Source organism: Anas acuta, chromosome 2, assembly GCF_963932015.1.
Source record: "Anas acuta chromosome 2, bAnaAcu1.1, whole genome shotgun sequence".
Taxonomy (NCBI): Eukaryota; Metazoa; Chordata; class Aves; order Anseriformes; family Anatidae; genus Anas; species Anas acuta.
Genome location: NC_088980.1, coordinates 112,045,031 through 112,117,119, shown reverse-complemented (window position 1 = coordinate 112,117,119; position 72,089 = coordinate 112,045,031).

Below are 72,089 nucleotides of genomic sequence, written 5' to 3'. Positions count from 1 at the left end.
TCCTCCTGGGAGCTGACACCTCCCAGCCCTCACCTTTCGCACGCTGCTCCCCGTTACTTTGCCTCCTACCCTCCCCGCCGCCCCTCTCCCTCCTTCTTTCCCAGTTCAGCAGCGGAGATTTCTGTTTGTGCCAGTGGGGCGGCCTGGCGAGACCGCAATTGCTCTACCCCACAGATTGACGAGCCCTCAGATGCCGATTTACTGTACATGGCAGCCACGCTGGAGCCGAGGCACATCTGGAGTGGAGTAAGCTTACTCAGAAACAGGGGCCAGCTCCAGCCGGAGCCAGCGGAGCTGAGCGTGGCGCTGAAAGGCAGCCCTCCTGCCTCCCCTTCCCTCCTCCCCGGGTACATTTCCTAATGTAAACAGAGGCCAGGGGGGAAGGACACAGTAACTCTTTGCTGCATGTTTGTCATGTCGCGTTCTTTATCTGCTTGAGGTCAAGCCGGAGCTCTGGAAAAACAGAAGCTTTGCTTTTATTCTAAATAGCTGAAAGCCAGCGCTGCTGAAGGGGAAAAAAAAAAAAGAAAAAGAAAAAGAAAAAAAGAAAGAGTTTGCTTTTGTGTTTATTTGTTCCACTTTATGGTAATTTGGGGGATAATTTCATTATCTGCAGCCAAATTGAAAACAAGCTGTTGTCTATGCTAATGATACCAGTGTATTATTTTATGTACAGTAGGCGTGGAGCTCTTTAAACCACAAGTGGACTGAATTTCTGCTTACAGCTGTACTGCTTTAACTTTTTTTTATAGTTGCAAAATGAGACTTTCCTTTTATTATCTGGAAACAAAAAAGATTATGGATGGCTCTTTTGTTTTACAAAATGGCGAATACCTTTCACGGCCTGGTGCCAGCTTGCTGTCCAGAATGTGCATTTTAGCTACATTAGTGCAAAGAACAAGCACAATCATTTTGGGGCAGATATGCTGCTTTGATAATCTGGTTCACTGGACTGCTGAATTCCGGTCTCTGTAAAGAAATGGGAGAGATTTCTGAGGCATTTACTGACTGTCAGCAATCTGGATGAGTACTCTATAATTGAGGTTTAATAAAATTTTTATTTGTGCTCTTTAATAGCAGAATGATATAGGTGGTAGGTTAGTTGTTCAGATGACATTAAAATGATGAGCATGCAAATTAAAAAGGGCTTCCCCGCACACTATTCCTCACTACTCAGTAGATGTTGCAGTGCACAAAGCAGAGAAAGCAAACATCAGAAGACATTGCCACTGATAACATATTGATGTGTGACATGTTGATTTATTTGTCAAGAAATACTTTTTCTATGGATGTTGTGTCTTTGTCTTCCTTAAGATCACAAACCTTGCTCTGTATTTTAGCCTTCTGGTGGATTAAACAGTGACCTCCCAGACGAGTAGGTGGCTCCCATGGCTCCCGATGGAGTCCGGCCTAGCTATCACGTAGCAGAACTTGGCCTGAGCTGTGGGTGAGGTAACTGCAGCGTGGCTGGGCAGCAGCTCGTATACCACAGTCGGGCAAAGTTTCAGCATCCCCCTCCCCAGGGGGCTCCTACGATTGCTGTTTTATTATCTGTGCTGGTATGCCATAGTACTCATATGAGATAGCAACAGAGGTTGCATACTCTATTGTAGTATCATTTTTAATGGATATTGTTTTAGTTGATTTAAATAATTTCCTGATAATTATGTTTTCTCTTGCTTTCCTGATGATTCAGATCCCACTAGAAGAGGGTCCAAATTTGTCATTACCTCCTTTTGTCTGCTTAAACCACTCAAGGTGAAATTCAGTAAGGAGGGGACTGACAACATGGCAAAGAGGTTAGCCAGCTTGGAAAGTCAGAACTGCACACCTCCATCTGTGCCTGAAACCTGGTCCAGGAACAGATCCAGGGGAAGTAAACCTTTTGTTGTAGGACTTATGTGATCTATGTGTTTACTTGGGACAAAATGATTTATTTGAAGACAAACAAACAAACAAACATATTTCTACAGAGAAAAGCTGATGGAACCAGTCTGAAAAGTAAAGCTTCTTGGCAATCTTCAGAGAGACCTTGGCAATTGATTGAAACCTAAACTTTTTGCAGGGACAGTTGGATTTTGGCTAAGATTTTCTGGAATCCTGCAGGGCTCCACAGGACTTCTGCATGGCTGGCAGATCATTGCTCAACTCCCCTACTGCCAGGATAGAGGATTGATGACATGTCATTGCAGGACGGCCCACCAAGTAGTCTACCTTTGAACTAGAGACCTCAGGGCTTCCAGGTTTCGAAACTGGGACAACACTTGTTTTGAAACGTTGTTGATATGTTTTGATATGCATTGGAAATATTTTGATTTCAATGAATTACCAAATCCCGACCCCAAAAAATGTTCCATAGGAGTTTTTTGAACAGCTTTACTCCAGCCTTATTTTAATGACCCTGAGGGGAAAAAAGAATGGTTTCTCCATAAATAGAGTAGAAATAAAACATAACCCAGTCAATGAGTCTGAAACAGGGCTTCTCTGACCCTACTTACTGGGCATCCCTGCCAATAATTGCACTAGTGTCCTTTGACCTCCAGTAGACCAGTCTGGACTCAGTTACACAGTTCTCATCTTAATTTTAAATGTGATATCCCGATAAATTTGTTTTTGCTTTTCACTTAGTGTATGTTTGAATTTATTCAATTCCTTGATTTGCACTAATGCCAAAAGTGTCCATGAAGTTTCAAAATGAAATCTTCTTGGTAGACGACTATGCATCCTGGTGGTTATGCTATTGTGATTATATTAATAGCATGTTCTCCAACTTAAGCAATGTGCAGGTGCAAAACTCTCATTCAGCAGTACATAACTCTTTCATCTGCCATTTCTTGCCAGTAGATTTCCTGCCCATATGAATGTTTCTTGTGAAATTTCTGGAGAATAGCTGCTGGGGTTTTGCCAGTTGTAAGAAAACAAATACACAAACAACCCCCTTCTAAAACTCAACAACTTCTCCTCTCCCTAATCCTGTCTTTGGAAACTTCTGCTATTCATAGTGGATTTTCTACATTGAACAAAACAGACTAGTCATGAAAAAATAAACATTGTGGATTAATGTAGCAAAGGTAAAAGTAAAAAATTACTAGAGTTGCATAGTGCTAGAGCGTGCTTGTGTATTGGTATGTCTCTTTGGCTCATGTGGGTGCCTTACTTTAAATATATGCCCATGCCTACCCTTACTCAATCAGTCACTCTGTAATGGTTCTTTTGAATCCTATCCAGTTATTTTAGATTTAAAATAAAATTGGCCATGGCAAATAAATTTATTTTATTTTATTTTGTTTTTAAACAGGTCTCAACCCAGTGGGATTTTTAAGCCTACACAATTTTGGACCTATGTGCATGTTCAAGTAACAGCAAAACCCGTGGAACTTGTGTTCACAAACTGTTTATTCTAGTGGGTTTTGTACTTGGTGACCACCATCCAGAAACAAAGAGAGAAGAGCACTCTGAAAATTGGAGATTTAAGGGCTTGAAAAGTGTACCAGTAGGTGTTAATCTGCAAAAATACGTGTGGGAGAAAAGGACAGTGAAATTAAGCCACCTATTAATACTGTACTTTAAAGGGCAATAGATATCTTTATCGTTAAAATAAACTGAGAAATCTGCCTAAAAGTAAAGAAGGAATTTCCAGTTTCAAGTGTGTTATTTCCTCTCAATGTGATTATTTACAGTATATCTGTTCTATGCTCTTTGCAAAGTGTGTTATTGACATTTGAATGGTATTTCGGTCTAAGATTCTGACATATGCAAAACAGCCAAAGACCAACATTCACGATATTTTTGACCCTAGGACAAACTGTCATATTTTAAAAAATTATCCTATTGTACTTTGCCTGCTTTCAGTGTTTTGTTAAAACAGTAGAAGATTCATTGAACTGCAGCCTGCAATTTGTGATGGGCATTTCTCAGAAGAACAAGAACACTTTTCCATTATATATTTCTCCAACAAAAACATATACTTGGTATATAAATGTTCAGATTATAATTCCATCCCAAATATGCATGTATCCTAAAAATAAACCACAATAAATGTTAGACTAAGCAAAAATGAAGAACAGCAAAAGAATGAAGCAGAAGAAAAAAGGGAAAAAAAGTAGAAAGAAAACCATGAGAATAAAAAACTCAGGCATTAAAATAATAGATGTGAAAAAAGAGCTTAAGGATGAATTTAAGAGAGAAAAGGAAATTACCCACAAAATTATTACAAAACCAGAACTTACTGTGGCTAGGCAGGTGAAATTCTGATCACAGTCATTGCAGTGAAGTCAGGTGTCCTGGAACACAACAATCAAAAACAAAGACTTTTTAATGCTCATGATTAAAGAAAGATTCCAGTGTATTTCAGTGATCATCAAATGATGATTTAATAATCGCATTAAGCCAGGTTTTTCCTCTATAAAGTTTAAATCAAATTATACAAATAAGATTTTTAATTTTCTAACTAATTGAATCCTTTCTCTCAGATTGTTCTGAAGGAAGAAATGAGACTTGGAAACTCTGTTTGGTGAGGGGGAATCTAATTAGCTCAGGGTCAGGTTTGTGTTTTAAACTTTTACAAAATGAAGATGCATGTTGGCTGGGGTTTCAAGCTGGACCAATGTCTAATTCTATTGTCCACCAACTAAGGAAATGTAACGGACCTTTTATGCAGAACATGACTGACGTGTGTCAGTCTAAATTATTCCTGTAAGTGAATAGAACAAGCTTGAAGCTCTTCAATAGAATCAGCGCAACCACAGAGCTCTGATGTATCTTTAGGTAACCATATTCAGCTCTCATTAATTCCAACGGATTGTGCAAGTGCAACAATGTGCAGAGCTGTACTTGCTATTTTTTCATTAATGTTTTAAAGAAAAGTCCAGGCGTAGAATGAATATGTTCCTCATTAGTAATAGTACTACTATACTACTTTTCCAACAAAACTTGCAAAATATTACATTACTTTTTGGTCCACTGAACTACTGAACTGCCACTTCCTTGCAGAAAAGAGCTGTAACTGAATCACTAATAAAAGGGGCAGGAAATTAGATAAAAGGGGAACACTAGTTTTACATGCCTAAATGAAAAGGTGTTAGTTTTAAATATATAGCCTTTCAATATATATTCTAAAGCTTCAAAAGTCTCTGACTTTCATTACCGAAATGCTGCACTAAACTAACTCGTAGCACTGGCCCACTCGTATATGTTGCAAGAGAATTAGTGCATGTAATGAAAAAATAAAGTGAAAATTCATTATATCCTTATAGGCACCATGGTATCTTTGAAAAATAAAAATCTTAGGACTTGCATGATTGCAACATTCTTACTGGATAGACAAAGATATATTTTCTGATAATTACTTGATAAGACATTATTTGGAGGCAGCCAGCATTGTAGCCAGATAAATTTTCTTGCTCATGCTGCCTGGAAGACTGTGGTAGGAACAGCTTTTGAAAACAGTATAACAAACATTGTGGAGAAAAAAACCTTCACTTGAACCTTCACTTCTGGTAGGGAGGAGGAGTTGCAAAAGCATAGGAATATGTAAAGTATTTTGGTGGGAATCTTTCCACCTACCTTTAGCCACCTGTCTTAAGAGTGTACCTATTTTCAGTTTCCTTTACAATCAGTGGAGGATGAGAGCTCCAGAAGGTGTCATACTTTGGCTCTTTGAATTGTCAGCTGCTCAAGTGTCTCTCTTTCTGTCTGTTGACTGCAAAAGGGCATTTTGGGATCCTAAAGCCCATGGGTATCTGCCTCCATTCAATACTGATATCTGAGTGGGATGAAACTAGGACTTCTGGTAAATGTCATAAATGTTGGACATACAGTTACAGAGCTGTGTAAGAAATGGAATCCAGTCTAGGAAATCCCAAGCTAAACTTCTCTAGGTTAACACCAAGTCAAACTCCACTGCTAGGCGGGTAGGAGAAAGAGAAAAGAGAATGTATCCTGGGTGAAGAAATAAAACATTTTCTCTGATGCTTACTCAATAGTATTGTGCTTCAGGCTCAGGATGTTGCTTCATTGTCAAATGGCTGATCTTTCCTTGTCATGCTTTCCTATTGTTCTCCATTCCTTAAATAATCCTGGCTTTCAGCTGCATTTTTCATCCATTTAATTCATTTTCAACCCCCCTAAAAAAGAGAGATTAGTTTAGCAGATCAGGAATGAATTAGAAAAAAATGTTACATAATGGACCTATTTAAATTACACAGTTGCTACTTGCCTTTGCAGAGTAATAAAGATGCAGTTAATAGCTTCCACTTTATTTAGCTGCTAAATTCTGATTATATTTCTGCTGCTTTGTTTCGGAGATGAACTCCACTGCAATAACTACATTGTTCTTTGCTCATTAATCACTTTTATTTGGTCTCCTTTGAATTGTTGTGAAGTTTCAGAACATGGGCAGTCCTCTGGCAGACAGATGAATGTGTTGATCTATTAGACCTTTTAGACTCTAGGATTTAGACAAAGTATTACATTTACAATGGCTTACTGACATTAGTGGCTCATCCTGGGGCTTCACTGTGCAGCCCTTGATATCAAAGCAGCTCTTAGGTAGAACTCCATTGATGTCAATTTGCTTTGTGCAAAAAGATACAGCAGTAGCATAGAGCTAGTTACTACACAGTTAGTAATTGTCTGCTGTTTCCAGACCAGTATACTTGCAGTTAAAACAAAACAGCAGCAGCATTTAAGATGCTCTCTATTTTGGTCAACAAATGTATTTGCTGGGTTTGCTCTCCTTTCTTTAGGTTGGTAATAAATAGAAGAATAAACCAGCCTGAGGTGATTTGAGTGAGCTCCTACATAGAAAACATATGAGAAAAGCGTTTGTTATTAATTAGTCTTGTATTCATTAGCAATTAAAATTGCTCACAATGAAATTGCTCATAACATTTATGCACCTTTCAAAACATACAAATTGAGGTTGGTGCCAGACCTGCTGCACCTACAAAGTAGATCTCAGACCACCTGGGATAGACTGTGGTGTCCCACTGAACCTGCACGCTGCCCCTTTGCCCGGGGTGTTCAGACTCCGGCTGGCAGAAGTCCAGAAATCCAATAGTTTAATGCCCCAAGTTGTAGTCTGCTCTTCAGAGCAATTGCCATTGGACACCACCAAGTAAAGCTAATTTACTCACTAGTGTGATTATCTCATCCTCTGTGTGTTTATTTGAATTTCTCAGGTGCTTCCCGAAAAAAACTTTTCTTAGAGGTCTGTATATGTCAAACCGTTCAGAGGCCTCACAGTGGTCCTCTTACAGAGCCATACTTTGCTTTCTGTGAATGCTCATGAGATTACACCCAACTATTTGAATATTTATAAGTGGACTCTGTAACTGCACAAACATGAGTTTCAATTTAGTTTGAGAATTTATGGAAGCATTTATGAACAATATTTGCATGTTCTCCCATGTTCAGTTGCAGCTCTGCCTATATCATTGGTTTTGAGTAGCAGTTCAAACTAGCATAATAAACCACAGTCACTGAATTTGGGTTGTCACTGTGGACAGTTTACTTGGTTTGCTCAGCATTTAGAAATGGTATTTCTCACCTCCTCCATACAAGTCTTTTCACTACCCTGCCAACTTCTTGACGGGAAAAATAACTTCATTCTGGTTTGAGGTGTTTCAAAAGTTATGTGAGGAGAAGCATAGGGGAGTTTTTTATTATTGTTATTATTTTATTTTTTAGGAATATTAGCTCAGGTACGCACATCACTTCTAAATAAGCTACATCTCAGGAAGCATTTATGTAATGTCTCCACAGCAGGAACGTTCAGAAACATTCACAGTTGAAAATGCCATTTCACCAGCAGGTCTCAACAGCTATATCTGTGTGAAGACAGAGCTTAATCATTTGCAAAGTCCGAACAGCCACTTCCATGCCTGGGGTGGAATTTATTTTAACATCTAGAAGTTATATTAGTGTTCTGAGATTTTTCTATGGTCAATAGTGTGCAAGTGAGAGATCCTTCTGCTGAGGTGCCTGCAGAGGTGTCTGCCTCTGCTGATTATAGAAGCACCTCCGATCTAAGCATCTCCCACTAGATGCTAAACTTAAAGACTTAGAAAGTTAGGTAAGATGAATCCTTCTGCTTAAATTTGCATAGAAAGCTTCTGAAATGTGGGTTCCCAGGACTTGACCTTTCAAGCTTAACTTGATATCCAAGCCGGTGACTGAAGTCAGACTCCCTGGTATTTCCCAGTGTGCTGCCTGGGTGTGAAAAGGTGCAAGGACTCACAACCAGAACAAGAACACCTACTTATCATGCTGTATTCATGTGGACATCAACACAGCAAATTAGCATTATGCAAACAAACTCTTTTCCTTAAAAGAATCACTTATGCTATTAATTCTCTAAGGTCTGTCTATCTTTAGATTTCCACCTATTGAAAACTGTTCTTCATTAGCTTAAAATACAAATATTATTTGCCTTGTTTCTATAGAGAGGTCCACAAGTGACTCTTGTTTTCACTGTCAAAGAACTTTCTAAAAAAAAACAAACAAGACTGCAGATAAGCATCTCTAGCTCATCATCAGATGAATACCTTCACTACAGAAACTTGGAGTTCAGTGCATAGTAAAGTCTTGAGTTGACTTGCCCTGGATTTGATATGTCATAAGTTGGTAATTCAGTTTAGGGGAAACACAGATATTGTAAAACATGGATGAATCAAGCAATGAAAAGAATTACTTTTTGAAAAACCTGGTTTTCTGCAGAAAACAGAAGCAGCAACAGGAAGGGTGTGGCCAAGTGTTTTTGAGCTATACAAACCATACCACTGTGCCAAAAGCAGTAATGTTAGTGGCACATAAAGAATGATTGCTCTTTAGTCTCAAGAATGTTGCACAAAAAAATGGGAATCTTTGTGCATGACTAGAATTTTGGAAGTCACATGAACCTAAAAATAACCATATTTGATCAGACCAAAATCCTGCTTCAGTGAGCATCTTGTCTTTGACACTTCCTGTTCTTTTTCCTTGTTATTCTACTTGCATTTCAATCATGACCAGAATTTGCAGTAAAATCAAGACTTTGTTGCCTAAGCATATGGTAAAAGACATTCTCCCATTCTCCGCCCCAAAGAATTTACAATCTGAAACTGGGAGAATCTCCAAACTGTTGGAGCTTACCCTGTTGCCATAAAATGATCTATCTTAAAAGTTCAGTCTGGCAAAATATCCGAAGCATCTACTTAAGAGGTGCTGAGTGACCTCATTTAAACCAATCCTTAGGATTAGGCACAATGTTTGTTTAAAGTATTTTGAGATCCTGAGATATAAGACACTTTAGAAGTGCAAAGATTTTTTTAATTTTTATTTTTTTTTAACTAGCTTAATGTGTTTTTGTGTTTATTTGTAGATGTAGAACTTACGCAGTATAAAATTTGACAGCTAAGGCTAGTCATGAAATTTCTCCAGGAAAATAAAAAGCTGTTAACAATTTGCTGACATTCATGAAAACCTCTAAATGATTCCAAATCTGCTTCCAGGTATTCATATGCAAGAATTTGAAGTCTTTTGCATTGCAAATATTAGCAAATGCTTTTTAAATGCTCACTTTTCACACACCATTCATATAAGAGCTTTCAGAGTAGCAGCAAATTGTAGTCCGATTAAAAATTTCAGCTCACATTCAAGCTGGCACTTGTGCCAAAAAGTTTTTTTTTTTATAGACAATCCAAGCATACATGACAAGCAGTAAAGACCTGAATGTAAAGCTACAAATAATAAAATAAGCTATTAATAATGAACAGGGCAAATCCTGTTTGCTTTGCTAAGGTGAGCAATTCAGTCAGTTTACCAATCACTTTATTTGAACAGAGAAGACTGCATGCCATTTCACTGCCTTTTGAATTTCCATATTTACATGTGAGAAGTGTAGCAAATAGAAAGAAAATAATTCACGTTGGAGCCTTGGGTTAATTACCAATGGTTGCCTTGGATAACATTCTGTTTAAGGCAGCCATAAAATTTTTAAGGAATATTTTTAAGACAGCAGCTTTTAATTTTGCAATCCTAATACTTCTCTATGGGTTTATTTCTAGGGTATTCATGCTAGTTTAAATTTAGCCATCTGGAGAGTGTAAGCACAAGTGGGAAATGGAGAGAAAACGTTACCCTTCTTTCTTTCTCTTGTGGATAGCAAGTTTGTCGAGCCTATCCTGGTGAGTCATGTCCAGCAGTTTTAATAATTTAGTCTCATTACTCATTAATTCACTTGAGATTATAATGTTTTTTGATCATTTACAGTTTTGCTTCTTAACAGTTTTGCTGTCTTACCCTAAGGAGTGCAGAGCTGGGCCAGGCAGGGAAATAGGAACATTTGCAGTTAGGTAATACGAAATGAATTCATCTGGAAGAATGACTGTTTCTCCTTATTTCTCCTCATTAGTACCCCTTTTACTCCCTTTTCTCCATCCTCTCCTTCTGAAGCTGTGCTCCCAGTCGTATGGATTTCTGAAATGTGTGCATCCCAGGGAGGTTCACTGAAGAGAAGGAGCAGCACTGGCACCTTGGCATGTAGCGGGGACTGGATCCAGCTCATGCATCCCAGGGGTCCCTCTGGGGACAGAGAAGATGGCATTGCAGACACCAGAACCAAAACACACTACTGGAAATTCCTCCTTGGCTTCTCTTCATTCCGTCCTAAAACTTTTGCTGCAGCTTGAAACACCCTGGGCATGCTTAAGTTTAGCTTTACTCCCCCAGCCCTGGGTCTTTCTCTCCCATCTGCTCCCAGGATCTGTATTCCATCTGGGAGCTTCCAGGATGAATACTGATAGTAGGGGCTGCCTGTACTCCATGTATACACCTAAAGTGTCCTTTTTTGTTACCTTAGGTGCAAAATCTAGGCTGCTGTCTGCTTGAATTTATGCCTCTTTCTTCTTCAGCTGAAGTGAGGCTTCTCCTGGGTCTGAACCTACAATTTTGTGTCATCTATGGCCACCTTTTGATCTCCTCTAAAAGCCAATCATTAGGAGCAATGTGGTTGTGCCAAAAGCTCCCCCAAATGCAGTGGGAAGAGCAAGGAAATAAAAGAAAAGCACCTCTGCTACTGCCTTGCAGAACCTCTTTTCCCTGCCCTCGTCATTCCTATAAACAACTTTTAATGAGGAAAATGGGAATTTGCTGTGGAGAATGGGAAGAAAACATCAACTTGGAGGAGGTGAAGGAGACTGGGGAGGGCAGGAGCCTGGGAGCAGGGGTAGCAAACTGGAGCCTGGGGAAGAACAGCTCTGACTGGAAAAAATGGAGCTCCTGGTGAGTAAGGACATGTGGTTGCTGCCAGTGGGCTTGGTAGCCCAGGCTGCCGTGCCAAAAATTGAGAGCATGCAGTTGCCTATGGAGCATTGTTAAATCAATCGTATCGTTTACTCTGTTTGTCCAAGGTGTCTTGCTTATTCTCTGTATTTCATCTCTGAGAGTCTCCTCCATAAGGGCCGGGGGGCTGAAGGACACCTTAATTAACAGCAGCAGTAACGGATGGCAGTGAAGTAGCAGCATGCGTTGCCTTTCCTGCCCTGCCATTTCTCCGGTCAAGGAAGTCACTTGCGCTTTCTTTCATCATTCCCCCTTCACCCTCCCTCCCCCTTGTCCTGACTCCCTGCCCTGACTCAAGAGCTGGAAGGTCTGCTGGTGGTAGCCGTGGTGGCTGCAGGGAGGAGGGAATGGGGGAAAAAGCAGAGGGAGTAAAATAAGTGTCAAGGAATTCATTGTCTGTTCTCCACCTGTTGTTATTCTGGTCCCAATCAACCTGCTAGCCAGGCTGGAGCCAGTGGCCATCTGGAAACACTGCTCTGTTTATAAACTTGGCATGAAGCAGCACTCCCGGGCCCTGACCTCCCACACAAATCTGGAAACAATTAGAGCGAGATGATAGGCAGGCAGGCAGGGAGAGGAGGGGAGAGAGAAAGAGCGCGTGAGAGAGAAGGCTGCAGAGAAGGGAAAAAACAGGCAGAGAGAAAGGGAGTGTGGAGAAGGTGGCAAATGTTTCTGAGATGCAAATATTTATGCCCACCTTAAATGACTGCTGGCTCATTAATTATTGCCCTTGCCAAAACAGCTTCTTTTCCATGAAGGCTGAGACATGCCTCTTTGCCTCCCCCAGCAACGCAGCTTTTCCAAATTATGTTTTTATGTTTTAGGCTGCTAAAAGTTTGCCTTTACTGCTCTTAGGAAATTAGGACGGGTCTGTTAGATCCGCACACTCAGGCCCATACGCGTTCTATACATGGTGGTATTGAAAACCAGAGCCCAAACATCGCGGCTCCCGCCCATCTTTACCAGGAGCAACATCTCTCTCTGCTCCTAGCACACCCCGGCGTGCTGCTTTCCAGAAAGGACGGCTCCCAGTCTCTGGCTCTCCGGAGTGTGGGAGTCATTTGGGCTCAATTCTCTCAAGCCTTCTCTTGCCCCACCCTACCCACCCACTTGTATTGCAATTCATCATCATCTTTAGTGTGAAGCCTGCCCTTCTCCTAGTCAAACCAGACCTCCAGCCACTGGGTTACTCCCCAGCTTCTCGTTGGGTTCTGGAGCCATTCCCAGCCCTGCTCTTGCTGCACAGGTAGGCAGCCTTCCCATCACCAACCTGTTCCAGTGGGGCCTCCAGGAGAGCAGGGAAGAGCCACAGCCCATCACAAAACAAACCCATGCACTTCCCTTTCCAGATATGTGGTACAGGCAGTCCTGTCCGTGCTTGGGGTGATTTTAATGTAGCTCATACAGACGCCAGAGTGTTACTTCATTTCACACAATGTGCCCTTTCAGTGTTAAAGCTGCAGGAGTGAGTCCCGGAGGAGACAAGCCTGACATTCACTTCTGCTGGCCTGGCTGAAGGGAGGATCCCTTTTGGCTCACCTGACAAATCTCTTGCTTGTATATCCCAAGAAGCCAAGCGCTGTGTGTCAGGTGCAACAAAACACACTTGTTCCTAGTATGCAGAGCTGCTGGTGGAAACATTTTTTCTCTCAGGTGCAGGCTGGTGTGGCCGTGGATGGCCACATCAGGTCTGCTGGGCAGCTGGGCTTGAGTTGCTGTAGCTGAGCATGCAGCAGAACCCACACTGTTTTCACCATTGTCTTTCTTCCATTTTCTTCACCCACCAGTCTTAGGCCTGGACTAGTGTGCCCTGCTCCTACGGTGAATTAAAGGTTTGTCTGTCCTGGGGTTTGGCCATAAAATTATAGCCACAAATGGCCAACACCAATTGTTTCTCTGACACAGATATCAGTGGACTTGCACCTGCTGCATGTAACGTGGCAGCATCTGGCCTGTGGGCTCTGAAGCCAATGGATTACCTCTATTGCTATCTCATCCTGACCACAATATGGTCTTGGTCCAAGCAAGACCATGACTAGAGATGATGGTTATAGTGCCAGCAGCTGTGAAGAGAAGGAATGACCAGCCAGGAAGCAAGGGCTGTTTGAGTTTCACAGCTCCTAATGAATGGTGTGTTATGCGGCGGTGGCTGTGGTTGGTTGGTTGGGGAATGGCTCTGCCTGCTAGGGGAGGCATGCAGATCCAATCTGTTTGTGCTGTGCCATGTAACAGTAACTCAGTTATCCAGTGCTTATTTTCTTTCAAATGGTGAGCTGTTGCCATAGGATGCATGCTTGCAGCATCTGTGGTCTTGTCCTTTGGGGTGCTGAAAATCTTCTGAAAAGTGCTTAAAAGGTTTCTTCCTTCTAAGTTCACTGTTTCAGACTTGTTAATCTGAATGAAATATTACTATCATAATTACTTCTAATTGGCAGCTTTGTTTGCAACCTCATCAGAGCCAGTCATTACCTAAACAGAATGGGGAGGCTATAAATGTGTGTCTGTTCTATAGATAAATAAAGGACTTTAAGGTCAATTACTACTAAACCAGCACTTCTCAAGACACTGTACTCCTGTTTTGACTCTTCCCTTACCAGAAATTTGTGTTTCACAACAGCTGGTTACTCTTCTCAGATTTGCAGTCAGCATCGAGTTATTACATTAATGTCTGGTGTGGCTATTCCTGAGTGTGACCCACTCAGGAATGCATTTTGTTTTGACATGACCTTGGAAACTTAAAGGACTACAAAATGCACAACATGTAGGCGTGTAAAAATAAATACAGGGAACCCACCAGACATGTGAATAGCAAGGAGGCTAGAAGCAATTCAGTCATGGGGCTAGGAAACAAATGGTTTCTTTATGTGGCTCTGGCTGTTCAGTAGCTGTACTTCAGAGCAACGTAATGGGTTTTAATGTTCATAAAAATGTTCAATCTGGTAAACCAATTTTTAGACTCTTACACAGTCTTGTTGAAATTGGATTCATTTGAACTGTAATATAAAATATTATGTTTACTTAACCCTTGTAAACTGATCTCCTTTGTCTTCACAAACTTGCTGGGCAGTTAAGGACCTAACATTCCTTCCACAGTTAATAAAATTTTGCATTTTTCTCTCTATTCATAAATTTAATTACACTCAGGCCTTCTTAATCAACATCAAACTTCTTTAATGCTGATTTTTTTTTTTAGATAGCTTTTGGTTGAAAATAAATATGAAGGTCATGCATTGAGGCTTTGCATTTTATTACGTTCCTGAAGTCTGCTTACATTTTTTCCTGTGCGCAGCTCTGCAGATAGTGCAGCATGAATTGACTGAGGTCTGATTGTACCTCTGATGCAAGCTTTAAATCATGTCAGAGACTTTGCTCTTTGTAAAAGGTGATAATCCATTTCTGTCCTCATTTTTGACTAAAAGTCCCACTGATGTAAATGGCAGTTCAACATTCAAAGCTGCTCCTCTGTTCCTCTCTCTACCCATTTCCTAAATTTTCATCTGTCTAGCACCAGGCCCCTGGAGACATTTCATACAAGCATTTCTATGTTACTTGCAAGTGGGCAAGAATAAACTACATTCCATATGGCCATTAGGTCGTCTTTTTGCTACATGTACATTGCATTTCCCAAGGCTCTCAGGATTTACAAAAATCCTTGAATGGTACAGTTGATGTTGATCAAAGAGTCCCAGATTCAAGAATTTATGAAGAAGGATTTTGAGGTTTTCTGTCTGAAATTTTGTAGAGAATACAGTGGCTAGTACAGTGTTTATGAATCCTAGAGCTTTTTCTGGAGGTAGCTGGTAGATAGGAGTGAAATCTCTTTACAGCCTTAAAATACGATATGATTTGGTGTGCATTTCTATTAATTAATTTAACAATAAGCGCTGGTCTTTTGGTTGACTATGCATGGATTGTCAAGCTCCTGGGGACCATTTCACTCCAGCCTCACTGTGGAATATTAAACAAACTGCAAGATGAAAATATGAACTAAAAATGAATACTGAACGGACATACCATGTAACTTCAGCTTTCACCTCTAAACTGATTAATGACAGAAGATAAATGTAAAAGGTCAAACCTATCAATTTTAAAACAAGGAGCAATAACAGAGCTGCCATTTCTTAAGTTCAAGCTTCCTGCTACTCAAAGTCCTGCCTGTATCGGCTTATACTCAGTGCTCAGTATGGCTTATGATGGCTCTTTGCATAAAGCTGACTTTTATCGGGGAGAGTTTTCAGCTGTGAATCAGACATGCCTTTATGCAGCCACAGACCTTAAGCATATACATTCACAGACACTAGGACAGATGTGAAGCTGTGCAGAATTTTACCAAAACAGCTACTGAAATGAGGTAAGGAAGTACAAGACCTTTATGTGTGTGTGCATGTCTGTGTGTTATTTAAGGAAGATAGGTTCACCTCTGAATTTCACTGAATTCATCTGTATTTCACTAGGGTGCTACTTTTTACCCACTTTTCTGACATGACTAATTGAAGCATCAGCAGCCCAAGTGCCCTGCTCAAGGTCGCAGATTGATTCAGTGGCTCTGTCTCAAACCTAGATTTCAGCATGGCTCTGACTTTTTGATAACACAGCTTTGAACTTCAAAACTAAAGGCAATGTAAATGACTGCAGTATAGTGTAACCAAAGTACAAAGATTTTTTTTTTTAATATTTTCTTTTAAAACGATATGTGGAGAGAGAGGACATGACAAGAAGCTAGAAAGGGAGCAAAAGGAAACACTGTTTTCTGTGTTCAGAGAACGCATACAAACTGCATTCATGCCCAGACTGTGAATACACAGCTTGCACGTTTCAAAGTCTTTCCACAGAGTGCCTTGTAATCACTATCCTCAGCATCCTGTTTAAGAGAAGCTATTAACTACTTGCAGTACTTTCCTTCAATTTTTCGGTAAGATAATATGAGGCAAAGGCCAAGAGCTAACGTCAGGATCTGTCCAAAGCACTTTTTTTTTTTTTAAAGAAGTCTGTTAGTCGATATTTTTGAAGTGGCAGAAAGGAAGCACCGGGGCAGTGTCCTTCCTGGCTCTGCACAGCTTCCTGCGCGCTTCCCTGCTGGAGCGTTAGTCAGAGCCCTGCAACAATTCATGCTCAGCCTCCCACGCCATCGTCTGCCTGGCTTTGATTTTCTGCACTTGCACTATCGGCTGGCCAGCCTGCTCTCTGAGCTAGCAGTGAGTGTGCAGGTGGCAGAGCAAAGAGCCAGCGGCGCAGCAGAGACGTCGCAGTGATTCAGAGATTGCGAACGATCCCTGTGTGTGCGTCTCTGAATACACCTGCCTTTAATGCTGCAGGAGACAGGATTGCGCAAGGGACACAGATTAAAGTCTGCAGGGCTCTTGGATAAACCCCTTGTGGTTAAAAAAATAAATTAGAGGTGACTGATTGCTGACTAAACTGTTTTCATGTGCACATTTCTCATATCCTTAGTGATGAACTCTCTCCAAACCTCTTCCCACCTGTTTATGGCTTGGCTCTCTGGGCCAGGTACTGTTCCCATTGGCACAAGTGCAATTCCAGTTACCTGATGTAAATTAAAACCAGTTGGGCTACTCAAGCTTCCCATCGTTGCAGTCATTGTGGAGCCATGATTTGTGAATGGAGTGATGTCTAGCACCGTAATTTCCTGCAAATGGTGAAGAAGATGCTGATTTTGCCTGTAGCAACAGCTGCTAAGAAAGGGCAGAGAGAAACCATCTCTCAGAACAGAAGGAGATAACAAAGGCTCTGTACAAGGAAGAGTCAATCAAAGGGCCTTGATTATCTTAGGCTAAGTGTTTGTTCACTGAAAGAAGCTGGGATTTGCAGGCTTTCTGGTTTTCAGACTTTTATGGGTGTGCCTTTTATCACATTTCCCTTTTTAAAAATATAACCATCTTTTTCTTCTCTCCCACCTATTCTAATATCTTAACTATTAGAAGTTTCTAATCCTGAGAACAAGTATAATAATGCAGTTCATACTTTGTCTTTTCCATCTCTCCCTTTTTAAAGTTTTTGAGATAGTTTTGTGTCAAAGCAACAAGAAGCTGTCTCCTTGAGGAGAGCGCTGCTGCCCTGATTCCTATTGCTACTGCAGCTAGAAACTTGTTTTTATCTCCCACAGCAGCAAAGAAAGTAATGGGGAGCCATGCACGAATTCAGCAGGCTTAGACTTTTCTTCAGGAGGACAGGGGATAACAGAGTTTTGGAATGTTGTACCCTGTAGAAAGAGAAATAACCATCTGCATGCTACCTTATGGCTGCTGTCGCAGGGGGTCATACTGCTCTGTGCCCTTGGGACAGATTTCAAGGGAAATGATCAGTGAGAAACCAGACATTGAAGTAGGAGGGATGAAATGTTATGAGGACAAAAGGACGCTGCTGTTATCAGAAACACCTGGCTCCTTGGATCAGCCAGGGTCCAAGAAACCACCTGTGTTCTTCCTACCACATATATGTATATATGAAATATAATTTGAATAAAAAGACTCAGCAGCGTATATGAGATCAGAGCCTTTTGCACCTTCTCTCTTACCCTGTTATTAACTCCCTTTGCTGTTTGCAAGTCAGGCTGCATTTGTTCATGTCACTGTGAATGGTTTTACAATGGTTTGCAGTTGACTCTTGTAGTTTTGTGAGAATTAACCATTACGTGACAGAAAAACATTCAGAGAAGGGTGGATGGATTGATGTACTCAGTGATTTTGCATTGCAAATGTATTTGCTGTGCAGCTGTTAAACCAGATCCATTGCTGCTTTTTGGTTCAATTCCTTATTTTCTTGTTAGTTTTGATTCAGCCAAAAAACTGCCCACGTTGCTTTTGTACTGGGAATAGTTTATTGTGTATTTAGTGTACTCCCAATGCAGCCTAAATGTTTGTATTATTATAGTAGCTCTGACATATTCCCAAATAATATTAGCTGGGATTTGATGAACAACTACTGTTGATGTATTGCAAACATGACCTATATATATATATATATATATATACACACAAGTATATATATATATATATGTAAAAGTTTTTTTCCATCTTTCTCTCACACTAAGACTTCTCTGGTACATCGGCTTACTTTTGTACTCAGCAGCTGCTCTAATAGCATTTACACTAAGCCGTGAAATTGAATATATCTCAATAAACTGAAGTAACTCTACATTGTAGCCTTCCTAGGCTGGGCCTGAAGGTTCACATTATGTCCCCCAAATTTCTGCCAGGAGACCTCAGCCACTCTATTTCTACTTCATCCATAAAAGTGCTTTGCTTTTTGCAAAATGTTTGAGACATATGGCTCTGTCAAGTTACATTTGCTGTTCGTTTAGAAGAAATCTGTGAGCTTTGTGAAAAACGATGAAGAGAAAACTTGTGGTGCATGGTGTCTGTTTTATTGCTTTGTTCACGACTGTGTTACTTTCCTTCAGACGGTGGATGGTAACTGTCAAGAAATCAAAGCTGGTTTTTTATTTATTTATTTTTAATCATTGGATATGGTCATTTTTTATCATTTTATGATAAAATTCTTCAGTACTCCAAGGTACTGACAGCATATATAACTTTTGAAGTATGCATTTTTCTTTTATATTACCATTTCATAATCCTAAAGATGTTAATACAAGGCTTCTTGGCATACGTATATTAAAAAATAGCCACTCCAGATCACGTACATGACTGTGCTTAGTGGTGGGGAAGAATTTCCCTGTACCATAGTGAAAAATGATAGAAAAACAGAACTGAGAGGGAATTCACCAGCTTCAACCCCCTGGCCCAAGGCTTCTCACCTTAAGCACTTCTGGCAGATGTCTGTACCAGACCTTGAGCTGTTTGGTTCCATCCTGCATTTTGTACTTTGTGTTAATTTAGAGAGAGATCCCTGCTACCTCCGTGATTAAGCTGCACTCTGCTTGTGAACGTCCTGTGCGAAGGCTTGGTCTGGAGATCGCAAGCTGCAGCTCAGGTGTGTTGCAGCTACAGCAAGCTGCTGCCTGCCACTGCTGTTTTATTAACACTTATTAACATTGATTAACAATTCTCTGAGGCCCTCAGTGTTTTAGCAGCAGAACCTGCCTATCTGTATCATAGCACATGATGGTGTCAATTATAAAGGAAATGCTGAGAGGTTAGACATGGCAAGAGGTTCACTTGGGCATAGCGTAAGCACAACTCCGCCATTCAGCTTTTCAGAAAGAGCAATGGATATATAGTACTTTATCTCCCCCGCCCCCATAATTTTTCAATGTACTTTACTATTGCAAAATAGCAAACCTTTGCTTTGTTTCCTTGATGTCTGCCATTTTCTGCAATGATGTAAAGAAAGTGATGTTTTTACGAAGAGTAACAACTGTCATGCTTGAAAATCAGAATAATAAATCATGAAGCTTTTTTTTTTTTTTTTTTTGCTATTTCTGCCTAAGTGTTACATTCCCTCTGCACTAGAAAGAACATGTTTCCTGACCACTAAACACCTTTTCCGCTTCATGTAAGTTGACACTTGCGTTTGCAGCACCAGAAAAAGTGAAATCAACCAAAAGAAGGTAGGTTTTGTTTTCTAAGTGGTCTGTAGGGCACAGATAATTTATGCATCATCATCATCAGGTTACATAGGAGTTTTGTTTCTTTAAGTGCAAACCAATTTCTTGAATTCCGAAATAAAATCCCTATTTCCAGCAGTACCCGGCTCTTTCCATTTTGCATGTGCTGCCTCAGGAGATCCTACTTCATGGAACACTGATTGCAGGAGACACTCATTTTTCCATGAGTTTTCCGCTGCCTTGTACTGCTTTCATCCATGCTTCTTAAACATACATTCATTTATAGATGGTTTGGTTATTTATTTCTCAAGCCATAAAAGACCTTACCATTGGTCAGGTTCTGCAGCGGGAATCTCAGATATAGAGAGGGCTGTATTTTATACCATTATTTCAATCATTAACATGGAAGGATTACAGTGCAGCTGTCTAAAGACTGAGTGTAGACATCATTCCCTTTCTGTTTTGCTCTCCCTAAGGCAATTAATTTTCAGCCACCTCTTCCCAAGACCACTGCAGGCACAACAGAGGTGGCCATAGGCTCTAATTCTGGAACTGAGCTGAAGCAGCATTTCAGGAAAAAGAAATTAATTCACCAAACCCCCATTTGTGAGCTCTTAAGCCATGTGTGCTCTGGTCAGAGCTTGCGCCTTCATGATCCAGTTTCTTCTCTGGCTTAGTGCTGCAGTGAAATCATAACTGTGCTTCTGACATTGCAGGGTGTTGCCAGCACAGAAATGATTGTGATATCACAAATCCACCAGGGATGGGCAAACTACTTCAATAAAAATTGCAACTTCCATGAACCTGAGCCCAAATTTCTAACTCCCTCTCTTTCCCCTGCTTTTCCTAAAGCTAACATGATTTCAATAAGTACCTCCCTGAAATTAATCATGTGGACTCTACAGTCTTGGCTGTCTTTGCTGATCCAGCTGCTGTCCTCGAATCTGACAATTTCCAATGCTTCCCTTGGGTTAGAGGGAGTGAGTACATTTTGGGGTATACCTTTGACCTGCGGAATGCACGGGATGGGAAGACATCAGCCAGCTGAGCCCAGAAGAAAGTGTGCCAAAACTGAGGCTCCCCTGATAAAATATAGCTTGGACAAGGGAGCCAGAGGGAAGGAGCTGTTTTAGGTTGGGGGGTGGGCTAGAAAGACTCTGTTTATGTTGGGAAAAATAAATTCAGAATAGAAGAAAGAGATTTCAGATTTCCATAAGTCCTGGAGCATCCAGGCCACACTGCCAGATTGTGTCAGACTGAAGTGTGGGTACGTAGGGGGAGACCAAACAAAGCATTTCACCATCACCTTGCATACTCTATGCAAAAGTGAAAGGAAATAGCACTGCAGATTGCACAGGTAATGTTATCTTCTGCATACAGCCATGGCAGGAAGTTGCCCTAGAGAATGTATAAAAATGGATGAGTGAATGTGTCATGACAGATCCCATGTGGGCTGTGGTGCAGCGGGGGAGGCTGTGCGTTCCCAGAGGAGTGGACTTCAACACGCCCAAAGGGTATATATATGGTGATACATATATATGTATATATATGCAGATAGGGACCTTGAGAAGTCCCCTCTGCTTCTGCTCAGGACACGTGTCAGGCACAAGAGATGTGAGCTGCCTTTGCTGTACCCCAGGCTGGTCAGGTACAGCAGTGGCCACCTGACACATAAGCACAACTCGGTGCTTAAAGCCAGACAGCTCTGGGGATGTCACTGGCTTGTGTCTAGCTCTGTGGAGCAAGGGCTGAGAAGTAAGGACCCGTCCCACTATGTAAACACAGCCTCTTGGGTGCAATGGAGCCGCTGTGCTTACAGTTGTCTGCGAAAGCTCAGCTGCAGGGAGAAAATGAGCTTGCAAAGGAAAGCAGCTTGCTTTTGGACGCAGCTAGTGTGGGTAATTAGCGCCTCTGCGGAGACTAATGAAGAGTGGTATGAGAAAGGTGAAGGAAATTCGTGGCTAATTCCGGTGCACTTGTGAGATTTCCAGAGCATGGAAGTTTCTCTTTAAGCCACGTACATGCTGCAGAGCAGGCGTGTGGGAAAGGTTACAGTGAATTTGCCCTCACATAAGAATCACTTTGGAGCAAATAACAGTCCCAACATGAGAAAATGATTTCAAGCCATGAGAAGCTGAAACATTGTTCAAGGACTTGTCAGCTCTGCTTTCTGCATTTCTTTCTTCATATGTTTAGTTTAGGTAATATTTACAGTTTTAGGCATTTGGTTTATTGGCCACGGTGTTCACTTTAATCAAACTATCACACACTGTATGTGCCTTGCTGTGGTCTGCATTGCATGTAATTAGGGGGTAACTGTACAGTGCTCTCCCAGCATGAAATGTGTTGGCCTTTAGAAACCGTGCTTCTTCATGACTCTGGTGTTTAATTGCATGCCAACTGTGAAAATGAATCTGTTCCGTATAAAAAATAATGGTATATACACAGTGCCATTGATCTCGCCTTTCAAAATATGGTTACAAGCAATACTGAATAAATCCATAACAAGTTCTCCTAAATGTTTTTCCTCTGACTAATGGAGGGCTTGCTTGTGCCTGACAGCACAGAGGGGGCTGCCAAGATAGTGGGGGAGGAAGGAGGCAAGGAGGCAGGATCCCAGGGCAGTTCCCATGGGTCTGGCAATAAAATGAGACTAAACTCTTTTTTTTTTTTTTTTTTTCCTTTGCCCTGGCAGCCTTCTGCTCAGTGCCAGCACCCAATGCTGCTCAGGGAAACATTGTCCCATCCCTTGCAGTTCTCCCTGATCACTTGCAGCTGTCACAGCTTGCAGAGGGGTTTCACCATGACTGAAGAGAGCAAGAAAGGGGCAGTGAGGGAAAGCACTGATGGGGGTAAGAGGGTACATATTTTGTTAGCCTTGGAGCCTCCGTCCCATGGGGACTTTCTGGGCTGTTTGCAGCCGGCACATCTGCTGGGCTCGGTCAGCCAGTGCAGGATGTCCCCAGGGTCCCTGCCCCTCCTGGGTCCCTGTCACAGAGTGCTGGGGTGGTGGCTGTGTGAAAAGCCAGAAGCGATGGCTCTTCCATTCTCCTCCCCGATGGCTCTTCCATTCTCCTCCCTCCCTACCAGCCACTGCCGAGATCAGTCATGGGCAAATGGTCACTAGCAGGGGCAATCTTCAGAGAGCCAAGGTGGGCCTTACAGAAAGATGTAATGAGGACTTACTCTTGTGTGTGTTTCCTGAACTATTTTCCATCTATTTTTCCATTCTGAAGGGTGTCTTTTTGTTATATAGGCACGTGCTCCCCCAATGCTGAAAAAGAGAATTTATTCCCAACTGTGAAACGAAAACCTCTCCCAGCTTTAACCACATGTTCCTCTTTCCCCCCTCATGTCTTAATACTGTAATACTTAATACTGTAAGGTATGTTCAGGTGCTCAGTAACTATTTTTCAAGGGGTGGAGAGAGGCCAGCATGTTTCAGTGCTTTTAAATGTGTGTGTGAAATTTGTGGATGTTAAACTGTTAGAAGTATGCTGTGAGACCAGTTGTTTGTACCTGCAGAGGAGTTTGATGTTTAAACCATAATTCAGCTGTTATGTCAGGAGCTCAGACTCTAGGCTCTTGTTCTGCCTGGGGTTAGTTCAGGTGGAGGTCATGGCAGGATCAGTTCTGGATCCCCTTCCTACAAGCTGCTCATTTCCACATACAGATGTCATCTCAGTAAACTGATGTGGATCCTAATTATGGTTGTACAAGGTTGCTGTTGCTGCAGATGTATACATCAGGAAAGCTCAGACACATGTTCCCTTTGCCATGTTTTGAACTCCACTGTCCTGATCATTTACCAAGGCACCCCATATACTTTGACCTGCCATGTCCTGAATTCATAATATTCTACACAAGACAACACATGTGTTAATGTAGGAAGGCTGAAACCAAGCATCAGGAATTATAATTCTACTGTACATGCAGCAGATGTTTTTAGATTTTTACTTTATTTTATTTTATTTTATTTTATTTTATTTTATTTTATTTTATTTTATTTTATTTTATTTTATTTTTAACACAGCATTATTTCAGGGAATTTAGGGGTAAATCAAAATATACTCAACTGATCACTCCCCATAAAGCATTTATCTGGTCGTGAACTCCTTATGCTTTTTCAAAGTGCCTATTTTAAAAGGCACACAAATTTCTTCTTTATGCTTATTCATCCCTACTTGTATATGTACTCGTGCATGATCTGTAGGTGACAGGCCCTTTCAGTCCTGGGTGTGGAGCTTAACTCTCCTCGGATGAGGAGAGTATGACCACATTCCTCTCCTCTTTTCCAAAGGTCTGTAATTCATCTGAAGGGAGTTCAGCACTCCATTACTTATTCTGTTCCTCACGTCTCTTTTGCTTTTATACTAGACTTTCTTTATTGCATTTTATTTATTTCCAAGACTAGGGGTGCAGATTTTGAAATCGTACTTTTTTGTGTGTTTCTTTTAGAGGTGTTGAGAGCTTGAGTGCATCAGCAAGATGTCTGAATTGCTGAGTGGCTTTGGCACCTGAATCTCTTCATAAATCCTGTTAATAGTAACATTTCTCAGGGGTAGGGTGGAGGGACTTGGGAAGTTAAAAACACAAAAGAGATTGAGTAAATGTGCACACAATATCAGCTCTCAGGGCCTGGCTGATCTGTTCATCAAGCAAGTTGAAGGGGAGAGGAAAAACTCACCTCTGAACTCTTCCAGTCCTAAGACTTTGTGCTGGGCTGGTGCATCAGATTAGTGCTGCTGAACTACTGCTGGCTACCACTACACCCAGGTAACAAGGACAGTGGCTGGCTGCATAGGACACACTGCTACTCCCTGATTCCTTGCATAAGTAATGTCACACCTCCTAATGGGTTGGCCCTACACCACTGTGACATTTCTGGCCAAATCTTCCTCAACACATTGCAGCAAAATCCACTGGGAAAACAACTATGCTGCAGAGATGCAATGCAGAAGCTGCTATAGAATGTTTTTTTTTTTTTGTTTTGTTTTGTTTTTTTTTTGTTTTTTTGTTTGTTTGTTTGTTTGTTTGTTTGTTTTTCCCGCTGATTTCAGGAGTACTTGTTCCATATTTTGGGTCAGTGCTGTTGGGATACCTAGAAACGTGAGTAAAGTTACTGATGTGGTGGTCTGTGTTGGACTGTGTGGTTCTCTGTTGCCTAAAGGAGAAGTAGGCAAACTACATTTGTCCTAGTTTCTCTCTTGCTATATGGATCGCTGGACCAGATTGTTTTACAGTTGATGTATTATGGCTCTGCATAGATAAACCGGGCAAAACAGCACAGACTGAGACAAAATATAGTGTGAACACTACCAATAGAGTATGGCTATAAATCTTATCCATGGCCACAATCCCCATTTTGAGTCTTCACCATCTTTCCTTTCACTTACAAATGAGTCACCAGTGCCAGCAATATTATCTAAAATTTTTAGATCTGATATTATTATTTTACCTGTACGTCACAACATTTGCATAAAGTTAGTCTTCTTCAGCCATGTAAACCACCCACTGGAAGTCTGAATCATTGTTTAAAACAAAACCATTTGAGAATATGGTTGAAAATGAGTAGACTGATAGGATGGACATTGATTAATAGAGGCACCCCCTTCTTGGTCAAAGCAAGTGTCTCCAGCCTGACAGCCAGAGCCTAAATCCTTGGAAGTACAAAAGTTGACCTTAAACTTGAACTCCTAGTTAAATGGTCCCTTAGATGTGAGCCTACTGGTCTTTGTGAAACCGTTTCTTGCTAGAAAATTGATGGAATATAGCTACACTTAAGTAAGCCATATATAGGAAACATATTTGAAATCAACTCAGCAGAAGGAGATTTTGACCATTGAAGATATAAAACATATCATGTGAATTACGTCTGATTTTTGATTCAATGAAGATCAGGAAAGTTTGGCTAAATTTTACTATTTGGCTAATAGTACTATTACTATATTACTATATTACTATATTACTATATTACTATATTACTATATTACTATATTACCATTACCATTACCATTACTATTACTATTTTATTGTTGGTTTTCAACATCTGGCTTGTGCTTACATGTATTGCACCTTTTCAATGAAACAGCACCTTAAAAATGACAAAATATATTTAAAAAGACACAACAACAATTAGATTTATTCATCTGACCTGAGGAATGGAAACATACTGTCTTTATATATGTCAATGGAATGTTCAACAGAAATGAAGAGTAGAAAATATAGCAACAGATGGATATTTCACACTTTTCAGAAGAGTAATAGCTGACACCGATAAGATTATCTAGGTGGCCTTCTGACAACAAGGTTTGCTATACTAACATTTTCATTTATGGAAAACATTTATTGCATATTTATATTCCTCCCCTAGCCTAAAAATATCCTCTTCAGAGAATGATAGGAATGTGATTATATGATCAGTACTTATGTTATCACTAGTTTCATGTTAAGCAAACTGCAGAAGTGCCTATGCTATTGTCTGTCATTGAACTGATGAATGTTCTGTTGAGAACATATTATAGTAATTCAATCCATTTAGAATTTGTAACATTCCGTGGCAACAATTCTTACAGAATACATGAAAAAGTAGAACTATTTTTATACATTATAAATCTTAAAATATCCTCAAGCTTCTCTATGGATTTTAGCATCCAAAAAGTTGTTCAGTCTTTCAGCATCAGAAGATGACCTCGCTCTGGCAGAGAAGTCAGTGTAGTCAGGTTGAGGATGTGACCCACTACATGCATTTACTTTAAATTAAATAAACATTTCCTTCTACAAACACAGGATATACCAGCATGTGTGTAAAATATTTATACTATCCTGGGCCTTCCCACTGGCATCAATGGATGTTCTGTGTATGAAAGTAGGGGATCTTATTCTTCAGCCAACCTCCAGACTTACACATGTAGAAATTGATGTGTTTTGAATCAGATTCACAGTGGGTGTGAATCTTCATTGAGTTCCTTGATGTTTTGCTGAGGTACAGCAGCAGAATATTTGGTCTCATTAGTATGTTCTGTTATTTAGAAGACAGTAGCAACATTCAGTATATTGATCTGACAAAACAGTGGTTTGGTGAACACACAAAGTAATTGAGCATGCTTTTTAGGGGATTTGTAACTTGCTGTTGACTTTAATGGATATAACCTAAGGCTGAAGCATTAATTTCTTCCTTATTATAGACCAGAGGAATAACACAGGAAAGAGACATATGAATTCCCTCAGTATGTGAAAATCTTGACTCAGGATCTCTGATGAAGCTCGATTAACCTAGATAGAATCCTTAGAAATTTAAAAAAGGCCACTTCCTTCATTTATAAACTGCAGGGGATTTTTTCATTTATGATATTAAAATAGAAGGCTTTTATTAGCATTATACCCAAGACAGTCTTGTATCATTGTACTGAAGATATTCACCCCATAGAAAACAGAGGGAGATTGAGGAAGAGGGACAGATGGGTTATTTAGGTCATGCTTTTAGCAGAACAGGGAGTCCAATGCAGACTACTGATCCCAGGTTTCCAGATGAGCCTTTCTTCCTGAGTTTAAAGTAGGATGGGGTGACAGCGTACATTTGCATTCATTGCAAGCATTCAAAATTAATGCCCATGTTCAGTGTATTCCATCTGTGGAATCTTCCTTTACTGTTGCATTGAGTATGCAGAAAGGGGGTCGAGTGGAGACTTCATTGCTTTCTACAGGAGGTTGCAGTGAGGTGGGTGTTGGTCTCTTTTCTCAGGTGACAAGTGATAGGATGTGAGGCAATGGATTCAGGCTGTACCAGGAGGAGGTTTAGATTGGGTATCAGGAAGAATTTCTTCAAGAAAAGGGTGGTTAGGCATTGGAATGGGCTTCCCAGGAAGGTGGAATCCCCATGCATGGAGATATTTAAGAGACATGGATGTGGTGCTTAGGGACTTGGTTTAGTGGAGGATTTGGTAGTGTTAGGTTGGTGGTTGGATGTGATGATCCTAAGGGTCTTCTCCAACCTAAGTGATTCTGTGATTCTACATTTACTGGGTGTCCCTTGGCTGTTACTGAAAGGCAGTAACTCGTTGAACTACCTCTGGTTTGTAACTAGCTGTGTTGAGTGTTCCTACTCTTCTTCAGGGCAAAGTCAAAAAGGAAGGCTTAAATTCTTGCTAAAATGTGACCATGTGATGTGGTGACTTACAATGTGGGCTCCTGTAGTCTCTTTTCTTGTGATTGCTGTCAGGATCAGGATCTACAGGACACTTCTCTGCATAGGTTTAATACCATCTGGGGTAGAGGGACAGACCTGCCTCTTCAGGCTTTCTGTGAATAAAGGTTCTCTGAAATAATTTGTAAACATACAAATTGCTTTACCATCTCACCAAGTTTCACTAGCTGTTGCCACAAACTCTACATTACAGACCAGAACTATATCTGGATCCTGGATTTGCAGCTTGTACATTTACCAAAGCAAAGGAAGAAATGAAAGAGTGTGTCAAAGTAAAGCAACATTTCATTTATAACTATTAAAATTAGTCAGCTTGGAGCTTAAACCTACATACTGTGCTATTACGATTGGAACTCAGTTGTATGGGCCTGGGATCATTTATTTACTAATTAACTGTTGTCATGGAGTGTACAGTGCCAACTATACATTGCCACATCACCATTCTTGAAAGTCACACAGAAGAGAGCATGTGAAAGTGCTCTGTATTAAGAAACACAACAACATTATTTCCAAACCTGCTAAACTGGCATTATATTCTCTACATTATTATATTTGGCTACTGTTTAGGGATGGAAGAATCAGGAACCTATAATTTAAAACCTTGTAGAATACCATGGTATAAAAACTTTTAGCGCATTTGAAGGTTTTATTCCATTTTGGAAAGTGCTAGACAAAGAGAGAATGTTTTTTTTCCTATGAGAACTATTTTTGGCTAAAACAATATTCAAAGTAAAAAATTTTCATAGTTTCTGGGAACCCCCAAGTTTCTCCTGTCTTCCTTTCCACCTTATACTATTATCTGGTTTTCTACACAGCAGAAATTAATCCCATTGCAGAAAGCCGCCCTTGATTCTAGGCATAAGTATGGCTTAGGTGGTGTATGCAGAGTTTTTCTGGATCAAGACTGAAATTTATCTTCCAACTAAAAATTATAGGAGTGCATTCAATGATTAGAAGTATCAGATATAAGAGCTGACATCAGCCTTTAGCTGGTGAGGGATATTCATTGTAAATGACAATTTGATTCTACATAACACTGCTAACATGTATTTGAAGGTTCTGATTTTCAAAAAGTACTGAATCTTCTAGCAGCTGTAAGAAGATGGAGTTGAGCAAATACTAAAAGCTTGACTTGTGCCAGCCTCACACATCAAGATCTTCTCTATATTGTGAAATGAGTCAAATTAATTCTGGTGGGCCTATTTGAAAGAAGTCTTCCACTCAGTCCTTCTTGTCTCAAAATGTTGGCTGGAGAATTGTGATGATTTTGGGTACTATATGCCAAGAAAGATATAAAACAATTAAAAATGGTCCAGAGTAGGCTCTGAAATCTGAGATATAGGGAAGACTGGAAAAAATGAGGTTGTTTAATTGGAAAATAAGACTGAGGAGAGACACAGTAACAGTATTTAAATACATAAAATTATATAGAAGGGAAATAGCGTAAACTGTATTCTACAGTGATTTAAGTAATAATTTCAGAAAACTTTCCTGATTGTAAGGATAAATCAGCTCTCAAATATAATATCGGGGAAGGCTGCAGAACTCATATACTGGAGATGTTTAAGATGTCAAGATGGAGATATTCTACTGGAGATGTGCGTGGTTGCACACACATTGTATCAGGATTAGCTCAGATGAAATTGATTCCAGCTTGTATTTGGGAGAATTTTTTTTTCTTTTTTTCTCTCTCTCTCTCTTTTTTTTTTTTTTTCTGTTACATTTCTTCAGATAATCTTTCAACATCTCTTCCACATCTCTTCCAACCTCTTTTCTCTTGTGGTACAGTTTTCTTTGCTGAGAGAAGAAAGCATGGCAAAATGGGGTCTTCAGTTTCACATGGAGGAATATTTCCAGGAATATTTCCTAAATGTGGTATTTGGATAAAAATTTGACCCTAACAGCAAAGGAGTTCCATATATGCCATGTGCTTTCTAATAGTTCACATTTGGCCCATAGCAACATGCTATCGTGCCTTGCAGAGAGCTAGGCTGGAGAGTGACTGAGCTCACATACATGAGCAGGCCATGTGAGAGGAACAAAGGGGACAACCTGGAGCCAGTGACTTGTCTCTCTCATTCAACCAGTAGTGATGATGGGAAGTAGGGAGTTTAGTCAAGAGTGTTTGAGGGGAGGTTACCAACAGCATCAGAGGATGGAAAACCCCACAGAATTCAATCGACAGTTGAGAAGAATGTCCTGGAGGAGAGAGGAACGTTCATAAAAGGTAGGTATCTATTGTTGTGTGTGTTTTGTGTATCTTGCTTTTTCTCTCTTGCCAGCACTTATGAGTTTTGTATACTTGATTGTCCAGTGTCTCAGCTTCAAGAGGAGTGAAGACATCATGCTTCAATTTAGTATGTATCCTAGCACCCAGGAAGAGGGCTTGATGCTGAGGTTCTTGTCTATAAGATGGGTTGTGTCAATGCTTCTTTCAGCTGTAATTTAAGAGAAACCATAAGCCTGTTGTACACACACAGGTGAAAACCATGGGTGCTTAGTGGAAGAAACCACAGACCAGTTTCATGCAGAAGCCTGATGCAGTGCTTTTAACTGGCACTGGGGTTGAGGGGAGAAGTCTGCTGGCCCATGAGTCCTGGCCCATGTGTGCTGCCCACATTCCTGCATGAAGCCAGGGGACATAAGGCAGCCAACTCAGATTTGCCAGCATGGTGGGTTAGCACTGGACCCAAAAGTTAGTTGTGGCAAAAGGTATAGTCACTATACCTACACCCATCTCTGGATTTAGCCTGAGATAACTAATTGCAAATAGCCAGCTGACTAACACATAGGATACTTTTTGCTGTTAGTAAATTAACTATGTGATATGAACATACTGGCCTTTGCTTACTTTGTCTGATTGTTCATGTCTGTGAATGATTATTGATAATTAGAAAATATTTTATTTTTCTTTTGGAATTTAATTAAAATTTAGAAACAGTATTGACATTTCTGAAAATACAGACTAGGCAGCTAAATAGCTCAGCATTAATTGTTCTTCATCTCAAATTCAATGAAGTGCCCTAAATATTAGTAGATATTTAAAATGAGCATAGCTGAATTACTACTTATCTTCTCCTTTTTCTCATCCCAAGGTTGTATTCTACATCATATTCTATTTGACTCCCAGAGTAACAAATTACTAACTTGAAAGTAATATTATATTTTCAGGGTAATAAGAAATATTTTGGGTGGTCCAAGGGGGTCTAAATACTATATTGGGGAAGAAACATTTCCTAATGGTGAGGGTTATTATTAGAATAATTAAACTTACTACCTGACTTTGTAGAAGCAGATTAAACAAAACCCAGTGTGTGTCATTTTATGCCCTGAAAAACACATATAATTAGAGAATAAAATGATTTAGGAATCAAATTGGGACCAATGATCATTTGACAATTTCAGTGAAAACTAACCCCAAAGTTAACAACTGATTTACTGAGAACCAGGCATATTGTGAAACCTTCTCAACCCACATCCTGTTCAAGGTACTCTGTGAGATGGAACTTGGAATACACCAAAGCTATGTGTCTTTAAGGGGTCCCCAGTGTAGCAATATTAATAGGCTTTTTGTTGTGCTACTTCTGGTTTAATTTGTTCTGGACTTTATTAAACTCCTTTAAAACATAAGCTTTATTAATCTCCATTTATAGCAGACACCCGAGCACATACCAAATTATTCCTCGAAGACTGAAAGGCAGGGTAAGTAGAAAAAGTAATTTATTAAACAAGAGGTAATCATGTTTGTTTGCTTGCTTGCTTGCTTGTTTTCTTTTTAGATGGAAAGCTCTGAAGAAATATCAAAATTCATTTTATATGACAAAAATTGTTGATGCCATTAACGAGGGTTTTAAGGTTATATGTTCTTAGCTATACAGCCCTGCTTCTCAAATATTGATTAAAAAAAATCCCTCTTTACCATTTTTTAAAATTCTTTTAAAATGAGGGATGTCCTTCAAGAACTTTCAAGACTGTGAAGGAGCAGTTGAAGGAGATAAGCAGAGACTTGGGACCTAATCCTGCCATATTTTGCACTTGATGTCCTCTAGCCAAGGCCTCCATTTGCAAAGTAACATCATCCCATTGATACACCAAAAAATCTTTCACAAATTTGAGAATGACAAAGTTTCTGAGGCCCTGAAAGCAAATTGTTTATATGGATATTAAAGTGTCACTTATAGCATGTGGAAAAGCATCTGAAGTGGACCTAATATCATGATGACGTGCTACGTCACCACCAATAATCTCAATGAGAAAGCAAATACTGGGCCTACTGGCAATAAAATTGTGTATTTTCCTTTTTTTTTTTTTTTTTTTTTTTTAAGTTTACTTCTTCTATAAACAGGTACCTTAATGTCCTAACAGACCACATAATGAAATTGTTCATGATTTGGTCATGTTTTTATCTCTGTCCGATTTAGACTGTGGACCATATGTGAAATTCAGAAAGAAAAATTCCTCTTTCTCTATGAGAAACCCTGACATGTGGCACTCATTTAGGCAAAGAATTCATGCAGAGACATGGAGAAGTCTTTTTGATTTTTCATTTCTGTTATGAAATATGTCATTTTTGCTAACCAATTTCATGCTTGGAGAATCTCCTTCTTATTTGTCTAACTTAGTCTTTTCCAAAGTGAAGACGTCTTTCTGCAGTGTACGTGAAGAAAAGAGACATTCATGGCTGAATGAGGTGTAAGGAACATGGGACAAATGTATTTTACTCAGCGAAGAAATTAAAAAAAAATCATATTCCATTCTGCAAAAATGACCCACCCTATCAGGTATTAAGTGTGAAATTATTTTTCCTTTCTCCCATTTTCTTCACCTCCACCCCCTGAAACTTCTAGTTCCAGACCATTAAAAGAACAGTTCATGCTTCACGGAAATCCAGAGGAAAAAAAGAAAAGGAAAAAAAGGAAATATTAGGGAGGTCACCAACACAGCCCTGTTATCCACATGAACGTGAATGCAAAAGGAAACATTCTGCTTTGTAAACCAGTCTTTTTGGTCACTGTTTCTTCAGAATGAATTTATTTTTCTGTTATATTGCTACTTTTTTCTAAATTAAATAAAGATTTTTAAGCAAATGCTTATTAGACTGGCATGGTTGTTCATCTCATTAAGAGCTATACCAAAAATAACAGAGAACAACCTCATCACAGAGTAATGAAATCCAATTGAAACTGTTACTTTTGGCATTTCACTTAATCTCTTATGCATACATGTGATGTCAAAGTTTCTGGATTCGAGATTTTTTTTTTTTTTTACCTTTTTGGGTACAGCCACTACGTACTAACATGCATGTTTATGCATTGTGTCCTTAAGTCTTTCCGATGTAATTTTAGGAACAAGCTCTCCATGTGGATTACTAATTGCAAAAGCATGAAATTGGATTTTGAAACATTTTGCATTGAGGAAAAGACTATCCTGCAGATTAAAAGCCTTCTGCCACTTTTTCCTTTTCCAGCTGAGAGCCTATGGCTTGGAGTCTCCTTCACTGGATACTGGTGGGTCTCCAGGCATGGGAGGAGAGCCAGAGTGGAGTGGGTGCTGGGGGGCAGCTAGGTCTGGGTGTGCACAGGCTTCACTCTCACCCAGTCTCTGCAGGTGGCTTGAATTCAGCTGACAAGTGTTATCTGCTTCCATGCCATCAGCTTCACTGCCCTTACAAATGTTCAAACCTCAACATGTCATTTTAGGGCAGTGTTTCCAAGGCAAGGAGGCTCACCCCTGCCACAATCTACCTGTTTCTTCCCACTGTGTGTGAGCACCAGCTGCTCTTGTGCAAAGTGGGAAGAGCTTACTCAGCATCATGTGCTGCCATCCTGGAAAAACAAGGTGGGGTTTGACTTTTTGTTTTCTTGCTTGCTCTGTCTTTGAGTTCTTGGCACAAGGAAAGGAGTTCAGTGTCCTGTTTTCAGTCTTTGCATGCCTACATAGTCACTCTGCAAAAGCAATAGTGGCAGCTAATGGTATGGCACTCTTATACCCTTTTTAACTGCTTAAAAAAATGGAAAGAGAGATATGGCAGAAAAAAAAAAAAAGACTGCTGTAGTGCTTGAGTACTAACAGAGCCACGAAGTTAATAATGTTATTAAATCCTATATTAACCATCCTGGAGAAGAGCCCATCGCCACAGAGGTAATCAGATACCTGCTTCCTCATTAAATATATGGGGGTCATGCACCAAGGTCCTTGACTTTATTTGCTTCAGACAAAGACTTGAGATCTCACAAAAAAATGAGCTACATTCATGATTTTGGCTATATTTGATAGTTCCCTTGAACTTCTCACAATTGCCAGCTGTGTTTGACCTATTTGCCTTCTGGAATGTGTTAATTCAACCCATGGATCCCTGTACTGGGGGGTATTGTAGAATTGCATAAGTCTGAGTCTACACTGTCCTTCCTCTGGGATGTTTTGGAGTGTTTTTGTCTCTCTTTGATTTTAAAACACCTAAAAAAAATTATTTTATTGTTTTAATGTTTTTTTGTGTCAGGCAAAATCACTCTCAATTGAAAATAGACAATTCAGTGACCAGGTCTAAGGATGTGTTACTTTAGCTTTCTGCTATAAAAACAAATTGTCAAAGACAAACTTTATGAGACTAGAGCATCATCTCAGGACTGCTAAGTAATTGGGTTTCATGAAGTCAGTTGTTTATGTGCACCCAGCAAACACTGTGTAATCTACAGATTCTTCTTAAAAGAAGAAGATTATGTTTTTGAGTACAGCTTTGATCTCAGTATTGCAGCATTACTAACAAGCCTTAAATGAGCCACAGTATATGGTGATCTTATATGTAAAGTATGTGATAAGGACTTGTCTTATTTTCTATCTTAAAGAGGATTATATGAACTGGACCCTATCCTGTAGTTTTTCATATGGACTTTATAAGTTGCGTAAGTGGTAGAAATAGTCTTTATCTAGTTTTTTTTTTTTTTTTTTTTTTTTAAATACCAAGCTATGTCTGAGACAAAGAACAATGTAATCTTCCCAGTCTTCCACCACTGAGCTACTTTTAGAGTTATGTTTTTTGAAAAGCTCAGAATCAGATTTATTTATTTTTTTATTGCTGATTTAAGTGATTGTTCCTATAAATTGCAATTTACCATCTCAGAACAATGTCAATTTTAACTTAATGGCTTTAGTACAGACAGATATCAACCCTGCTGTCTTTCAGTAATGACAGAGTGTGAGAAGCCATGGTAAATAATTGCTGTAAGGAGGTGTTGCTTGCTTGTACGCATCTGTACAAAAGCAACCTGTGCGAATCCAACCTGTGCGAATACAATCCGTATGCATGCTTGATGTACATACTAGAAGGGCCCAAACTCTGCCCCTATATAAGTTTGGGTAAGACTACTCACATTTAACTGCTTGAGAATTCTCATGTGTTTAGGTAATTGTAGGTAAAAAGCTTAACATGAATTCAGCATAATTTGAAGAGAACAGTTTTTCCCTGCATTTGCACTGTGGTGTTAGTGGAAGATGATTTAGACCTGGGTGGTCAAACCCTGGCCAGACTTGGGACAGGGCTCAGTCAAGCTAAAAGCAGCAATGCCCGGCTAATATCTTCAGTCCTGTGCAGGTGCTGGTTAGTGGTCCCAGCACATATGCACTTGTAAGCAGTAGAATACAGACAAAATGTCAAACTTAGAGGATTTGGCACTAGGGAGCTCTAAAGAGGAGACGCTACAGATGTGTTAGAAGTAGGTCATAAGGCTGGTGAACAGACTATTTCTGTTGCACTTGTGATCCAGATTTGGCTTGTTTTGGCCAAACAGCAAACCTCTGGCCTGGATGCCCATTACTGTCTTCCCCAGATCCCTCAGAGGCTGGAGGATTAATTCCATTCCTGGAGCAGTATGTGCTTTGCTGGTATCATCTTTGTGATCCTTCAGCCCCTCTACATGATGTGTACAACACTGTGTGCATGTGCACAAGCATGAACATGCAAGTTGAGTCCTGACCTCTTAAAATAGGTCTGCTTGCATCAAACTTCTTATGCTTCCAGTATATCATTCAGGCACATGCCAGGGGCACATAACGCTGTGTACCTGAACAGGATACATGTATTCCTATCAAACAGCAGGGGAGAGCATGGCATGTTGACTGTAAAATTAATTTTTCTTTTTTCCTCTTTTCCTTTTATTCCTATACAAATTACTCCACAGCCATATTTGCATATTGACTCTCCATCTCCCTTTTTGTGCACCAGGAGCTGGAATTGCCGAGCTAGCTCAGCATGGCCAAGAATTCAGCACACTGATAGAAGCCCTGGCAGCTATTCCAGGGGGGTTATCTGATAAACAGCATTTACTTAGATATATGACTGTGAATGAACTGTCTGCACTTCCTGCCTTTGCAAAAGCAGAGCAAGGCAATGTGAGAGGACCTTTTGCTTATTTTTGAATTTCTTCTTCCAGAAAGTTTTTTTTTTTTTTTTTCTTTTTAAGGAAATGCACAGCCCATCATTTTTTGTGTGTTCATAAATCCAGAAAATTTAGGACCAGGCTAGGTTAGGCCTTTGGATCAAGATCTGAATTGTTTCTCAGTTTATATGCCAGATCTTACTTTAGAAGCAGAAAAATGACACTGTAATTCTGGTGACCTGTTCAGTGGATATTTGCAGGAAAAATTCTGTGTTTAAATAAAGTGAAGGTTGTGACACAGGCTGAAAAAGTCAGGAAATCTGCACTTAAGACTGACACTAATGCTCATGTGGAAAATAAAAGGCACAGGGACTCAAGTTCAGCAGGGAATGCCAACGATAACTCCGAATTTCCAGGCTTTGTGTCAGGTTCTGTCAATATAATGTTATTTAAATGGAGTTTTATGCCTGTGAATTCACTTGTGTTTTAATGGCAGGATTATTTTAAGAGGAATAATAATAATAATAGAAAGAAATGTTGTTAGGAAAGGTTGCATGTAAAATGTCTGTTATACATGACAGACCGGAATGGATAAATCTGTACCAAAGCCATTCGTAGGCAGCAGGCTGGAGCTGGCATCAATGCCAGTCCTTGCTACACGTCTTCTGGTTGATCTTAGTCAAGATGTGAAATACAAGGAATAATGCTAACCTCCTTCCTAAAGTGCTTTATAAATAAACCTGCAGAATAAAAGAGCCATGCTCCACCCGGGTTTTGACAGACCAGCATGGCCTGTGCATGTCTGTGGGAATACTACATACCTCACACCTCCAATGAGACACATCCCATCCATCTTCTTTCCCTGTGTGCTCTGGTGGCTGTGCAGGACCTCCGACATCAGTGGGGCTTCCACCTGGAGGTCACCACTGAGCACCGGCTGCAGCGTGTGATCCATCATGCGTGCCATCAGCCTGCAACCCAGCACCTGTGCAGGCTCCTAGGAGAGGGCTTCAGGCAGCCAGCACAGCCTTCCTGATGCAGCAAAAGGCTTTCTCTTTCTCCAGCTGTCCTTACAAAGAACCTCCTTTCCTTTTTGTTTGTGGTTTCCTCTTTAGCGCCTCTGCAAAGCCTTGTACCTTTCAGGAGCCATCCATAAGACCTGGAGAAGTTTGTGGTATTTCCAGTGGTTTCAGGTAGAATCACAGAGATTACTGCCTTCTCAGCTTGTAGTACAAGTTCCTGTGTATCCCTGTGAGTTCAGCTACTGTGAGAATGTAGTGTGGATATTTACATTTATTTGATTTTATAGGCTAAGAAATTGTCCAAGTACTTTTTGCTCCTTTTGGAGCTCCATCTCTCCTTTCTAATACCAAGGTAATTTGACAGGAAAACAGATTCATCACATGTTGATCTGAAAACTGTTTTTGTGAAGATCCACAAAAACAGATAAGAGGAAATCAGGCACCACTGAAAATCCCTCTGATACAGTAGGAATTGAATGCAAAGGCTCTTGCTACCAATGAAAAAGAGATCAGAGGAGCCACCGGGCATGGAAGTCAGAATCTTGACACCACAGCACAAGTAAAAGGGGAATTTAAAGTGAGAAAATGCAGCTGCTTATCCCCACTTTGTGTACTGTGACTGTTATAAGGAAAGCACCTATACAAACAGAATAACAACACTTATGGAAAAAGAAGGATGGTAAATACCATTTGTTAAGCTGTTGCTTTGGAGTTTTTCACAAACATCTATAGAATCATCATAAAAATATGGCCATAACTCAAATATTCAGCAACACTGACTTTTGTAACAGTGTGAAGCAGCTGTCCATAATCAAGTAGTAACACTCCTGCTCTTTATAGCTTGGCACAGTTTCTACCCCCTTAATAAGCTGAGCAAACAAGCACCTCTTTATGTACTTAATAGCTGCATCAGGACTTTCCCCTAGGAATTTCTTTGGGTGATTTGCTTCTCCTAAGCATGCTAAAATTAAGGGGGAAAAGGATATAGTAAAGCAGAGGCCAACTGTGAAAAACAAGAGGAATTGGTGATACAGCCTGTGAAGGGAATTAGATTTGGGAATAAGTAAACAATGGGAAAGGTAAGCAAGTAAATCTGGTTCCTGCATGCTGCTTGTCTGCTGCCTTGATGCGCATTCACCTGAAAGATGTTTCTGCCTAAGCAACCATTTGCTCTATCCCTTATGAAATGCACCTGGGAAACTGATGGCTCCTGGGGAGAGAGTATAAAAATGAGTCATGGACTCCTACTGAGACTTGGAGTGGGGGAAATCTCTCCATTTAGGGACAATATAGGATAGGATATTGAGTAATGAAGTAGAGCTCTGTAATGAGAAAGAGCTGTCAAGGAAGCACAGAACTCAGGGAAATCGTTATATGAAGAGGGAGCAATCAGAAAGCTGTTGGATTGAGATGCTGTTACAGCTCTCACTAGAATTTCAAGCTTTGGGGAAATAACAAAATGTAAGAAGGGAGTGGTACTATGTCAAGTCAACAAGAATTATAGGGAGAGAAATACAAGTTATAGATTCCATCCTTTCAGCTATTAGAATCATGTGATTATGATACTGAATCCTCTAAGCCTAGCTAAATATAAGGAGATTTGATTTATACTGAAGACCCAAGTTGGCTTTTATTGGCATAAATCTGTGCTGGAGTAGCAAACTGTTTGTTGAACCCTGTTCGTTAAAGTCTTTAATACAACCTCGGAGATTTTCTGTTGCTTTTTCCTCTCATTTTCTTTTTTAAATTGCCTTACCTCAGTTACTGAAAATGAGACAGAAGCACACAAAGAGACTGGTGACAAGATAAGTCTTCTGTATTTTCTATAGCTAAATTACTTCAAGGCAGAAGCCTGTGCCCATTTTGTCAAGCTCTACAACTCCTACTGAATTTGAGAACATTGACTTGTTCTAACTGAATCAGTCTTTTTTTGGACTAGATATTAAAAAATATTTTGATTGTATTACTTTGACAATATGCAAGGTTGAACTGATTTAGAGAAGGAGACGGTTGTACAGTTCCTTTCCTCTGGTACAATGCAATATTGATATATATAAATATATATTTTATCCTAGATTGAAAATTTTCTGAAGTGTCATATTTCTGGATTAACTCAATTTTTTTTACTGTATAAGACTGAAAGGGATCAGCCTGTATCCTTTTCAGTCCTCCTTAAATGTTACTCTACAGTTCTATCAATACCTATTTAAATATATCAGTTTCTGTAATACTGGTACCATTGAGATCTGCATGGCCTAAAACAGTCTGTGCCCTTTACATGGGACAATTTGGTTTAAACATCCAAAATCTACCAGGTGGTTTTGCACTCGGAAATCTGCAGTCTTCAGCCTTTTCCTTGCTCTCTGGCCCCAGATGGGCTTAGGTCCTTGGAGTATGCCAGAGCAAACTTAGTAACACATAAAGTGATGTGCCTCGTGAGTCTCACTTAATTACATCAAAATGAAGTTTACATGGAGTGTGCTGTATATCCTGTCTACCAAGACTTTTTTGTAGTCTGTAGGAAGGCATTTTCTCTCCCAGGAGACAAACGTCCCCTGCCAGACAATGCAAAGCAGCCTCTCACCTTCCCCTCTGGTTAGCGAAAGGAAGCAGGAGAGTTGCCAGCTAGAGTAGGGGAGGATAAACACACCATATTATTTTGACCGTAATGATTCAAATAAAATAAATAAATTGCTGCAATATAGCTTAGGGTTAATTTCATGATTTTACAAGAAAGAGCTGGCATCATTGTTAACATATTAAATTCTAAATGTCCATTCAATTTAAATGTCATTTAAATGTTGTTTTTTCTTTTCCTTTTTTTTTTTTTTTTTTCAATTAAAATGTCATTTAATGTATTTTTGCATTTTAACTGAAGCCCCAGATAAGAACTAAAAAGTATGGAAGAACAGAAAAAATGCTTTTGTGATAATGAATTTCCTTACCCATTGTTAATCAAGATGCAGACTTTTTTGAATGGCTGCTATCAGCAGCCTATCATTATTCAGCATCTCTAGCTGTTATAAAGCTGCAACATCATCAAGCATTACTTTCCTTCCATTTGAGAGAATAATGAAATTAGGGATGTAAGTTAGTGTTGTCAAAAGAAGTAGAACATGAATGAAAGGAGTTAAATTTCAGATGCCTATGTTTATATACACTTTATGCCTTGTTGACTGCTAGATTCTTCTATGTTTCAACAAAGAAGAAAGGTTTTATATTTATCCTTGAAATAATCTGTATCCTTGGATCTGCAGTTTGGTTTTTCCCATTCCATCACATTATAGAGATAGAAGTAAGATGGAATATGAATATGCAACTGGATCCAGACATCCTTCACATTTAGTTTGGGCCGACAATTAGATCTAAACTTCCTCCAGGTGCATCCTATCCCAAATTAATTTACTTCTTATTTTCCTGAAATAAAGAAATTTTTGCCCCAGGCTGTTGGAGTTAACAGGATTTTGTGACTATTTATTAGCTACAATTAGAACATGCTTATTTGATTGCTCATTATTTCGTCCCAATAAAAATCCCTCTTCCCCACAATAGTATGTGAAGTAGGCATTCTGTCACTCTTCACATTGTTCATACTGTGAGGCACTAAAAATATCAGTGTAACAGCAAAACATGTTAGCCAACTCCAAAACTGGAATTTTATAGCTCAATAACACACGTGTATTGGGTGACCAGGTGATTTTGGTGTTTCTTCATTTCCTCTCCAAATGCAGGTTTTTTATTGTCATAATTAGCAGTATGAGGAAATGCTATTGTATGTTTTGGAAGAGTATTAACTCCATATTAGGAGTTAATCCATTTCTGCTCAGAATTGCAGAGAATATTCAGTTGGCTACGTTTTCTTTAATTGTCCTCAGACAGTCCAATTCAGTGTCCTGTACTGCTGTTAGTGGGCTTATTTGTTTTGTCCTCATTATCAGGTCCTTAACTGAACTCTTAAAAGGGAAACCCTGACAAAGAAAAGGTCAAGCAAAGTTAAAGAAAACCTCTGTGGATAGCCTTTAATAAAGCTAGAAAACTGAAAGGGTTAAAATATGAATATGTGGACAAGGTACCCTGATCCAAGCAATGAGGTATTTTATATGGAATTTCTTGTAACTAATTGTAAGCAGGTGCATTTGAACTGCCGGATGCCAACCTGCCAAAATGTGTCATGGCTCTAAAACCTAGCCAGATCCTAATGCGTAGTGAGGTCTGTCTGGTGCTAGTGAGCTGGAGTCTTTCTGAGTTACTTCTCAGAGTGCCTTCATTGGACCCATGTAAGTGTTACAGAGACACTCATAACTTCTGCCTGCCTGTTAGGGCTTGCTGTGGTTGGGGCTGCAGCAGGAATGTCCAGTAGTTCTTTCCTTTTCTTTGAGTACAGCTGTAGTTTGACACCCATAAGTGCTGAAGCAGTGTAAGGATTCTCTCTCTGTCAGCAGAAATGATCGTTTGTAATGTTTTTGTTCCACGTGTAGCCTTCTGCTTCAGCAGTACTGCTGTAAAGCAGCTCCTGAAATGCAATACCAAAATTGTGTAAGAAAACACCTTGTCTTCAAGTTCTCTGAGTTAGCCTCATCATGCCACACAGTGAACAACAGACTGGTTGACAAATCAACTGGACTACCTAAAAATACACAGTCATAACATTTGTTTTATTGGTAATAAGTACTTACAAGCGCAGAATGGTTTGTGAGTGCTGAGCTCACTTGGAGCTGTATGATTGGCTGCCCTTGATATCATAGCCCTGCCGATAATGTCCAGTAAATCTGTGGGGCTAACTGTTTCCTTACTGTGTATAAATTCCATTTCATGACAGCAATAATATGTTCCAGGCAGTGCATTTCAGGGTGATAATTATACTTCTTGGGTGGTTAAAGTTACTCCACCTTAGCTGTGTGAAAAAGGAAGAAAAAAAAAAGTACTGCTTGCAAAAATGGGAGAATTTCTTGGTTTCCATGTATTTTTTTTTTTTTTTTTAAAGAGGGGGGAGGAGGAGTTTGGTGGTTTTTTTTTTTTTTTTTTTTTTTTTTTCCTCTCCTCCCATATTTCAGTGAGATTCTGGCTGAATAAAGGTGGGATGTAAAGTGAGTTCAGACTTCAAGGGAAGGCCTGTGCCAGTATCTCCGAGCTTTTTGAGCTAACTGACCTCTGCCAAACCTCACATTTTTGTGGACCACTGTCAGCCCTTACCATTAAGCTTTTATTTGAGGACTATATTACAGAGATTCACTGTTTCATAGGGGTCTAGAGACCATGACAGTGGTTGCTAGTTTTCTGTGGACTGTGGTTTCATAGAATCACAGGCATAAAGAGGACCTCAAAATAATGGATAAGGAAGGATAGTATCAACCACATCAGTATCATGTCTCACACATATTCGTCCGATCATTTTTAAAAGCCTCTTGTGATGAACAGGCCACAGCCTTATCAAGTGTTTACTCCAGAGCTTCACTGTTGATACTATTGGGAAACCTTTGCTAATGTCTAATTTAAATCTTTGCATTAATCTTGTCATTAATAGACCAAGGGCATAGAAAACCTTTTTTCTTTGCAGCCTTCTTTTATACATTTTAGGATGTTTAGCATGTTCCTTCCATTCTCTCTTTAGTAACCAAACAACCTCAAATCTTTCAGTCTCTAAGGCATATTATCTAGACCTTTAATGTGTAATTCTCTGGAGAATTCAATGCTCAACATTTTTCCCAAAATACTGTAGCTGAGGCCCTGCAGGCTGTTAACGTGGAAGAAGGAGAATCTTCTTTCTTGCATACTGTAAGTGTTTTTCAGGCAACATTTTTTTTTTTTGTCATTTGAACAATATTATGACATTGTTCACCCTGTAATCTATTTTATAATCCCTAGCTTCCTTCCTATCTAAATACTTCTATGGTACCAGTTCTATCTCTAACTGTTGTTCATGCAGCAATTTATTCCTGTGTAAATAGTCCTTACTTCTGTGATCAGCGTCCTACAGCTTTCTGATTGTTAACACCAGTGTAGGAGGATCTTTTCTGTCCTTCAGTACATTAAGAGTCCAGCTCACTCATCAAATTTGGAAAACGCCTTGTTTTTGATATTTTATAAACATACATTTTTTTTTCTTCCTGAATTATTAATGAAAATACTGAGTTATACTTAATGTAGGAAAGACCCTTTAGCCATTGATTGGTCCCTTCTGAAAAGGGAATTATATTTTTCCTTTCACCTAGTCCACACTGCACAATTTTCTCTGGAGCACATCACATCATACTGTCTGGTACATTTCTAAGGATGAGCTATACAACAACTATGACTTCTTTATCCGCAAGTTCTGTTATGTGGTTGTAGGAATTACTATGGTTTAGCACAGTTTGTTCTGGCAAATGTAAACTGGCTCGTGCTTATCGTGTTGTTTATTTTCTAGGTATTTACAGATGGTTTGTTGATTATTTGTTCTAACATTTCTTTGGCAACCTGGAGTGGTAATGTAAAAATTTCTTTGTTCCTCTTCTAACTCCTTTTTAAAGATGGACACTGTGGTAGTCCCTTCCAAGTCTTCTTTTGTTTTGCCTCAGAGACATCTTTACAATGATATCTATCAGTGGTTCCAAGATTTAATTAGTCAGTTTGTGACATGTTTTAAGTTTTGTGCATCATACAATCTTACATGGTCTAGCATCTCAGTGCATTAGGTGCAAAAATTTTACAGCTGAAATTTATCCAAACCTTTGCTAACTTATTCCTGTTTTATTTCAGGCTTGTGCCTTATGCCTTTGCAGGAATCAGTAGTCTGTTTTTGTTTTTGTTTTTTTCCTCTTAACAAAAAAAAAAAAAAAATAAAAAAATTGTAAAACCAAAAAAGTTTGCCTGTGGATATCTAGGTGGGATGTTTCTTGATTTCTACGAAAATTGGTATGGTTATGTATCCACATTTCTGCTAGATCTAACCTAGTAGAGTGTACTACAAAGAAACAGTTTGAGTAAGAAATGAAAATTAATAAAATGTGATGTACCAGCATTTTTTTTTTTTCAATATTTGACTGAACGTAAATTGTAAGAATCATATGTATGGATGGTGTTTAGATTTTTACTATATGCCCTAAACATTATTTGGAGCATGAGGAAGCCAGGACATGAAACCTTCCCTTTCCAAAACTTTTAATAGAGTAGCTGTAATCAGAGGTCTGTTTGTCACTGCTGTGTTTCTGAGAAATCTGCTGAGATCTTGGTAATTGATTAAAAAGCACCCCTTTACTTGGATTACAGCAATATGCAGAATATACGATGTACTTTGCAAGCCTACAAAATGAAGAAGCTACTGATCTTGAATTTTTTTATGTCTGGTGGTATCTTTCTGTGCATATATGCAAGGAGAACAGTATGCTGGGTCCAAAGCATGTCCATTGCTGGTTCGTCCATTCATTTTGCAGAATGATCTTATCCACACATTCAGGAGCATCAAAGAGACTTCTACGTTATGGCACACCTCTTTAAAAACCAAAAATGTATTAAGAAAAAAAAATAAATACAACCTTCAGGTTGAAAATAATACCAACTAGATGAAACTTCTAGTGTAACCAGAAATTCTGGGGTAGTGTTCTAATGCTGTATATTTCCATATTCCCCAAATTATTAGGGTTGTGTCACATAAATTTATTTTTAATTTTTATATCTCCTGAAAATCTTAAATTTTCTTCTAGTTTCATGCCTGCATACAGAAGACCGTGAAGAGATCTGTTCTGTACCATCCCTTCAGCTTAAAATATTGTATTTTATAATTCTCTCAAAGTTAATTGTACCTGAGAGATTGTCTGATGGCACTTGTTACTTTCAAGTCTCCTACTATTGCAGTTGCAGCTGTGAAAGGACACAATCCTTTGAATCAAATTCAAGAGCTCTGCTGTTTCAGCTTGGGCCTCATGTCTAATCTTGTCAGAGGTCACATGGTCTCATAGGGTGGTAGTCTTTTTAGTAACAACAGTGCTAATAAATAATTTATAGAAAAAATGTGTATCAGTTTTATCTCATATGCATTTACATGCAACAACAATGCTTAAATGTAGTAGTGCTCATAGTAGCTGTAGTTAGAAAACCTTTCTCCTGAAGAGCTCTATTAGAATTCGACATCTTCCCCCCCAAATTTTGTTTGCTAAGAATCTCAGAAAGCTGTTGCCAAAAATGTATTTTGTAATCTTTTAAAGCCAAACTTGGATTAAGTAGCAATCAGGGAATCATGCATCAAAACAGGAAGCTCTGTACAAGCTGACAAGGAAAGCTTTGCTCTGCTGATTTTGGACAGACACATCCTACGAAGATGTTTTCTCTGCTGTTTTCCCTACTACATAGAGCTGCTGAGTGAAAGTGTATCAAAAGCAGGAGCAAGATGCTGTAGTGCCACTGACTGCTCACTGGCCAGAGGCAATCTCACCTTTCCTCCCAGAACTAACACAGAGGCAGGGCTATATCCGCAGCCATTTGGCCCCATGCCTTCACCTACATCCCTGTTACATCCAGACCTACATCCCTGTGGTGCATGCAGTTCTGAGAAGAAAAAATAAATGATGAAGGATTAGTGGTGAAAATCTGTCTTGAAACAAAGTTCAAGGAAGGCAAGAGAAGGAGAGAAGGTAGTCGAGGAAAGGAAATAGGACGGTGTGGAAGGAAGCCAGGGTGAGGAAGGCGATTTGAGAGGAGGCAACAGGCTATCATTTCACTCACTGTTTAATCACACTACATTAGTATCATTGGAAACATCACGTGGGGTGCCATGGATGTAACAGTAAGGATGGAGAGGGAAGCACTCCACCTCCATGGCTTCTGTAGCTTCCCCTGCAAGCATATGTTGTTTGGACACTGTTAGATAAAGCAAACAGGTCAATCCTTGCATATCAGCTCCAATGAGCTCCACTGGCAGGAGCAAGTTATCAGATACAAAAGGCCACAACCTGACATCAGAATCCATGGCTGACCCACAGCAGCTGGAAATCAGGCCCATCTGCTGATGCTGTGGACTCTGGTGATTTTGTTTACAGCATGCTGAAGATTTTCAGGATCTATTTTTGTCTAGGTTGAAGCAATAATGAGGGCCGGTCCCACACTAAGTGTTAGCTAATCTCTCTGTCTAGAAGCTGTTTGATTCTTAAATCAGTTCAATGTGCAAAACTGGTTGCATAGCTCTCTCTGTCACTCACGGTCATAATCTGCCTTAAAATTCAAATTTTCCCTCATAAAAGACCGATGAAGGGGACAGGTTGTTTAAATTATAGTTTTCCTGTTCCTGGGAAAACAAAGGTTCAGAAGTTATAATGTGCAGGTGGAGCTTTTTTTTTTTTTTTTTTTTTTCTTTTTTCCCTACAAGCCAGTAATTAACACCTTTGCTTCATGTTAGACCTTATTGCTGCATGTGGACCTTATTGCTTCATCAAATGTTTGAAGGCCCAGCTGTTTTTCATCACCTAAACAGCACCATTTGACAATGAGGAAAAAAAAAAAGCAAGCTTTGCTAACAGCAAAGATCAGTTTTTCTTGCCCCCACCTCCTTCCCCACATGACTTCTCCAACAGCCATCTTTTCTTCCTCAGCATTCCCAAAGAAGATCATGTGATTGACTCCATTAATGTTTATATAAATCTAGAACAGTCTGGTGTCATGGCAGAATAAAGAAAACAATGCATGTTGACAACAGAGACTACCTCAGCTTTTCTGGATGGATTTGTCACCATAGATGACTCATTTTAGGAGAAATAAGAGAATTACTTGAAAAAATAATTTATAAGCTCCTTACCCAACCTCCCTTGAAGGCCTTCTGAAATGATCTTGTTCCATAAACCCTTCTATATCTTAATACAGAAGCTGTCTTTCTTGGGAGCTGGACTGTGTTTTGATCATTTGATAAATGAAAATAGACTCTGAACAGCTAATACAAAAACAGAGACATCATGCTGGTTTGTGGATTCTTCTCTGGAGGGATTCTGAGGCTTTTAGCAAAAACCTATGAATGTTTTCCATGCTCCTGTGGTAATGTTTCTGCCAAAGACACAAGGTCTGTCTCCTCACAAGATCAGTGCTCCTCAACATTGGATCAGGCCCTTCCTATGCTCCATGTTTAAGCAAGAAGTTGTCAGCTTGTTTGAACAGAGGGTGACTTTTTTTTTTTTTTTTTTTTTTCCCTGTGCTCTCCTCTAGCCCCCCTCCTTTAAGGCTTCTAAGTCAAACACTAAGTGTGATTTATGATGACAGAGATCACTGTGAGCATAAAGTTCAAGAGTGGGGCTGTTTATTTGTTTAAGTTGTTTTCTGAGTGTTTCTCTATATATCTAGCCACATGCTTAGACTGAAATACCCCAGCACAGTCACTGGTTTGTAAGAATATTGTTTTGACAACAAAAAATGCTTGTAAACATTCAGAATGGGGAGGGGAAATATTCACTGTTTTAGGATTAGGCCCATTGTCATGCAGTTTGTTCTCATATGAGTGGCATAGGGCAAAATGACTGGCAAACACTACTGAGGAGATACTGTATGCAAAAATACACTTGGTCAGGTGAGCAACTCCTGAATGTAGGTAGGAGCTTAGAGCAATCTGTGCTTTGTCTTCAGCAAGTAAGCTGTAAAGCAAACCCAAATTCAAAAATTCCAGTTATAGGAGTCAAATTAGGTTCTCCTAGTCCAAAGCACAAAAGGGCATGGCAGTATCCCTCCACTGGGATCCTGGGAACTGCCTAATGTCATTGTTGACTAGCCAAGTCAAGGATTTACATAGCTGCCTGCATATCTGTCATCTCAGCTCTCAAAAAATGGGAGTTCAGTTTCTCAGGAGTGAGATTTGCCTGAACTTGGTTTTGTCTTCTAATGCCTAGCACCAAAACTGTGCATCTCTGGTTCCCACTGATCCTTCAGTTACAGTTGTGTCGTACTTACAGGCTTTAGAAGCAGAGCTCTGGGGCACTGGGAAAGTTGAGAGAGTCTTCTCTCAGTTCAGTGTTCCCCTAGCTGGCTACTTTCATTTCACAAATTTGACTTAACAGCTTAGATTTGTCTGCAACTGAATGCGTGTTGGTTATTAATCAAAATAAATAATTAAAATGAGGGAAAACAAAATGTGACCAAAACACTTTTAGGTGAATCTGACTGCTTCTTTTCCAAACACCTCTGCATTTGACTTTTCTGTTACAAATTTGCTTCAAAGGTTCTGGGAAAGGGAATGGTGTTTAAATTATTGTTTCCTTTTAAAATTTATCCCCATGACACGTGCTTCATTTTTTTTTTTTTTTTTTTTTTTATGAGAGCAGTTCCTTTGAAAATTATCTTCTTGTGCTTTCTTTCACAATTTATTCTAACTGAGAATAAACTGATTTTTCATCATGACACTCTTTTTCTCCAGAGAATAGCATTGTTTTTCTTTTATTATTTTCTGATTCAGTCCATTTAAGTCATGCTCCTCCTTCACTTCCTTACTGCACTAAGTAGAGTCAGGGGTTAGTTAAGGAAAGTTTTGTTTGAGTGCTTCCAATTTTAAGCTCATGACTCAAAAAAAAAAAAAAAAAAAAATCTTGTTCTTAATGGGTTGATTGCCAGATTATTTCTTTAAAATTATAGCACTTATTTCCTGTTTTCAAAGGTTAAAATCAGCCACTTAAGCATGACTAAAAAAAGCCAGGATGCCTAAATTAGTTTGCATAGCTTGAGCAATAACAACTCTATCAGACTGCAGGTGTCACAATATGCACATACACATAGAGAAAACTTAAAAACAGGAGGCAGTCTTACTGAACCCAAAGGAATCTTTTTTAACAGAGTTCACACTGCTTTGCTCATGAGGTCAGGCTATAGAAAAGCAGCTGACACTATGATATTGAAGGCTCCAGTGGTTTTCCTGCAGGAATAGATGGATGACCTGGTTGCTTTATATTGCTGACTTTGTCCATTAAAACAGCAAAGTAAAAACTGGTTTTCCTCATGTGGGTTTCTTCTTAATGAGATTTGTTCCTTGTCATCAAGACTATTCGTATGCTTTTTTCCCCTCAGTCTCTTTTTCTTAATAGTCTCTGAATTTCCTGACTTCCCAATTTCGATTGTCTGGGTACAGTTCATCCAAGGCTAAAGTGCTCTGACAAAATCCATGCCAAAAATAAGGGAAAAATAACACAATTTATTAGATTTTATATCTACACCTTATGATTTCAGTGTGGTGTTTAACTCCTATTCAAAAGAATCAGGATTCATTAGAAATATTTTCAGAAAATGAAATTCACACCTATGGACAATGCCAGGTTTCAGCTCCAGGGGCTGAGTTTAGCAGTGTTTTGCTGGAGGTTCCACTTAGGCCAATCCCCATAATTTAATCCAAATATTTTGAGAGAGAAATAATGTCTCATATATTTTCAGAGCAACCTTAATACAATTCATCCCATATATGGGTTTTACTTGCTCTTCTGTCATATATATATATTATATAAACTGGGGACGTAAGAGATATATATATAAATCACCCCCCAAAGTAATTTTGTCTTCATGTCCCCAGAATTATCAGGATTAGAAACATGCAGTCTCATCCGACATCCCATTGTTTTCTCACTGTTGTGATCAGAGCAGTCATTCAAACAACTCATCATATAAGTTAAGGATAGATTAATCCTAGCTTTTCCACAAATAGGGGATCTAATTTCCCCACTCTTCCTGCAGCCACAACATATTATATATGTGCAGATAGAAGAGCTCACACATCAAAAACTAAGCCCTGTATTTCAGAATACAAAAGCCAAGAAAGAATGAAGTGAAACAAAAAATAATATTTTTGAGAGCTTTGGTCATGTGATAGTAGCTTCTTCTTTGAAGAAGTTATTCCACTGTTTTTATGAGCTGTTTATAACTACAGAAGATATGTAGAAGAAAAATGCTGATCAGTATGTATTTGTCCTGTTCTGTGTCCTGATAAGAGAGACTACATCATCATCAGACAGACTAGAGATGCAGTTTTCTGTGAAGTCCAAGGCAGGAGACAATTTACTGTAAATTATTATATAAACTGTGCTCTAGGTACTACTCTCTTAAAAGTCTATTTTCTTCTTCCTGAAACAGCTTCTTTATACACGCTACATACATACCACAATTTCAAGTGGTTTAAATTCTGAATTATCTGATCATTAAAACAAATACTACTACCCAAAGCAACAAAACAAATAAAAAATAAATATTGCTTAAAAAGGCAGCTAAAGTGAGAATCTTCCCCAGCATTCCCGGCTAGAATCAGGCTACAGATCTGTATCTTTACAGTTGATTTCTTATTGTTTTAAAGTTGGAAGAAGCCTATCTTGACTGCTGTTTGACACGTGGATAAAATGTCATGAGAAAATTAAGAGTCACATGGTTTCAGTAAAATTCTACTATTTCAGATTCAAATCCTATTTTGTTTTGATTTAAGCTTACTTGAAGCCACTCTAGTACTGTTCCTTAGTTTGGCTTTGGTATCCAAACCTGAACCCTTGATAAAAAATATACCAAAAGCAGCTAAGAACATCCCACGCCATATTCACTAAGAGCTCTGGTGACTTTGGATCCACCTCAAACCTTGTGCAGAGGAAATTGTGTTGCTTTGAGTTAGCGACTTTCCAGCAGTTTCTCACCTGCAGGCCACATCTGCCTAACTCATCAGCAGAAGTGGGCAAATCTGGGCCCAGGACCGAACTGCTTTGAGATGTTCGTGGAAAAGCTAGGAAATCCCTGTCACTCCCTATTACGATTAAGCAATCACTTTCCCTGGGAACCTGCTTCTGCTGGAGCAGACAAGCCTTCAGCCCTGCAAGTGGTCTTTTTGTTTGTGTATCTTTTCTGCTCCTCTGTTTACTTAAAGGGACAGAATTGTCAGCTCTTGTAAAGCTGGGCTGCATAACTGATGGCCTGTCCACATCAAAATTGTATTTTTAATTTTTTATTTTTTTATTTTTTTTTAAGAAGAATCTTGTCCAAACATGAGTAGAAATGGACAGATTTATGAAAGCAAAGAAGAGCAAAGTGGAAAAGGAAGTTTAAAGGAAGTTTATGGCTTTTTTTTTTTTTTTTTTTGGTAGAGACTCACTGCTGTGTAAATGCACTGAAAGAATCTTTTGGCTATTTGGGCTTTTGCATAACAGCTAGAGACGCAGAGCAATTAGATTTTCTAAGTATAAGCAAGAGAATCTGTTTTGTTTATACAGAAAAGTCCCCCAGAAGAGAGGCAGGAGCGGAGACATAAGTAATAAGCACATATGTTTGGAAAGAGTATAATGTACTTATAAATATTATAGTGGCGTCGCTATAGTTAAGGGTCTGGCAAGATTTCTGTTGTAAACCCTTCTTGTCAGAGGTTCAGAATGGAGCTGTAAAAATTCCAGGCTGCAACTTGGCATGTGAGGGCTCCAGGCAGGAGCACAGGTTTCCCTCCTGCCCCCTCGATAACTTGGCATGAGCCTGATTGTCCGCAGGGAAGTGATGCTAGGCAGAGCCCTCGCCTTTCTCTCCAAAAGCAGATGGTTTGTATTCCTGCCTTGCCAGAAAAGCTGGAATACTGGAAATGTAGTGGGACATTGATTTGTGCTGCAGAAAGCAACACCAGTGTGTGGATGTGTGGTAGATAGAAACAAACCCCACAAATGAATGAATCCTTTCAGATTTGGAACCAGTCTACATGTCTAAATGTTTGGTTTCACAAAGAGAAGATCGTGAAAGTTTTTAGGAAGTTGCCTTCATAAGCAAAAGCCACAGAAGGGGGTGTAAACCAATTAATGACTTTAAAATTGAACTTTTATCCAGTCTACTCATGGTTTACTGGTTGCACTTTGTTAGTAGTTGAACTTAATGACAAAAGGAAGCACCAGGATCTGTTCTTGATCCGCAGACTATAAGGCTGTGATGTTTTAGTGTATTAACTGGCAAATCTGGCACTGCTAACAAAGGGAAACTTAACTAGGAATAAAAAAAGAATTCAGCTGCAAGAAATTTAGGCTATCCAAATAAGCAGTGAGAAAAATAATATTTTACATTTGGGCAGTTTATATACTTTTTAAATTAAACAAAATAACACCAGAAAGAGCCCACTGTATTCTGCTAAGCCAAACACCTTAGGGTTCCTGCACCCAGTATCTGAGGTTGGTCTTTACACTTTACCACACAGCAGCTGCAAATCTGGGTGCAAAGGATCAAACTGAACACTGGAAGTTTTTATTTAGGAGATGGTGTATACATATGCACTAAGCATATTGATAGCTGTAATTACACAGGGATTTAGGGACCTAGTTTTGGGACTAACGTTTCATGTGAATGTCACCCGATCTGGACTGCAAGGCTTAGGTATATATTACTAACCATTAAATTATCATTGATGCTACATTTTGGTAGTGGCTACAGAGGAATGAATTCTCCTCAGGTATCAGGTTGACAAGAGCAATGCCACAAGAGACATCTTGAACTGCTAAGGCAAAAGAAAAGATCATCAAGACAATAAATCAGTAAGCTAAGCAAAATGTATCAGCCGTGCCAGAAAAGATTGTAGACTACAAAACACGTGTTTTTATCATGATGGTTATGAAGAGAATCTAAGCTGAAAAATGAAATGCCATTCATTAATTTTACTATAAATGGTTAGTCGGGCAAAAATGTAATTTGTTAAAGGCGCCGTCCCTTCTACTTCCTCGCCCACTGCATAAGTTCAGTACTTTCAGGCCAAGTTTTGCACCGATGTACATCCTGTTCAATCCCACTGAACTGAGTGATACAGGCTATAAGACAACACTGTAATTGTCCCCTAGGATTCAGTCTGGCTTCAAGTAAATGTCACCTGGAGAAGCTACTGTGTCTTGTGGGGTAGCAGTGAGTAGTTGCTCTCATTCTGAAGTCAGGATCTCAAAAGCAATTGCTGCTGGCCTAAAGATCCTATTAAAGTGATATTGGGACTCTGACTGAAATGCAGAAAATTTGGAGCCAGGACTGACTGTCCAATCTACACCAAATCTTTTTGCAAGATTGTGGGAGATGTGGAAATATAATTGAAAATACTGCATAATAAAACTGTTGATTTTAATATAGATCCTTATGGATTAGATGCCTTGTTTCTGACTATAAAAGTAAAATCACCTGAGAGAAAAGTTTGATCTTTCTTGCTTCACAGTAATTCCATTCAGTATTTACTCCCACTTCATACTGGAAAGGGGAAGCCTTTGAGACTTAGGTTAGAAAGTAGCTTATTTTTTTGGTCTTGTGAAATACACTCAATCACTATCTGTAATTATCTGTGTAGACCAGCACTTTTAATTCTAGAAGATAAAGGAAAAAATAGAGATCAGTAGTGGGAAGCTGAAGCTATATTAATACAGAAAGGAAATAAGGAACATATTTTTAACAGTGGATGTAATTATCCATTGGAACAAATTACCATGGCTATATGATGGATTCTCCATCCCTTGAAATATTTAAATCAAAACTGGACATCTTTCTAAAACTATTACCAGAGTTATGGGTTTGTAGGAATTACCAGGTGAAATTCAAAAACTGGTGTTTTGTGGGAGGTAAGACTTAAAGCTCACAAGTGTCTGTCTTCTGGCCTTAATAACTGCTATTGCTTATGAGAGAAGAGAGGTCTGTGTTCTTGATTTTGTACCAATAGCCAGAAGTGGCTACAGTCCCATGTTTGAATTTCAAAAATAAAAGATGGACTTTTGGAATAGTAGTTGACTTCACTTTAAAATGCGTTTGTGTGCCTTGGTATTTAACATCTACGTTAAAATCACTGAAAAAAAAATCAGTGGCCTTTAGACCACGTTTTCCATGAGATAACAAGGATAAATAAACTGAATCATTTTTAATTGTTGTCATTATTATTATTTTAGAATCAAAGAATCTCCTTGGAACTGCCTGGTTTGGCTCTGTTCTTTAGTGACAATTATAATTCCAGTGGTAACTATTCATTCCTTTCACCTAGTTTGCTTTGGAGGGGACATTGGCCATATGTAATATTTAAGATGAAAATAGCTATAGTCGTATAGCTAAAACAGAAATTACACTCTCAACGTTATATATGAAGATGTGGAAATTTATTTTTTCCCCCTGTAAGTAAACTACAGCTAGATCATATCTAAGACAATCCTTATTGTTATGTAGGAGTACTATGTGTCTGTGTATATATTTGTATACATGCATGGGATGCAAGCATGATTGTGATTTCAGTAAAATAAAGAGAGAGAGAAACCATGGAAAATCTGATCCAGTACTACTGAATTCCTGGACAGGTAGTCCATGCATCAATCTCTTCTCACTTCACATTCTCAGGACAGTTCAATGTGCCTGAGGCCTCAAAGGAATTTTTCTCATATACCTCCAATGTTTTTATAAGACTGCCTTGGCAGGAAATACATGTGTTCTTAATAATGATTAAAAAGAATAAATTCACCTTTTGAAATCAAAGTGCAAATGGCATAGCAGGTGTAATTGAGGCAAATGGTTATGGTACATATCTGTCTTTACAGAAAAACTCAAGGGAATTTAATATCTCCTCAAGGATATAATATTTGCAGTAGATCTTGAGTATATGGTTTGCCAAGAATTCAAGGCTGAGTATAAAACATGCCATTCAAACAATGAATATGAGCATTCAACTGGGGTGATGAACAAGTTTTTTAAAAAAAGAAAAACAATAAACATAATTTGAAATAACCCAGATATAAACTCCATATGTGGAATCCAACAGGGCAACTGAAACGAAAAGGAACATTCATCATGGGATCTCTGCACTGCAAATACAGTATGCAAAGGGATTTTTTGATCAGATGGCTAGCCTAAGTGCCACCTGATGACATGCATTTTCCTGTGATTAAACAAAGAAAACAAGAAATATATATTTTGCATGCAAGTTTTTCAATATCTTTAGGTAGTGCATAGGGTGCTCTAAGCATTCTTCTTTTGGGTAAGGAACTTTATAAGACTGATGTGTATTTCTGCTGTGCTCTGAGAAGTCCTGGCTCCTACCAGTCTCTAAAAGTTTTGAGATTGGACTCTCACCTTGCATCACCCTGTCCCTTCCAGCTGGCACTGTACAGCAAAATTGTTATGAAGCAAATAACAGAGGAGCAGAAAAGTTTCAGCTCAAAACACCGCATTTGACCAGCTCTTTGCTCCAAACTGGAGTAAAGAGGATAGAAGGAGAAAATAACATGTTGTTCACAGATTTCACAACTCTGATTCAAGGAATATTTGTTACAATTATTTATTTTATTTGCCTATCACCATGGCAGCTGAGTTCTTCACTTATAAAAAATAAAAAATTAGAAACACATTGGGGCCACATTTCACAAGATCTCAAATGTTACTTTCTTGTGTGTAGTTGTTTCTACTTCTTCATTGACTAGTAATTAAGCTGCAGTATGTCTAGGTTTGCAAATCCAGCAAACTTGGAAAATTCCTCTAATTTTTAAAGTTTGTTTGTTTGCCAGGTGTTTTTTTTCCTCCAAGCTTGTCCAACTCTGAAAATTACAACTTAAGTAAAACCAAAAACATAAGTGTCATGTATCGCTGAGGGATTACCTTACCACATTAATATTCAATAATGCCAGCTACCCTTGTTCAGCAAATGAGGGCCCCGATTCAAATGAGTGATGAAACTGGGCCCAAAAATTTAGTGGAAAGAGAGGAAGGTCTTTCTCGTGGAGCTGGTCCACCTTTTCAAGGGTAGATTTTTTTGTGTGTACACAGACAGCTCACAGCAGTTTCTGGTAAGCAAAATAGTTTGGTAATCTTCCCCCAGAATGTAACAATTTTAAAGGCTGGAAAGAAAATCAAACAACATCCATAATTTTCAAACTTGTCCACTGGAAATACTTAAAAATTTTATATCTTTATTTTTGTCTCTTTTCTAGCTTCTACTGACCAAACTCCTCCCTTGTGATGTGTGCATTCTATAAGTTTCTAAGGCATATTGTACAGATGAAAGGAAGAGGTAAAGCTGTAAAGCGGGACACCTAGCTGTTATGTAAAAGCTTTCTTTAGGCCAGGCAATATTTTGCAACATATGCATTTGCCAAACCATGCTCTAGTGACAGACCCTTGGCATATGATATTTTGCTTAGCTGACAGATTAAGGACGTTGAAGATGAGAACAAATTTTGCTGGACCTAGTGGAAGAACTGCAAGGAGACGAGCCAGCCAGATAGTTTGTTATTCACTCATCTCTGAGGAAAGTGAACTTCAGCTCAGGAATCCTATGCCACTTATGTCTAAGACTGGATAGTAATCCTGTTAACACAGCAATGTGCAAAAGGGGTGGTCAGCTGGGGGGAGGTGATGCAGAGCTGCTGAGTACTCTCTCCTGAAGCCTTCATGCACTTTCCAGGCTGATTGCTCCTGACCTCTTTAGACTCCTTTGACCTGAGGAATGGGGCCCCATGTGTCTTCTCATAGAATGACCAGCAGGATGAAAGGCAAGACTGGTGTCAGGTGGAGAGTTTTCCATTTTTCAGGAAATGAAGATTTAGCTCCCTGGAACTGTGGCAGGATGGGAATGATCTGGTTTGCCAGGAGCAATGGGAACTGGGATGCTGGCTTATCTGCTGCCCCTGGGCACTGGCACCAGGGCATCCCACGCAGGGGGGCACAGGGCCAGGGAACAGCCGGATGGTGGGGTGGGAGCTGCACCATTGGCCATCCAGCAAGGCAGCTCGCCACATCTCTCGCCCCTCGGCTCCTCGCGCTCAGTACCTCAGTGCTCCCACGGCACAAAAGTGTTTCCAGATGAATGGATCATGTCCAAGTGTTTGCCTTTTGGCTATTAGCACTGCAATAGCAAACAAGTTTTCTCATGGCGAGTGAACTTCCTTTGGTTCCTTCCCCCACAGAAAGTTGTGTCTTGTTTGTCATGCCATGACAGCATTGCTGTGCTATCCAGAGTGAGTGTGTTAATCCAGGAAGGGACAAATCTGAGGGGTTTGGCTGGCAATTTTTAAACTCCAGATGGCCATACTCCAACTACCTGTCGGCTTGAATAGGAAATAAGTCTCCTGACAGGCTCACTTCCTTCTGTTTGCATTGTTTTCAGCAAAAATAGGTTTTTAATAACTCCCATAATAACGTTCCTGCAAGGTGCGGCCTGCAAACACTAGCCGAAAGCAGGACAAACATATTGCAATGTCTGTTGACTTTTCACCTATCAGTGGCCCATAGCCAGTGGGCTGTGGCTGGTTATTAACAAAATAGGAAGCAACCTCAGATTAAGTATTGCTAAGAAGTGTCTGATATCTAAAATTAGAGGCCAGAAATTCAGCTGCTGCAAATTAGTTGAGGATCTGCTCAATGTGCTTAAGGATACTGACGAAATGAATTTTGTCACTAATCTTTTCTAATTCATCAGATCCTTCTTATATTGTGTTTCTTCTCAGACTTTTCATACCTATTTGCTGTGAATTAATGTAGCACAGCTGAGAATGTGTGGAGCCATAGTTGGTTTTGTTTAGTTAACTTTGAAGCTGACCGCAACTTTTCTCCAATGACTACCCTGTTTTTCATCACTTATATTTTCTCCTAGCATGTATATAATGTCTCACCTTGTGTCAATCTTTAGCACCATTTCTGAAAATTCCCAATTATGTCACAGTGGTACTGTTTATCAAAATCTGCACTTCAAAAAGCACTTTAGAACTCGTCTGATTTTTGTACTGTCTCCCCTACTTTCATCACTTGTGCCAAAAATTTGATTAGAGCCAGTATGTGTAGCCACCCATCCCAGAGCTCTTATTCTATTCTATTCTATTCTATTCTATTCTATTCTATTCTATTCTATTCTATTCTATTCTATTCTATTCTATTCTATTCTATTCTATTCTATTCTATTCTATTCTATTCTATTCTTACGCTACTCTACGCTACTCCATACAGAAAATGGAAGATTCTGTTTTCAAGCCATCAGTTTAAGTATTCCTATGCATTAAATTTTGGTAGACTCGACTTGCTAATTTAAATAGAATCGTTAAAAAAATAGTGGTGTTGCCCTTCTTCCTCAAGATTCACCCACAATCATGAACACAATACAGAACCTCTACCATTTTCATCCCTTATAAATTTATGTATGTATATATGTATGTATAAATTTATGTATGTGTATGTAAAAGTTTCCAAATTTGAGTTCCCTGCATCAGAATATAGTTGTCCACAAGACCAAATCAGATCCAGTAGCAGAACCTGGTAGAAATTGGTCCTTCATCGTCCAGTAGCCCTCCTGTGAGTAAATTACGCTTTTCCACTGCTAGTTGTTTCTTTCTAAAGTCTGTGAAGGGTTCCATATGTTCTCACTAGTTCACACTGTAGCTAGGGATTTTATATTGGTCTAAATATAGCAGGTAAATAATCCAGATATGCTGAGATTTGTTTTGAAAACTTTAGTCTGGCTAAAATGAAGGATATGACATTCAGAAGTAAATTTATGAAACTAGGAACAACAGCAAAGAACAGCTGGGGAGAGATATTCAGGGACAGAAGTGTTATCTCTTTACAGCCTCCATTTGTACAGAGTGCTGATTACTTCAGATAAAAATCCATGCTACCCGTTCCCCCCCCCCCCCCCCCCCTTTTTTTTTTCCCTGAGGACTCCCCTGTTTATTTCACTCTCTCTAAATGATAAGGTCCTCTGAGATTTCCAGGTTTATCTCTGGGAAAATGAAAACCTCAAAGCATATCAATAAATATATATAATATCAGAAGGAAGGATCTGATAAGAAGAATTTAATTTGAGAAACTTTAGCTGACATTTCCTATCATAATTGAGAACTCCAAAGTGCACCCTGGCTGTGTGCAAAGTGATCTTCCAGCATAATGTTGGCATAGGGTTGCTACCATATACACCACAAACTCATACACTAGCTCCAGACCTGGGTTTTCCTGTCTACAGACACCCTGAAGCTCAGTTCTATCCTCTCATATCTCTCTTTTAGAGACATTAACAATGGATCTGGTTTGACACCTATCTAACTTCATCAGCTTGTATGGAGTTGCTTCTGATGCCTTTCAAAGAAGCAGCCAGCCTTAAGCTTTATTGTCTCTCTGTGGAGAGTCTTAAAAAGAATGTAAATGTTTAATAGCTGATCCTGGAGCTTTTGTAAATACATTCTAGTTCTTGCTCTGTGATAATTTAAAAACATATAAATGGTTGATATGCAAAGGTTTACGATGGAATTTTAAATGTTCTTTGAATGTAAGAGATTGTTGTAATGTATTTTAAAAAAAGTTAATTTATCATGTAATGCCATGTTATTTCAGATACAGCCAAAGCGAAACACATCTAAATTATTATTATTATTATTAATTTCAAATGTTCCATTTTCTACTGGTATCAAGCCTTCTTTTGCCCTTCACATGGCTTTTGTATATTTTTTTGGGCACTTTTAAGGGGAGGAAGACTGTATCTCCAGTAATTCCCAGTTGTACAGTGTCAGTACAGAAACTGATCATCGTTACATTTTTAAGTTACCAAAAAAATCTGGAAGTTTGCAGTAAATATAAATGTTCATATAGACAGAAAACTAATTTACATTTCTGTGGCACTCTCAGTGTCTCAGTGGCACTTTGGTCTGGATTTAGTTTAATATAGCAAACAAATATTAAAAAAAAAAAAAGCAACAAATTTATTATGACATTCACAGAATTAAGTATAGTAAAGAAACATAAGCAGACAGCCAAAAATCTCAATTAAAAGTAAGTTACTGTGGCTGTCAAAATTCTCCACCCTTTTGAGTTCAAGTAGGTACACCTTTTGGGCTATAAGTACAATGGGAAAAGACTGAATAAGGAAATGAAGTAAGATGTCTTAATATTATACTAGTAACATAAAAAGCTGTTCTGTGCCATCCCTTCCATATGAAACATTTTGTTTTCCTTGAGCTCCAAATTACTGTTCCTTCACTTAGTTCTCTTTCAAACATATGCTGTCTCTGTGCAGTCATTCCACATTCTGGCACAATGACGGTAAAATCTATATGTATGCATATATATGTGCATGCATTAAGTGTCCATATGTGTTCATACATATGCATCTGTGCAAAGACAGGAGCTGAAGCAGTATAATCTTTTGGACTGGATGGAGGACTGGGGAGAGGACCATGCAGCTGTGACCCCAACACATGATGCACAGTGAGGCTGAACTGCTTGGTGCTAGGAGGGAAGCCAAAGCTCTTGTTAAATGTCCACACATTTAAATGCACACACATGCTTCATTCATAGGACATGTTTCGTTTGATAAGGACTCACTGCTAGGAAGAATAAATAACTGGGAAAATGGAACCATAGCCAAAGAGGTTTTTGTATTCTGAAAAAGTTTAAAAACCTATGAAAACAAAAATATATTGTAGATTACTACCTTAAATTTTGCATTCATATTTCTTCTGGACAGAGAGAATAAACATGCTCTTGTCTTTTCATTCTCTACGTGGCACATTGCATTGCTCTTCACCTACTAGTTCATACAGTCTACAATGTAAATTTTAAAAAAATTTCAGCATCTCATTCTGTAGGGTTTGGTGGGGGTGGTTAAGAGGGTTCTCTTTGCTTGGTGATTATTACTTTTGGCATTGTCTTTGCCTTTTGTTACAAAGTCTTATTTGTATTTAATTTCCTACATAATAAAGACTACCATATAATTAAGGTTATTTGAGTATAACTAAGAATTCAAAAAATGTGAATGAAGAGGAATGTATGATTAATGAACAAATGAGAAAGCAGTCTTACTTTTTCCTTTTCTTATCAGCTTTTAATCCCTCTGACGTACTTAACTGGCTCCAGTTGATGTCACTGGCAGTTTTATGTGGCCTCAATGAATTTTTCAAGGAGCAGCTTCAAATTCCCTTGAGTTGGAAGGAAGAAAAAAGAACATAACTGCACTGCAGTAAAAGGGCTGTCATGAGAATACAAACCAAAAACAGTGCATAATGCCTAATGTTCTCAACTATAGTATTTTATACAGGCAGAAGATCTGAGAGCCATGAGATGGGGAACAGATTTTCTTATGAAGATAGCCACAAATAAACCCACGGAAGGATAGAACTAATTATGGTATTATGAAACATAAATGTATAAAGTACCAACACTTAGTGGAAGTTAGCAAACAGCTGGATACAGAACTAGTGAAACAAAGGTGGCATCTCTCACCTGATTGTATAGGCAATATAATATCATCACTTTATACCTCCCTCCAAAAAGTGAATGGGAAAAATTGAACTCATAAGTTCTATGTTACACTTCTGAGAGATTTTCATGTGTCTTGGGGAAAATGCCAAGTACACTGGAAGTGGGGGAGTGTTAGCTGTCTCTAAGGCGCCAAAAGGAAATGGAGAAAAGGGATAAAACAGCCCAAACAAGCAGACAAATTACAATTTTGTGGCAGGTTGCTCTAGGTCTCATTGACCTTGGCAGTAACACAGGGGTCATTTTTTATATGAGTGTACCGTCCTTGAATAATTTCTCCAACATCTACAAACAAGCTTTTCTTCCATATCAAACATGCTTGTCATGCTCTCCTTTCCAAAAAATGACAAACAAAAAGGATTTTTTTTTCTTTTATGTGCTGGGAAAATCCAGCTTTTAGCTATCATTCGTTTACTTAGCCCTCCTTAAAAAATATCTGAGCACTAGCACATTATGTATGTGCTTCTATTTTCTTTCTTATGGAAAAAAGATTCTCTTTTTGGACAACTGACTGTTTGAACACTTTGCAAGAAAGTTATAGCATTATTAGCAAGAGAAGAATAAACATTTGAGATGAGCGAAGGAAGAATACTATGCATTTGGCACATATACTCGATAAGGCCTTTCACAAAAATGTAAAATAGAACAAAGGAGATAATTGCCCCTTCTCTTCCCTATTTGCTTTCTACCTCAAATCCCAGCTTTTTCTGAGTGGAAACCAATCTTTTAGGTGCTCTGAATTGACTTCTGGAAGCCTCTCTCCTTTGGCAGTGCAGGAAGCTAATCTTCCAAATTAAACACCTACATTCATGTCTGAGAATGACAATTGGTACCTGTTGATTTTCAAAGGAGGAAATGGAAAACAAATTTCTTTGTTTTCTTTTTCTTTTTTTAAATAAAAAATAATTCCCTTTGTATAGATATGTACATTCAGTAATCTGTGGAACAGGAGAGTTGTATGATTCCTCCTTCTGAATGTAATCCTTATTGCCTTAATTTGGGAATTTTGTAGGTAATGGTTATTGTCTATTATACTCTGAGCTGTATCTAGAGCTAAAATTCCATCTCTGTGATGATTGTCACCTCCAAACTTACAAGAACCAAGATACCATGTTGGGATCAATGTGTCTGATGAGTAGCAATACTGTACCATATAAACGATTCTTGAGTTTCCCAGACTTATGGGAAACGCTGAAGCACTCAACGCTTATTGCCTCATCCTTCAAAGGCAGAGCCCACTCCTCTGCATGTACAGGTAGATATTGGAATAAGAGAGTCTAGTCAATAGCAGGGGAGCAAAAAGTTAGGTATTACTCAAAGAAGTTGGTGGGATGCATCTGAAGATGTTGAGGGTGCTTGACTGATGTGCTTGTAAGGCTTCTGTCTGTCCTCATTGAAAAAGCATGGTGACTTGAAAAGGTCCCTGATAGCTGGAAAAAGATTACAATAAAGTCCATCTTTACAAAGGCAAAAGGAGGATCTGGAGAACTACTTGTCTGCCCTACTTTAGTGTCTGTAAAATCATAGAGTACATCCACTTAGACTCAATTTACAAACACATGAAGGACAGGAATGTAGTCAGAAGTAGTAGACATGGAAATACCCAGGGCATCATGCTTCAGCAACCTGATTGTCTCCTGTGATGAAATGACTATGTGGATGAGGGAGGAGTAATAAATGCAATATATCTTGTAAGGCTTTTGACACCATCTCCCACAGTATTTTCAGTAGTAGGTTGAGGCAATGTGGGATGGATGGATTATTAGAAGAACTATAAATTAACAGGATTGGCAGGCTCCAAGAGTGGTAATTGATGGCTTGAGGTCAGGTTGGTGGCCAGCAACAGGTACCCAAAGGTCTGACACCAGAATTCCTTGTTTATTATCTTCAACACTGACCTGGCTGACTTGACAAAATACACCCTCTGGAGATTTGTTGAAGATGGAAAGTCAGAAGTGGTGCACATGCAGAACTGGAAGAGAAACTGCAGATATGGGCCAACAAAAGCTGCATGAAGTGCAAAGTTGTGCACCTGTGGTGGGGTAACCCTCTGCACCAATGCAGGCTGGGAACTGACTGGCTGAGAAGTGCTTTGGAAAAGGACCTGGGGGTTATGACAGATGTCAAATTTCATATAACCAACAATGTGCTCTCAGAATTAGGAAGAGAAACCACATACTAAGTTAGGTGGAGCTTGGACAGCAGATTGAGGGAACTATTTCTAGTTGACATTGGTGTGTCTGCACTTGAAACACTCCGCCAGATTTGGTTCTCCAGTTAAAGAGAGAGACTGAGAAACTGGATAAGGTCCAGTGGCAGGCTGCAAAGATACTTGTGGATGTGGAGCATATGGCCTGTTAGGAGAGAAGGAGATGGACTTGTTTCATTTCATAGAGAAGAAAATGGAATGATCAAATAGTAACTTACAACTTCTGGAAAGGGAATTATAAAGATAGAAGTGCCAAACTCTTTTTGGGCAACAACTTGTTAGTTAGTAGACAGTTTTGTTAGTTATGTGAGCAAATAGACTTTCAAGGGGAAATTGCAAGTTTGTGAGTTGTGAGGTTCGGTCTGGAAATTTTGAAAAATTTATTCATTAGCTGGTGGTGTAGTATTGGAACACTGGAACAACATATCCAAACAGGGCGTGGAATCACCATCTGTAGAGGTTTCCAAGATTCATCTAGCAAAACTATGGGTGACCTGACCTACTGAGGGCCATAGACTCTTTCTGGCTGGACTGGACAACCCCCAGAGGTTTTCCCTCCAGCCAACATTTCTATGATAATATGACAACACTCTCCACCAGCACACAAGGGATTGTGGTTGGTACTTATTAGTTCCCTTTTGCAATCCTATAGATTCAGTATTGCTCAAGAATATTTTGAACCTTCTCTGACTAAGGGCAGAGCAGGTTTCCTCAAAGATGTGCTGGTAGCAAAGTGGCAGACAAAGCATAATGGACAATTTTGATTCAGAAATGAAAGATGGCTGGATGGGGTTGAGGAATGACATTATAAGCTCTCTTTTCTTGGGAGCCCCACAAATACTTTTATGGGCTTGTTTCATCATCCTAGAAAGCAATTCTGTAGAGCAAACTTGCTACAGAATCAGTGGGTAACTGGCTCATAAGCACCTGTTGTCTCCTGTGCTTTCTACTCAGACCCCTGATTTTCACAGAAATCTTAGAGATAGTGCCCTTAAAAGGATCAGTCCATATCTATTTTTACAGGGAGATATCTGTAATCTTCTCTGTCATATTATCTGCTTTTGGCTAAAGACGTTAAAATGTGGAATAGTATGGCATTATAATTTAGATATATATAATTACAAATGAAGTGAAAGCAGAGGTAAGGACATCTGACTTCCTGGGGTCCTAAACCAGAGAAAATGTAGTCCTCTCCTCTCCTCACTCCTCCTACCCAAAACATTTAATTTTTTTCTTTAAACCCTTAACAGCAGAATATTACTTTGTACTCAGTTGCTGTTTTTCAAACTCCTTAATATTTAACTGCATTTTTTTTTCTCTCTCTCTCTCTTTAGAATACCAAAAGGGATTAAAGCATGAACTGGATTAACTACTTGTCAAATGCAATTTTGTTAAGTGAAACTGTATTTATGGAGATGGGATGGCTCAGTGGATTGATGATGAGATACCATTCTAGGTCACTTGTTCAAATTGATGCTAGTCTGGTAGTAACTGAACATTTGCTTGCCATCTGACAGATTTCTAGTAGTGGAGACAGTAAGGAACTGGCTGCAGTCAAGTCCTGAGGGGATGTGCTTGTCCTAATATATGCACTAAATGGCCATTGCTAAAATGGTGACTAAAATGCACTAACTGCCTCTCCCTTTGGCAGACCTAATGGAAAGGCAAAGTGCTAAATAGGGGTAGAGAGAGATCTGTCACAATAGACAACTGTTTTAAAAAAATCTCTACACATTTTACTTGAGATACTTTGGCAAGGCAATGTCAGGAAACTTGTTCTGTGGAGTTCATAATCCAAATTTATTGGTCTAGTATTTCCTTCAAATGTTGAGATGTTTTTTACAAACACTAAGAAGAGAGAACGAAATGTCTTTTGAATTGAAAAGAGAGCAAGCTTTTAAAGTCATCTGATTGTCAGGAAAAACATTTGAAAAGCAAGGCTATTAGGCTGAGCAATTTCCAGAGAAAGGTAGTGGACATGCCTTTACTTGAATCATGTAAAAGAAAGATGAACTCCTCCCATCACTGTTATCTAATTACAAGGATGAGTAAATAGGTATGGGCAACATTTTCAAACCTGAAAGTTTGACACAATATCCAAAGGAAGATATGAAAAGGCGGGGTGATTTTTACACAAACTGTCACTGAGACTATCACAGCTCAGAGCTCAAGGTCTCAGCCCTGATTCACAGTGAAGAACTGAGATTAACAATTAAAATTAAATTGCCTTAAAGCATAGGCTAAAACAAACAAACAAACAAACAACAACAAAAAAAAAACAAACAAAAAAAACCCCACCCTATTCCTTAGTGCATTGTACTAACAAAAAATATAACCAAATAATTATCAAAGCAGTGAAAATTGACTTACTGCATGGTTGACCAAGAACATCACAGAATCAATCACAGGGTGGTTGGGGTTGGAAGAGCCCTCTGGAGGTCATCTAGTCCAGCCCTCCCTGCTCAAACAGGGCCGGCTAGACCAGGTTGCCCAGGACCACATCCATTCAACTATTTGTTCTCCATTTGTTTCCCTTCTAGACTGGAGACAAAGATTAAAGGGCTGCTGGTAGCATAGAAAAGGTCAGGAGTTGAACAAGCAACGAGGCACATTGTCACCAAGAGGGTCCAGTAAAGGGAACAGAAGTGATACAGAAGTGGTAGCTTCCCAAGGTGTGAAACAGAACTTCGAGCCACTCTCAACAAAAACAGATTTGTAGACTGGGAGGGGAGAGCATTGATCCAGTCTTGAGTGATTTTGGTTTTCTGAAAGAATGGGAACAGAATAACCTGTTTTCCAGTGCAGTTGACAGAAGTAAGGGCAAAAGGTCATAGCCACACCTTGCAAGGGTTCAAGCTTCTGCCCTTCTTGCTCCAGTCAGTCTCAACAAAAGACTCGGGTAGTGTTTTGTCCACAGCATGAAGCAGCTTTCCTTTGGGGAAGACCATGTTGTGACTCCCCACCATACTGGGGAAAGGGAAGTGGTGTTCAAGCACGTGTCCCGATTCTTCACTGCTTCACCCCAACTCACTCCTCCTGCTGTTGCATGCAGTTAGAACAGCAGCTAAAGGACTGTCCAAGTTTAATTCAAGGTATCATGGTCAGCTGGCAAATTCTGCTGCCCCCCTGCTTAGAAGCTATTTTCATATTTGGGCCATGTTTCCCTGTCATTGTGTTGGAGAGCACAGCTTTGCTGAAATCAGAAGTGAACGGTGGTGGTGACTCTCACTCAGGTGCTGCCATTCACACACTAAGCTCCTCTGCCTCAAAGGCCTGGCTGGCAATGCTAACAATAAACAAACCATAATAACTCACAACTGTGGCTGAACCCAGCCCTTAATGACATTGTTCAATACAACTTCAACACTGTGAAGAGCTTCCTCGCTTCGTTCCCATGCTCCTCGGAGCATTTCCAGAATGGCTTTACCAACAGTGATTCCAACAGCTTATTCTAATTGTCTTGCTAGTACAGTACAGGGAAGCTAACCTGCTGTGAAACTTGATGCTTTCTGCAGGAACAGGTTATTGCAGGGTAACAAGTGGCTTTTCTTTCCTAAGCCTAAACTGACAGTACAGTACCACAGGGGGGCACTCACATTAACATGTACACCTCCCCTTGCAGGTGTGTGCAGCTGTGCAGCAAAGCTCAGAGAGGGCTTGCAGGGAGGCATGGGCTTCGAAAAGTGGCTGAAAACACCTTTCCTTGTCTGTGCTTCCATTCGGCACACTGTTAAGCTTATTTATTTTTTATTTATTATTTTTATTTTTTTGCTTTGCCTTTTGGGTAGAAAAAGCAAAAGCTGAAAAAAGGTGAAACTCAAATAAATAAATACATAAATAAATATCTTCTAGCACTGTTTTTTTTTTTTTTTTTTTTTTTTTTTTTTTTTTTTTTTTTTAGTGCATGTGATATATATCAGTTTTGACCCTGAGGAAAAAGTATGGGGAAAATCCAAGAGAAGAGTGGTGGAGGTATTGTTTCTGATTTCCATTGATAAGAAAACCATTTATGGAAACTCCTCTCTGATCATATGAAGCAGCAAAGGAAAGTGTGCTGCAGACAGACATTGCTGGCGAAGGTTGAATAATCGCTGCTTGAAAAGGCTTACCTGCCAGTGACTACCAAGTGTCTGAGAACACTACGGATGATTCAAAAGGGTGCTTTCTGGCAAATCTTTGGCTATTTCAAAGGAAAGTCTGAGCTTACAATTTAGTTGTTTCTCATTGTTTTCGCAGATGGTTTGATCAAATGAAAGCATACACCACAATACATACATAAGAGCTAGAGGAATCAGAACTTTGATGTTTGCCTGAATATTTTAATTTTGTTTAAGGGGTTCTTTTGGATTATTAAGTGCAGCAGATAAAGCAAGTGTAAAATGTGAGATATTTTTTTCCTAAAATTTTATGTTTCTCTGAAGCTCAAAGCCGATATCACAGAGAGGTGTTACCAGCTTCTCAGATGCAGATGATCAAAGGATGAGAAGATGAAGAGTCCACCTGAAAATCTGTCAGAGATCATCAGGCAACATTTATTTTTCTTTCTTACTTCTCTCTCTCTCTCTCTCAGTGTAATCCACTCTTAAATACACCACCAGACTCAGTCTGTTCCCCAAAAGTCCACTTTTTTTTTTTTTTTTTTTTTTTTTTTTTCAGGGGTTGGGTAGGAGGTGGGAAGGGGGACTATAAACAGTCCAGCACATTTAAGAATTAGTAGATTTTGTCAAGATTTTGTAAACCACTTATCTTCAGCTTCATGCTGCTCCCACTGTGGGAGCCATGTTAGCCTAATATTGGTCTCTCCTGTAAATTTCACCTCTGGAGCCAAGCACACTAAAGTTATAAATGAAAGGAGAATGTGACAGTAATCAAAATCTGTCTCACTGGTCCAGACAGATAAATATCAGACTAGCTTGAAGGTTTTCACCTCTTTGCTGCCGGGAGTTATATTTTTTTTTTTCATGGCAGAGCACTGTGGGCTAATTTCATAGCTGGTGTAAATCAACATTGCACAATATATATTGGTGGAACAATGCTGATTTATGCCAGCCAAATCTGGCTGCTCATACTCCTACCAGCACTACTCTGACTTATATATCTTCTTTTTAAAAACTGTGGATGAACCAGGGGAACTGCTGCTGAGAGCAGTGTGTTTTAAAATTGGCCACAAGAAAAAAGGACAGCCTCAGTTTCAACACAGCATAACAAACACAGGCACTGAAGCAGGCCTTTTCCCAGAGGTGATAGTTTTAGCTCTGCAGAAGCCAGAATCCCCCAGCACCTGTGAAAACTGGGGTCAGGATCAGGAATTCAGCTATTCAGATGTGCTCACCTTGTATTCCTTTAGAGTTTTGAAATGATTCACCTTCTTCCCCATTAAACACATATATATTTTTAAATCATCCTATTGCTTAATCACTGCTCCTTCCTTCTTTACTTTCTTTCTTTTCTTTTTTATGTACGTATGTATACCTGACTCCTTGGAGATCACTCTGTCTGTCTCTGTGATTACTGGAGTCTGCCAGCAACACGACAGGACTTGCTTGTTTACATAGCTCTGAGGGTTATGACAACACATCAGAATGTACAGGTGCCATGTAGAGATGCAGCTTGCAATTAAGATCAGTAAAGCTGACTATTTAATAAAGAATTCCTTCATTTTATAACAACCTGATCTCATTAGTATACAAAAAGCAAGTCACCTCTTTAAAACTCTTGAAAAATTTGTCGTCCCTTGGTATTAAATATTTGAGCTAAACTTAAGAATTAACAATTGCAAAACAGTTGCATTAATTGAACAGAAAATTAAACCCATAAAACGTGGTTAAATGCAATTTCCTCATAATTGCAGTAAATGTGCTGCCAAGATAATTACAAAACAATTTTTAATACATTTTTTAGTCCATTTGGTGACATTTCATCCTTGCAATATAGCATTCAGAGATGAGCAGTTCAGGGGAGCTCTCTTCACATTCTGATTTGATTTGGGCCTTTCGTTGAAGTGTGACTCCAGAGCCAAACCAGGGTTAAGAGTGCTCACTCAGGGAGCAGAGTGAACACTTCCTGCAAACCCCTTCCCTGATATTTGAACACTCAGCAGGGGAAGCTTCAAGAGTAATCTGTAACTTTCAATAGCTTGTCAGAGCAGCTCTTCATAGAAAAAAATCAGTCTAGATTGCTTTTGAAAATAGCTCTCTACCTCCTTTTAAATTTAGCTCAGAATAACAGTTACTTCCTACTACCCTAGGATCCAGATGATCTGATGATTGTCTGTAACTTATAATGTGGAAATGTTTTCTTCTTTGTTATTATTAATTTATTTCCCCCCCACACCCCCCCACCCCCGGTATTTCCTTCTCACAATAGGAACACATGACTGAAAGCATTTTTTATTTATTTATTTATTTTTAATTAATGCAGTTGTTCTAGAATCCCTGCTTCTGTTAAAATATGCAATCAGATGCTAAGTTTGTACCCACAGTCAGGTGGAACTTGTGGTCTCTGTAGATGTCAGTCCTTTGCTAGAGTATGAGAGGCTCCTGACATGTGGTATGCTCTGTATCCCAGGGGAAGGCAAAAACAGGGTAACATGTCACATCTTTATCCCTCCATTTCAGGGAATTGCAAAGTACACTGATGACACATCAGATGAAACACTCCTCTTTGGAGTTTATTCTTTTGGAAGCAGCCTTTCCTTTTCCCTTGGGTTTTTTACCCTCTACTGTTTGCCTGCATTGTGTCTCCTACATTGTAATTTGGATGATTTTCTCTGGAGCCGTTCCTTTCATATATCAGCCAATAAACTGGATGAATTTCCTATTCTCTGGAAAAGGGCTGAGTTTATTGACATAAAGTAATCCTTGGCCCAAGTGACTGAGCATGGACAGGCAGGCTGGGAATCTGGACAGAAATCCTGCTCTAAGAAGATCTTGGATCACCCTGTAATTCTGAGTCCAGTGTTTTCTCTTGTCTTGCCTGCCAAGCTATCCTCCTTTGTGCTGGAAAAATCCCCTGCTATCAGTGAGGGTTCACATCTTCCTTACTTGGACCAGGCCTCCCTGACGTATCATCTTATTTATGCTGTAGCAAGTTCTGTACAAAGGTGATTGGAGACCTTTGGAGTTCCAGATATATTTGTCTCTCATAGTCTGCAAACAGCCCCTTTGCTGATGTTCTGTTTTCAGTCAGTCTGTTTCCATAATTTCTGAGTTCTTATGCCATTCCCAGTAGTCTTCTTTTATATCTTTATAATGTATCTTTTTTTCCAGTTGTTTATTATTGCTGTTTTTCATTCTACTGATCAGCTTCTGTGAAGATAGTAATGAATGTGAATTCTTAGACTTTTTCTTATTTCAAGGGCTTATTCCAATAACCGTGGCCAGACATATTCCTCTGGATTTTTTACTCTGTTTGCACTTGAATTTGAATGTGTTGAGTCTGTAACCCCATATAGACAGCATGTTATATCTGCATGCCTTTAACAGTATTGAGTCTTAATGGAGTAGGCCGACAACAATGCGTAGACTACACTACCTCAAACATACACAGCTGAAGGCTGTACACTCTCATTCTTATTTTCCTTCCCTGAACTCCTTCCATCCACTGGCTGCTCCTTGTACTGTGCTGAAGTTGGGATCTCAGCTACAGACCTTGGTTTATGACAGGTGGCTCAAGTTCAAGCAGTCACCACAATTGCCTTCCACCCGGCTGGTAGCTACAGGCTTGCAGGCTGTAGGTCTCTGCCAAAAGAAACGTGGTATTTTTGATCTCTTTATCCCTTGGCCCCATGGCTTATCTGGCTCACAGAGGGAGACTCTGATCAGGGAATTATTTCAAAACACACACCTGGAGCGGAGAGGAACTCAGGATGGGAAATGAGGGGAAAAGGATGGCAGGGAGGTAGAAGTCAAGGAGTGCTTGGGTTTGATGTGGAAAGATCAAGTGCACTGTGGCCTGCCTCGCGAGGAAAGGAGCGTGCCCGGGAGGCTGGTGAACAGCAGGCTGACAGGAAACCACTGCACAACCATGCAGCAACCTCTCCTCGGCACACTGTCTACCTGTAGGCACTGAAATTCCTCTCTCTGGGGAAGCACGCAGCGGTCCATTTGCTTCAGTGGCTGCCAGGGAAAGCGAGGACCCGCTGGCACAGGAGGAGCTGCCTACCAAAGGGCTCTCCTACACAAACCTGCCCCTGGCTGCGTGCGGGCGGGAGGAAGGGAGAGAGACAGGTGTGTGTTTGTATGTGTGGGCACCA